Source organism: Vipera berus, assembly GCF_964194415.1.
Source record: "Vipera berus genome assembly, chromosome: 3".
Lineage (NCBI taxonomy): Eukaryota > Metazoa > Chordata > Lepidosauria > Squamata > Viperidae > Vipera > Vipera berus.
The window spans coordinates 87,438,438-87,510,526 of record NC_138204.1 but is presented as its reverse complement, the minus strand read 5'-3'; positions in this window follow the sequence as shown (position 1 = coordinate 87,510,526).

The following is a 72,089-nucleotide window of genomic DNA, read 5'->3' as shown; positions in this document are numbered from 1 at the left end:
AGTGAGTGGTGTCCAGTTTTATGACCTTATGCTGGCTGTAGGTTGAGGATTACCTGTAATCAGATATCACCAGGGCTTTTTTTGTCACAGAACGCTCAGAACGGAGTTCCGGCACCTTTTTTGGATGGAACCTTGTAGGGTAGGCAAGGCGGGTTGTATGACATGTGTGAGTTCCGGCACCTTTTTCTTTTACAAAAAAAGCACTGGATATCACAATAAGTTGACAAGACTTCATACAGCACCACAACAATCCTCATCTTCCCAGGATCTATGGCCCTTTCATAAGTTAAGCAGGAGCTAAATGTTTGATATTTACCTCAAGGAAAAGGATTACGCAGGCTGTGCAGATTTTTGAACGGGCAATTTTGCTTTGAGGAGGATTTGAACAAAGCGCTCTCAAAGATTTTAGTGGTGCCACAGAATCATTTAACTTCTCAAAACAAATCAGAGCAGATTTGCTACTTCACTTTGGCTTGCTTCTGAGCCCGCTCACATTGTATGTAGCCCTGCATAATCAAAAGAAGCTTCTGTAGAGATACTATGCACGCACTGAAGTCTCTTTCATCTCTTGCAGTTGCTGGGTTAAGCTTCATTGTAGATGCAAGGCAAGGCAAAACATCTTAACTAGGCAAATTTTATTACTTCTTTAGCCAGAGGAAAAGAAATCTCCTCTAGCACAATGCTTTCTGTTCATGTGAACCCAAGAGGTCTCAATGGTTCTCTATCTTACATACAACATGCCCAAACAAGAAACTTGGGATTAGAAATGTCTCCATATTTCAAGAGTTAATAGACAATTTACTTTCCTCTCACAGATTTTGTCCATCAGGAGCACATGCAGCAATTTCAGGGTACTGGTTTCTATTGTGGCAAGAGCATTGTGGGAAACAGATCCATCAAGCAAACAAATGAAAATAGCAGTTACTTCACTGGCTTATAGGTTTTACAGGCATATAAGAGCCTTTTCTGCCATGGCCACTACCCTTTAGAACAGAGGTCTTCAAACTCGGCCCTTTTATGACTCATGGACTTCAACTCCCAGAATTTCTCAGCCAGGCATGCTGGCTGAGGAATTCTGGGAGTTGAAGTCCATGAGTCATAAAAGAGCCGAGTTTGAAGACCCCTGCTTTAGAACATCTTGCCACATGAGGTAAGATCCACCTCCTTTTTTTAGCCTTCAAGAAAAGCTTTAAAACCTGGCTATACTGGCTGGCAGGGGTCCTGAAGGAGAAGCTATTGGCTGGAGGTGGTTGGTGCACTGACAGAGAAGGCACCCCACCACTCCTCTCCAAACCCTTGTGCTTTAATTTGTTTAAATTTTTGTAATTTTAAATCTGTTTGTATATTTATAATTGTTGGATATTTGTACATTTTACTGTAAGCCACTCAGAGGTGCTTTGAACCGCGAGATGGGTGGCAAACAAATTTGATAATAATAGTAATAGGTTGAAAAAAATGGGTAGACCACTTAAATAGATAGCCCATGGAGGGCTTCAGAGGCAGGTCAGCATCTATTTTGTCAAACTCATCCAACCAGATCTCTGTATTTTCCTTGATTTAAAAGGAGCCATTATGAAATAGCAGCGAACACGTTTTGCTATCAAAAATACGACTCCAAGATTAGAACCTTGCCTACTTGTTTGTATTTTACAAGTATGGGTGACTTTTTCCCACTGACGATCCAAATCAGCTTGCAGAAATGAGTAAACCATTTATTTATTACATACATTTTCACTGAGTATGGTAATATTTTATTATGACATGAGGAGGGGTGAGGAGCCAATGCCTAACCATTTACAAAAATGTTTAAATTAGACTAGTCTTTAGGCTAGGTTGATCTATGCTTTGGTTCGAACCATATATAAAAGCAATGGCATTTTTAGAATAAAAATCCTGAGTAAAACCTAGGAAGTTGAGTACAAAGGGGGAAAAAAATTACAAATACATCTTGAGATTAATTTGCATTGTATAGTGAAAATGATTTGCATTCGTTCTGGAGTTCCTTTTCTCATTGGCTCCTGGAATGTACACCTGTGGCTTGTTAGCATGCAATGCTGCCACAATGTGCAAATGAAAACAGCCCTGTATTGGCAGTGTGGAGAAAAGGTTCTCCCCAGGGTTAGTGTTTCTCTTTTAAATGCAAAACCCCATTGAAATGAATGGTCTTATTATTATAATTGGATGTACGCCTGTTAGGGCATCTCACTACATATTAGAAGAGAGAAATGTCTCCTTTAGTCTTGGGAAATGTGGAATGAAACAAAACACAAGCCATGTATAACATTCTGGTCTCCTTTATTGAGTAAGAACATGCACGGGCAGGCAGGCAAATAGAATGACCTTTCATGATATGCTTCCATTTCCGCCCAATTTATCTGAACCAAGTGCTCACATGGACGGTGCTTTTAAGGGCTCAAGTAGAACTACAATTTGGAATGCCTTTTCCCCCACTGTACTCAACTGGATAGAGAATATTTATGAGCGAACTCACAAAGCTATATCAATGATTTGAAAGGCTATGTAAGTTCCTCTAGAGTTGCGACACGGTTTGGCCAAAACAAAGATGGCCAACTGTAACATGAGGAAGAAGTAGTGGTAGCAGCTAGACATTTTCTAATCCACTTTTTGGAGTAACAATTTGTTTCCATACATTAAAAAGCAGATATTATCCCCAGAGACGTAACAGGAAGAAAGAGTAACAGTGTTTACAAAACCAGTCCTTCTACATCGCCAAAACTGCTTGACAGATGGCAGGATAGCCATTTTTCTGACATAATAAGTTTAGATGTTCTCCCTGCCCTTGTTTTTGCTTAGTTTTTTTTAGAGTTGTTTTGGGGTCTAAAACGAAATCTACTTCAGGATAGACTCAGCAGTGGAACTGGAAAAATACAGCCCGCCCTGGTGGGATGGAAGAAAAAAAAGCAATCATGACTTTATTATTAATCTAGAGTTCTAGACAATAAAAGCAATAGCTCCCAAAACACTATATCTCAAAAGGAAAACAGTGATAATTTTGTAGAATATATTGACTCAGTATACAACCTTTGAAGGATTCAGAGATGAAAGACCTAATATTTGAGCTTCAGAGCTGAAGTAATTTTCCTGAGCATAATTCAAGTTGAGTCTTCCAAATGAGCTTTTGAGTGCTCATGGCAAAACTACCATTCTCCGAGGAAGCACAATTACAAGCAAAGTATCACTAATGATAATGCAAAGTATTGTCACAATAAGCAGAAACATCCAGTCATCCCTAGTCTTCAGGAATGAAAAACTAGCCCCTCCAACATGGCTGCTCTTCTCAACCATAATTAGCATTTTTTTTACTTTATTGTAAAACAGCACGTTTTTGAATCTTCTCCTTGCGTCACCAGCATTTCCTCCACCTGGTCAGTGGAAGACTACTAAAAATGGCAGCGATTTGACAACATGTTTTCTTCCTCATTCTCCCCGCACTCCAGTTTACTTTTACAAATAATACAAAAAGTATAGGTGTACAAGGAAAAAAAGTTCCCTCTTGGAGAGTTTATTTGATCTTTTGCTTGCTTATTAGGTTTTATGACTGTCCATCTCACATGGATTGGGCTAACAATACTTAAAAACAAAATAAAAACAACCCAGCACACTTATAGATTGAGCATTGGGCCCTATCCCACAAGATGCAGTTCAGTGGTAAGAAAAGTAAGGTCCTTTGCACTTAGGCAAGAAAAAGCAAGTGCATAGGTATAGAGTAGGAGGTAACAGGCTTAACAGTAGTAACTCTTGAGAGGGATCTAGGTGTCTTGGTGGATCACTGCTTAACTATGAGCCAGCAGTGTGCTGCAGCTGCCCCAAAAGCCAACACAGCTCTAGACTGCATCAACGGAGGGATAGTATCAAGATCACTGGAAGTGATAGTACTGAGACCGCATTGGGAATAATGCATCCAGTTCTGGTTACCATGATACAAAGATGCTGAGACCCTAGAAAGAGTGCAGAGAAGGGCACCAAAGATGATAAGGGGTCTGGAGGCCATATCACCTGATGAATGGCTAAGGGAACTAGGTATGTTTAGTCTAATAAAGAAAAGACTCAGGAGAGACATGATAGCAGTTTTCCAATACCTGAAGAGCTGTCACAGGGAAGAGGGCATCGATTTATTCTCCATAGCACCTGAGGGCAGGTTAAGAAACAATGGGTGGAAGCTCATTAGAGGGAGATTCACCGTGGAAATAAAGAGGTTTTTCTGACAGTGAGAACGGTTAATCAGTGGAACAGCTTGCCTCCTGGAGTTGTGGGTGACCCATTGCTGAAGATTTTCAAGAAAAGATTGGACAACCGTTTGTCCGAAGTGGTATAAGGAACCCTGCCTTGGGCAGGGATTGGACTAGAAGACCTCCAAGGTCTCTTCCGGTCCTATGATTCTATGAAAAATTATGGAGGAATGGGGTGAAAAGGAATAATGATGCCTTGCCACTTGGTGGGAGAGAAAAATCTCAAGACCCAGGATTTGGGGAGAAGCAGGAATTTTCATCAATGGGAGATTTCCTTGACTACAGCTCTATAGGAAATAAAATTGTCTTTCATTGTTTCGTCTGGAGCCAACACCATGCCATTTCATGACCTCTGTTTTCAATGCCACACAAGCTTCTGGATGGCAATAATCTCAAATGGATGGGGCCTTTGATTGTCACATAAGCAACAAAACTGTTTCCACCACACTGATTCCCAAATGTTCTCTTTATTCCACTTACGAAGAACAGCAACAAGATTCATCAAAACATAAACGCCATGTACATTTATAGTTAGATTTCATTGAGGGTTTAAACACATTCTTAAATTGTGTTAGATTGCCTGGAGACATGATAGTATGTCACTAAAAAAGGAAAATTTCAAAGCCACTTGTCAGATTGATTTCAGATGTCCACAGAGCCTAAGGAAATGGCTATGCTATTTGAAACTCCAGAGCAACTAAAGTAAACTTGTTATAATAATATCTCACCTGAATCAAACTTTCAAATATGATGATGTCCTTCCATCAGTCTTTTCACAGTGTCTTGGTTCACATATTGATTTTCTTTCATCTGGTCTATGAATTGCCTATTTTCTATTTTGTGGTCTGAAAGGGAAAAAGTAAGGTTATTTGTGAGGTGTGCCCTATGTATATTATTGTACTTATTTAATTTCCAGTGGTTTCAAGCTAAGCTATTAAAAATAATGTCATCATTAGGACACTTGATTAGAGTCAAACTTAATTTTCAAATATATTTGACTAGCATGTCGTGAGGAGCAACTATTATTTCAAAATCTTTTACTACATCTGTGCTCACCACTCTCAAATTTGATGCTGTCTCTTGAATCTGTATATTTGATAGAACTGAACAAATTTATATATATAGGTCTTGGCGTATTCGGGTCTTTTCCCATGTAAGATTGAGAGTGTCTTGGCAACGTTTTGACAAGTTCCCACTCATCATCTTCAGGCTGTTGTCTTCGGCTTCGTGCTTGTGCAATTGCCTAATGTGCAATCGGCCCAGGTTCGAATCTCAGAAGGGTATGGCTGACTGATGAGAACAAACAAGTTTGAAATGATCATATCTGTCTCCCTTTAATTCTTTGTTAGCAATCCAAAAATTTACATACCGTATTTTCCGGCGTATAAGATGACTGGGCGTATAAGATGACCCCCGACTTTTGAGAAGATTTTCATGGGTTAAAAAGTTGTCTTATACGCCGGAAACCCTATACCATTTCAGATAAATGACTGTCCAGTCTCTTCTTAAAAACTTCCAGTGCTGGAGCATTCACCACTTCTGGAGGCAGGTTGTTCCACTGGTTAATTGTCCTCACTGTCAGGAAGTTTCTCCTTAGTTCCAGGTTGCTTCTCTCTTTGGTTAGTTTCCATCCATTGCTTGTTGTCCAGCCTTGTGGTGCTTTGGAGAATAGCTTGACTCCCTCTTCTTTGGGGCAGCCCCTGAGATATTGGAACACGGCTATGTGGACTTCAACTCCCAGAATTCCTGGCTGGCTCAAGAATTCTGGGAGTTGAAGTCCACGATCCATAAAAGAACCAAGGTTGCCTACCCCTTGACTAGACATACCCAATTCCAGCAACTGTTATTTGTATGTTTTATCCTCCGGCTAAATCCGGCTGCAACACAAGCCCGATTCAGTCCTGTCTGATTCAGATGGTGCCAAGCCGCCCTTTTGAAGCCCAAAGGGGCTTTTCCTTCCACCCACCCTTTGGAATACATGCAAGAGCTGCGTTCACACGACGCGCTGTTCCAGGCCAGACTCTGCAAACGGCACGCCAGAAGCCGCAACCACTGCGGGAACTCTGAGTCCCTGCCTTTCGGCAGCCTGCATGGCTGAGCGCGATCCGGCTTTGAGAGCGCATTTGCAGATGGAGCAGCCGCCGCGTCTGGAGCCAAGCCCCGCCTGGGAGGCGGTTGGCCAGATGGGCCCGGAAGACGCGCTGGAGAGCCGGGCTTGAGGTGGCCATGCCGAGGCCGGCTGGCGAGGGCCGCTGCGTGGTCTGCGGGCGAGAGGGCTGCCAGGCCGCCAAGTACTGCTGTCCGGGCTGCCGGGAGAGATAGTGGGTAGCAGGGTGCGCTCTGCTTATGCTCAGATGCCGCTTGGGCGAGGGGAAGGGGCTTCCTGCCGCTCCCAGGGTCTGGCGTTTGCAAGGGGGAGGGGAAGGGGCTTAGAGGCTCTTGGGGGTGGGAAGGGAGGGTCACGTTGTAGGGGGGACTGGACTAAGGAGGCTTGAAGTTGCTTTGCAAGAACAGGGGCGCTCAATTGATTTATGTACCCATATTTTCCGGCATATAAGACGACTGGGCATATAAGACGACCCCCGACTTTTGAGAAGATTTTCATGGGTTAAAAAGTTGTCTTATATGCCGGAAAATATGGTGTGTGTGTGTGTGTATATATATATATATATGTAGATCTAGAGTCTCGGGTTTCTTCCCGCGTTCCTTTCATCTTCAGAAAGTTGTGGCGACGTTTCGACGAAATCCCATCCGTCATCATCAGGCCGGAGTGTTCCTCCTGCTGCTTCCAGGAGCAATGCGTGGTCTGGCTGTTCCTTTCCTTCCAACTGCTGGTGGGGCTGTGTTCTGACTGGGTGGAGGCGTGGCTGCTTTCTGATTGGGTGGGGGTGTCCTCCGATTGGGTGGAGGCGTGGTTGTCTTCTGATTGAGTGGAGGCGTGGCTGTCTTCTGATTGGGTGGATGCGTGGTTGTCTTCTGATTGGTTGGAGGCGTGGCTGTCTTCTGATTGGGTGGGGTGTGTTCTGAATGGGTGGGGTTTTTTGTTGTGTTGTAATATCCTGAGTGTTGTGATTTGGTGTCCTGAGGAGTGGGCTGTGTAGTGGCCTCCAGAGCTTTGGTTTGGCTCCGAGTTCGAGGACCTGCTATGTATCTCTGGTATGGGTCAGTCAGGTTCGTGTGTGCGTTCTTCTGCTTGGGTGATGGCACTTTTGCTTGACTTGTTCTGTCTTCTGTGTGGGGGAGTTTTTGTTCTGGGTGTGGATGAGTCTTGCTGGGGCTGGTGGCATTTGGGGTTGTTTGTTGGTTTTTTAAATCCTTGTTTGCTGAAATTCGTTTCTCTATCAATGCTGGTTTCCAAATGTCATGTAGGCGGGAGGTGTCGTCTCGCTTGTTCATACTGTCTGGGTGTTTTTCTATTTCAATGGCTTCTCTGATTATTCTGCTATTGAGATGTTCTATTTTGGCGATTGTTTTTGTACCTTCAAAATTGATGTTGTGTCCCGTAGTGTTTATGTGTTGTACTAGTGAAGATGTGTGATCTTTCTTCTGTACTGAGTTCTTATGTTCTTCTACACGTACCTCTATTCTTCTGTTAGTCTGTCCGATGTATGTTGCTGGACAGGAGGCGCATGGGATTTGGTATATGCCCTGGTTTTCCAGTTCTATTTTGTCTTTGGGATTTCTCAGGATGGTTGATATCTTTCTGTCAGTGTTAAATGCGGTTTTGATGTTATGTTTGCGTAGTACTTTACTGATTTTGTCGGTTGTTCCTTTTATGTAGGGCAAGATGGCTCGTCCGTTGTTCTGTTCTTCTTCTTGGATGTTTTTCTGTTTCGGAGTCCCCTGCTGAATCATATTGGTGATTTTGTTTTTTTGGAACTTGTTTGCTGTCAATATGTCTGTCAGGGTGTGTAGTTCTGTTTGTATATGTGTTTTATCTGCAAGGCGTCTGGTTCTTGTTATTAGTGTTTTGGCTACTGAATTTATTTGTGCTGGGTGATGATGTGATTGCGCATTGAGGTAACGGTTGGTGTGCGTTTTCTTTCGGTAGACTGTGTGTCCTAGGGTGCCGTTTTGTTTTTTGTATATAAGTACATCCAGGAAAGGTAACTGGTTGTTTGTTTCAATCTCCATGGTGAATTTTATTTTGGGATGTAGGCTGTTCAGGTGTGTTAGGAAGTTTTCTAGCTCCTTTCTTCCGTGGGGCCAGATCACGAAGGTGTCATCCACATATCTGAGCCACAGTTTTGGTTTGTTTGTAGTCTTTTCCAGAGCGTTAGTTTCAAATTCTTCCATGAAAAGGTTGGCGATAACTGGTGATAGAGGGGATCCCATTGGTGCGCCTTCTATTTGTTTGTATCTCTGGCCTCTGTGTATGAAGTATGTGTTTGATAAGCAGTGTTCTGCTAGTTCTATAATATGGTTTGGTGGTTGGTATTTGCTTCTTATTGTTGATAGAGCTTCTTGGACTGGCACCTGGGTGAATAGTGATACCACATCGAAGCTGACTAGCAAGTCTTTTTGGTCTATCTGTAGATTTTTCACTAATTCTATAAAGTGGTATGAGTTTTGGACATATGAAGCTGCCATTTCTGCTTGAGGTTGTAGTTGTTTTGCTAGGTATTTAGCTAAGTTTTGTAGTGGTGAGCCTATAGAACTTACTATGGGTCTTAGTGGGATTCCATCTTTGTGTATTTTGGGGAGGCCATATAGTTTTGGGCATCTGGATGACTTCTCCCTGGGAATGATTGTTTGTTGGATTTCTTGGCTTATAGAAGTTGATTTTATCTTTTTCCTGGTGGTCTTTTCTAGATAGGTTGTGGGATCTGTATATATAGGTTTGTATGTAGTTTCTTTGAGTAAGTTGGACAGTTTCTCTTCATAGTCTGATGTGTCCATTACCACTGTAGCATTGCCTTTATCTGCTGGTAGTATGATTATGCTGTTGTCTTTTCTTAGGTTTTGCAATGCTACTTGTTCTTCTTTTGTTAGGTTGCTTTTGGGTGGTTTGCTTGTGCATAGGATGTGGGTGACTTCATGTCTGACTTGGTCTGCTTCATCTGCATTGAGTTTAGTTAAGCTGGTTTCAACTCCACATATGATGGTTTCTGTGGGAATTTTCTTTGGTGCAACAGCGAAGTTGAAACCTTTTGCTAGGACGTTTGTTTCTGCTGTTGTTAGTCTTCTGTGGGAGATGTTGTGCACTACTTGTTGTAGATGTTGTTGTGATGTGGTTGTTTGGTTGTTGTAGTTCTCTAATTGTTTGAGTTTCTTTGAATGTCTGTTGTTTTTATAGATGGTCTCTGTTTCTGCTCTCCAAACCGCCAGTTGTTTCACTTTGTCCCATAGTATCGGGTGAATAATGTTGCTGAGTTTGAGATGTAGTGTTAGTAGGTCCTTGTTTGTTTGGTCTAATTGAAATCTTTTATTGTGGAGTTCATTTCTTAGTAATGCCATTTCTGTTCTTCTTAGAATGCGTTTGGTTGAAGTGGTATTGATGTGGAATTTCAATTTGAAACAATTTGGTCTTATATTTTGGTCTCGACATTGGCATAGGAAAGGTATGTCACTTAGTATTCTTGCTCTTCGTACTTCTGACTTTTCGTAAGTCCTGGTTAGTTGGTAGATGTCCTCCCCGTAGAGGTATGATATTTGTTTTCGTAGATTCTCGCGGGTGTCTGTATGTGTAGATCTAGAGTCTCGGGTTTCTTCCCGCGTTCCTTTCATCTTCAGAAAGTTGTGGCGACGTTTCGACGAAATCCCATCCGTCATCATCAGGCCGGAGTGTTCCTCCTGCTGCTTCCAGGAGCAATGCGTGGTCTGGCTGTTCCTTTCCTTCCAACTGCTGGTGGGGCTGTGTTCTGACTGGGTGGAGGCGTGGCTGCTTTCTGATTGGGTGGGGGTGTCCTCCGATTGGGTGGAGGCGTGGTTGTCTTCTGATTGAGTGGAGGCGTGGCTGTCTTCTGATTGGGTGGATGCGTGGTTGTCTTCTGATTGGTTGGAGGCGTGGCTGTCTTCTGATTGGGTGGGGTGTGTTCTGAATGGGTGGGGTTTTTTGTTGTGTTGTAATATCCTGAGTGTTGTGATTTGGTGTCCTGAGGAGTGGGCTGTGTAGTGGCCTCCAGAGCTTTGGTTTGGCTCCGAGTTCGAGGACCTGCTATGTATCTCTGGTATGGGTCAGTCAGGTTCGTGTGTGCGTTCTTCTGCTTGGGTGATGGCACTTTTGCTTGACTTGTTCTGTCTTCTGTGTGGGGGAGTTTTTGTTCTGGGTGTGGATGAGTCTTGCTGGGGCTGGTGGCATTTGGGGTTGTTTGTTGGTTTTTTAAATCCTTGTTTGCTGAAATTCGTTTCTCTATCAATGCTGGTTTCCAAATGTCATGTAGGCGGGAGGTGTCGTCTCGCTTGTTCATACTGTCTGGGTGTTTTTCTATTTCAATGGCTTCTCTGATTATTCTGCTATTGAGATGTTCTATTTTGGCGATTGTTTTTGTACCTTCAAAATTGATGTTGTGTCCCGTAGTGTTTATGTGTTGTACTAGTGAAGATGTGTGATCTTTCTTCTGTACTGAGTTCTTATGTTCTTCTACACGTACCTCTATTCTTCTGTTAGTCTGTCCGATGTATGTTGCTGGACAGGAGGCGCATGGGATTTGGTATATGCCCTGGTTTTCCAGTTCTATTTTGTCTTTGGGATTTCTCAGGATGGTTGATATCTTTCTGTCAGTGTTAAATGCGGTTTTGATGTTATGTTTGCGTAGTACTTTACTGATTTTGTCGGTTGTTCCTTTTATGTAGGGCAAGATGGCTCGTCCGTTGTTCTGTTCTTCTTCTTGGATGTTTTTCTGTTTCGGAGTCCCCTGCTGAATCATATTGGTGATTTTGTTTTTTTGGAACTTGTTTGCTGTCAATATGTCTGTCAGGGTGTGTAGTTCTGTTTGTATATGTGTTTTATCTGCAAGGCGTCTGGTTCTTGTTATTAGTGTTTTGGCTACTGAATTTATTTGTGCTGGGTGATGATGTGATTGCGCATTGAGGTAACGGTTGGTGTGCGTTTTCTTTCGGTAGACTGTGTGTCCTAGGGTGCCGTTTTGTTTTTTGTATATAAGTACATCCAGGAAAGGTAACTGGTTGTTTGTTTCAATCTCCATGGTGAATTTTATTTTGGGATGTAGGCTGTTCAGGTGTGTTAGGAAGTTTTCTAGCTCCTTTCTTCCGTGGGGCCAGATCACGAAGGTGTCATCCACATATCTGAGCCACAGTTTTGGTTTGTTTGTAGTCTTTTCCAGAGCGTTAGTTTCAAATTCTTCCATGAAAAGGTTGGCGATAACTGGTGATAGAGGGGATCCCATTGGTGCGCCTTCTATTTGTTTGTATCTCTGGCCTCTGTGTATGAAGTATGTGTTTGATAAGCAGTGTTCTGCTAGTTCTATAATATGGTTTGGTGGTTGGTATTTGCTTCTTATTGTTGATAGAGCTTCTTGGACTGGCACCTGGGTGAATAGTGATACCACATCGAAGCTGACTAGCAAGTCTTTTTGGTCTATCTGTATCATATGTGGAGTTGAAACCAGCTTAACTAAACTCAATGCAGATGAAGCAGACCAAGTCAGACATGAAGTCACCCACATCCTATGCACAAGCAAACCACCCAAAAGCAACCTAACAAAAGAAGAACAAGTAGCATTGCAAAACCTAAGAAAAGACAACAGCATAATCATACTACCAGCAGATAAAGGCAATGCTACAGTGGTAATGGACACATCAGACTATGAAGAGAAACTGTCCAACTTACTCAAAGAAACTACATACAAACCTATATATACAGATCCCACAACCTATCTAGAAAAGACCACCAGGAAAAAGATAAAATCAACTTCTATAAGCCAAGAAATCCAACAAACAATCATTCCCAGGGAGAAGTCATCCAGATGCCCAAAACTATATGGCCTCCCCAAAATACACAAAGATGGAATCCCACTAAGACCCATAGTAAGTTCTATAGGCTCACCACTACAAAACTTAGCTAAATACCTAGCAAAACAACTACAACCTCAAGCAGAAATGGCAGCTTCATATGTCCAAAACTCATACCACTTTATAGAATTAGTGAAAAATCTACAGATAGACCAAAAAGACTTGCTAGTCAGCTTCGATGTGGTATCACTATTCACCCAGGTGCCAGTCCAAGAAGCTCTATCAACAATAAGAAGCAAATACCAACCACCAAACCATATTATAGAACTAGCAGAACACTGCTTATCAAACACATACTTCATACACAGAGGCCAGAGATACAAACAAATAGAAGGCGCACCAATGGGATCCCCTCTATCACCAGTTATCGCCAACCTTTTCATGGAAGAATTTGAAACTAACGCTCTGGAAAAGACTACAAACAAACCAAAACTGTGGCTCAGATATGTGGATGACACCTTCGTGATCTGGCCCCACGGAAGAAAGGAGCTAGAAAACTTCCTAACACACCTGAACAGCCTACATCCCAAAATAAAATTCACCATGGAGATTGAAACAAACAACCAGTTACCTTTCCTGGATGTACTTATATACAAAAAACAAAACGGCACCCTAGGACACACAGTCTACCGAAAGAAAACGCACACCAACCGTTACCTCAATGCGCAATCACATCATCACCCAGCACAAATAAATTCAGTAGCCAAAACACTAATAACAAGAACCAGACGCCTTGCAGATAAAACACATATACAAACAGAACTACACACCCTGACAGACATATTGACAGCAAACAAGTTCCAAAAAAACAAAATCACCAATATGATTCAGCAGGGGACTCCGAAACAGAAAAACATCCAAGAAGAAGAACAGAACAACGGACGAGCCATCTTGCCCTACATAAAAGGAACAACCGACAAAATCAGTAAAGTACTACGCAAACATAACATCAAAACCGCATTTAACACTGACAGAAAGATATCAACCATCCTGAGAAATCCCAAAGACAAAATAGAACTGGAAAACCAGGGCATATACCAAATCCCATGCGCCTCCTGTCCAGCAACATACATCGGACAGACTAACAGAAGAATAGAGGTACGTGTAGAAGAACATAAGAACTCAGTACAGAAGAAAGATCACACATCTTCACTAGTACAACACATAAACACTACGGGACACAACATCAATTTTGAAGGTACAAAAACAATCGCCAAAATAGAACATCTCAATAGCAGAATAATCAGAGAAGCCATTGAAATAGAAAAACACCCAGACAGTATGAACAAGCGAGACGACACCTCCCGCCTACATGACATTTGGAAACCAGCATTGATAGAGAAACGAATTTCAGCAAACAAGGATTTAAAAAACCAACAAACAACCCCAAATGCCACCAGCCCCAGCAAGACTCATCCACACCCAGAACAAAAACTCCCCCACACAGAAGACAGAACAAGTCAAGCAAAAGTGCCATCACCCAAGCAGAAGAACGCACACACGAACCTGACTGACCCATACCAGAGATACATAGCAGGTCCTCGAACTCGGAGCCAAACCAAAGCTCTGGAGGCCACTACACAGCCCACTCCTCAGGACACCAAATCACAACACTCAGGATATTACAACACAACAAAAAACCCCACCCATTCAGAACACACCCCACCCAATCAGAAGACAGCCACGCCTCCAACCAATCAGAAGACAACCACGCATCCACCCAATCAGAAGACAGCCACGCCTCCACTCAATCAGAAGACAACCACGCCTCCACCCAATCGGAGGACACCCCCACCCAATCAGAAAGCAGCCACGCCTCCACCCAGTCAGAACACAGCCCCACCAGCAGTTGGAAGGAAAGGAACAGCCAGACCACGCATTGCTCCTGGAAGCAGCAGGAGGAACACTCCGGCCTGATGATGACGGATGGGATTTCGTCGAAACGTCGCCACAACTTTCTGAAGATGAAAGGAACGCGGGAAGAAACCCGAGACTCTAGATCTACACATACAGACACCCGCGAGAATCTACGAAAACATATATATATATATATATATATATATATATATATATATATATATATATATATATATATATATATATATATATATATATATATATATATATATATATATATACACCATATTTATACATATATTATACATATATTTATACATATATTATACATATACTGTATTTATACATATTTATATATATATTTATACATATTTATACATATTTATACACCATATTTATACATATATATACACCATATATATATTATTGTTTTAAGATAACTATTTGTGCATTCTGTTATTTATGTTCACTGTTCACCGCCCTGAGTCCTTAGGGAGAAGGGCGGTATACAAATCAAATAAATAAATAAATAAATAAATATATACACCATATATATATGAGACCACCTGAAAATTCGACTTGTTTTTAAGCTGTACTTACAACTCTCCTCCCTTTTCTTTTACTTTCTTCGGCCCCATATGCACAGGGTGTGGGGTTACCTTCAAATTGATCTGATAACTGCTATTGAATTAATGTGGAACCAGCTTCTCAATTATTAAGCACACTGCCTTGAAAATACCAGTCCTAAGAGTTTCACATTGGTTATCTATGAACTGCAAAGTATTGCTATAAGCCTTCAAAACCCCAAATGATTTATGGCCCACCTATTTCTATTCTGTTTTTATGGCACTGGTTTGGGTAGGTTGGACTGTTTTTTCCCTTTGTGTAAAGACAGATGCAAAAAATGAGTTAAATAGTTCTGCTTTCTCCCTATTGCTTGTCACCTTCTTGCCACTTTCCCCCACTAATGGACCAATCATTTCCTTAACTTTTTTCTTGTTTTTTATATGTTGAAAGAAGCATTTTTTGTTATTTTTGACTTTGGTCGCAAGCCTTAGTTCATTTTGAGCCTTAGCTTTCCTCACTTCATCTTTGCAAGCACGGGCTTTTTGCTGATATTCTGACTTAGTTATGTGCCCCTCTTTCCAATTCTTATACTTGTCCTTTTTATCTTTCAATTTATCAGAGAGTTCTTTATGCAGCCATGCTGGTTTCATTTGAGAGCTGTTATTTTTCTTCTTTGTTGGTATTGTACTAGACTGGGCCTTTATTATCTCACTTTTCAAAATTTCCCAAGCTTCTTGAGTTGTTTTCCCCTTTAGGATTCTCATCCATGGAATTCTTCCCATGGTCTCTCTAAGTTTATTGAAATTAGCTCTTTTAAAGTCCAAGACTCTAGTTTGGCTGTGTTGTATTGCTTGTGCCTCCAGAATGTTGAATTCCAATATTGCATGATCACTTCCCCCCAAGGTTCCTGTGGCTTCAACACCTTCTATCATTTCATCTCTGTTTGTGAGAATTAAATCCAATATGGCTAATCCCCTAGTTCCCTTCTCTACTTTTTGGGAGAGAAAGTTGTCTGCTAGGTTTGACAGGAATCTGTTTGATCTTCCACTTGGTGCAGAGTTTGTCTCCCAGTTGATATCAGGGTAATTAAAGTCCCCCATTACTATTGTGATGTGCTTCTTACATACCTTAGTTAGCTGACTAGCAAAAAGTTCATCTATTTCCTCTGCTTGGTTGGGCGGCCTATAGTATATACCTATGGCAATGTCATTTCCCCCCCCCCCTTTTATATTGACCCAAATGCTTTCAGGTTTACAGTTTCCGTCATTGTTGTGCTCTATTTCTGTAGAGATAAAGTTATTTCTTATATATAGAGCAACTACTCCTCCTCTTTTGTTTAGTCTGTTTCTTTTAAATAGTTTAAATCCCTCTAGCTGTGTGTTCCATTTGTAGGTTTAGTCCCACCATGTTTCCGTAATGGCAACAATATCATATCTGCCCTCATTTACCTGAATTTCTAGTTCACCCTGCTTACTGTTCATACTCTGTGCATTAGTGTATAGACATTTGAGTCCTTTATGACTGACCCTCTGTTTACTTGCTGCATAACTTGTGTGGTGCCTGGCTTCCCCTATTTTCTTAGATTGCCGGGGACAGTGATGTTCTGTATCAATTAACTCACTATCCCCATTATTTAGTTTAAATGTTCCTCCAAAAAAGCTGTGATTTTATTGCCAAGTAACTCAGTCCCTTTCTTGGATGGATGCAGACCATCTCTTTTATACATTTTTTCATTGGACCAGCTACAGACATTGTGACTAATATAACCAAAGCCTTCTCCTTTACACCACTCCTTTAGCCACATATTAAATTCTGCTATACGCTGGCCTTTTCCATTTTGCTCCTTATACACTGATTGTTTCTCCAATACAATGCACTCTGTACATGAAGATTAACTCATGTACAAGATTAACTCAAGAGTGCTCCTAAAGCATTCTTGGTGGATTTGGCTTTTAGTATAAAGGCCAGGAGTAGGGAATTCTTGGTGCCATCACCCACAATAAGAACTTTCTCTCTCAAACGATGACCCCCCCCTAAAAGTATTCTTCTTGAAGGTGAAGATTCATTCTCCAAGCTTGTGAGTTGGTTTCAAAATGTTTCGTTACCAGGCTACAGAAGGTAACATATTCAGTGTGGAGTTTAGGAGATGTCAGTGTTGGTGTTCTTCTGTTTACTGTATAAGAAGAAGAACACAGAAGAACACTGACATTCACATCTCCTAAACTCCACTGAAGATGTTACCTAGACTGGAGGTGGGAAGGGAGGTAACAACTCACAAGCTCGGAGAACGAACCTTCACATTCATCCTATTCTTCTTGTTGAAGAAATTCTTGTTCAGTCGGGCATTTACAGGATTAACAATGGCTCTAAAAGGTAAAGGTTCCCCTGCACATGCTTGCTAGTCATTTCCAACTCTAGGGGCCGGTGCTCATCTCCGTTTCAAAGCCGAAGAGCCAGTGCTTGTCCGAGGACGTCTCTGTGGTCATGTGGCTGGCATGACTAGACGCCAAAGGCACATGGAACGCTGTTACCTTCCCACCGTGGTGGTCCCTATTTCTCTACTTGCATTTTTACGTGCTTTCAAATTGCTAGGTTGGCAGAAGCTGGGACAAGTAACAGGCGCTCACTCTGTTACGCAGCACTTGGGATTCGACCCGCCAAACTCCTGACCTTCTGATCGACAAGCTCAGCATCCTAACCCACTGAGCCACCACGTCCCTATAACAATGGCTCTAGCACCAGATAAATAACCTTTAATTGAACTGGTTATTTATTTTGCTTTTCTGCTTTGAAATTCTTGGCATATGGCAGTCCTTGGCCAACCTTGTCTGGATTTGGAAGCTAAGCAGAACTAGGCCTTGGTGGACTTGCATAAAAAAAACTTATTAACATTTTAAAAAAACAAAAAACAAAAATGTTTGGATTCAACGTTAACGTTAACGTTCCTCCATAAACGTTAACGTTTCTCCATTTCAAGACTTATAATGAACAACCATCATCATTTTTAAGAAGCGTATGTCAGAGGTCCTTGCCACACCCCTGGCTCCAACAAGAACAAGCCGTTGAATTCACAGGTGGCTGGTTTATTTCCGGAATGCTCTGGCATGCAAACAAAATCAGCGCTGGGAGCAACTACCTCCCAGCGCTCTAAATAGGCACCTCCTAGCCGGGCCCCACCCCCCACCTGCCTAGCCAGCATCCGGCATGTGCACCGGTAGGGCAGCAAGGCAAGGAAACAAGGCAGACTTTCAGCGTTCAGCTCCTCGCCACTTCTCCACACCACTCAGCTGTTTGGTGGGATGGCCTCATAGCCGCACTCCGCAGGGTCCCCCTTCCAGCAGATAGGTACGGCAGAGGAAAAGGGCTGTCGCTGCTGGTCCCATCCGCTGCCTCCTGACACCTCCATCGGATGGTCTTGTCCCTTCCTTCCCCCTCGTTAGTGGCAAGCCCACAGGGGCTTGATAGTGTATTGTGTTCAGTGCACATCTGTAACACTGGACTAAGCTTCAGCTTGCCAGAGATTTTCAAGTTGGATATAGATTTATGTAGGCATGGATTGATGTTTTGTTTTTTTTTTAAAAAAAAATACAATTTAATGAAAGGTATTTTCAAAACCCTGGCTGGTGGATTCCCCGCCATCTTTACCCTTTCCTGCCAGCAGGAAAACCAGCCATCCCCTGTCTCCTGAATGTGTGTGTGTGTGTTTGTGTGTATGGGGGGAGTGTTCAAGCCTTTTATCATTTATTCACCCACAAATTTTATTATTTGTTGTATGCTTCTTCTGACAGTACTATCAATCTTCCAGGACTGATAGCCCTATCAAAGAAACAGAAGATCTATCTAACTGTGTCAAACAAACCCTCTGCCAGAAGCCTGCCTGAATTGATTGGAGGAGCTGTTTGTGAAACAGAAAAGCAGAGCAGCCTCAACCAAAAAACTTTCAATGCTATTGTGCCTCTCGATGTTTCTTGCCTTCCTCAGCGTTTCTCTCTCAGATTGCTTTGGTGAGGCAAAGATCCTGTCCTGTCTCTCCCACTTCACATTCCAGCTGGGTCTGTATTTTTGTGCGTCTTCCCTGCAATCAGCTGTAGATTTAATTATATAAGAAATCTCCAGAAGTATGAATTGATGTCATCCTGGTTGTTGTGGGTGTTTATTAAAACATAGGCTGGGGATAATCATATATTGTGTGTGTTCCAATAATGAAAGAACCAGAGATGAATTTGGGGAAAAATTGTGGAACATTCTGAATGAATTCCCTCATATTGGTATGCTTATGCTTATCATTATTCTGTTGCTTTGCATATACAGGTAGGCCTTGACTTATGCCTACAATGGAGTCCACAATTTATGTTGCTAAGTGAGAAATTTGTTAAGTGCATTTTGTCATGTTTTACAAATTTTCTTGCCACATTTCTTAAATGAACAATGCAGTTGTTAAATTAGTAACACCATTGTTAAGTGAATCTGGCTTCCCCATTGACTTTGCTTGCCAAAAGATCACAAAAGCTGATCACATGACCCCGGAACACTGCAACTGTCATAAATGTCAGTTGTCAAGCATCCAGATGTAAATCACATGACCATGGGGATGCTGCAAAGATCATAAGTGTGAAAAATGATCATAAGTCACTTTTTTCAGTGCTGTTGTAACATAGAATCGTCATTAAATGAACTGTTGTAAGTCGAGGACTTCCTGTACATTGAGAGCTTCTGCACTAGAGACAAATTCCTTGTGTGCGCGTGGTCACCATGAAACTGTTGTAGAAAGAAGAGACTCACGCCAGGTCTTCAGGAAAGGAAAAGTTTATTGTGCAGGTTCAGAAGGCTTAAACAAAGCAAAAGGTCTGAACCCTGAAGGGCTCATGAACATACATATTTATACACCTCTAATTCCTAGTTATACATTGTTATACATTGTTACTTATGTGGTTAATATTCTACACATTCTTATCCGAAGACAGTTTACAGAAGAAAATTGCAGAAGACAATTACCGGGGAGTATGTGTAGTTACGCTAACAGGATTATGGCTACCTTGATCAACATCTGCCTTAAGGACAAGACTATGTTAGCTGACACAATGACTTTTAATACATTTCCTCTTTAGTCTAATCAATTTGATTCAATTCAATACCATAGTCAATTGTTTGGTGTTTTGTGCACTTTTGTGCATGAGTTGAGCCAATCTCCAAAATGGATAAATTCAGGAACCAGGTTTTATGTGTTATGTGAACTCAACCAAGGTTGCTTTAAATACAGATTACAATACACTGTAATCTGTGCTTCAGTGTTTCTCAACCTCAGCTACTTTAAGACTTGAGGATTTCAACTCCAGAATTCCCCAGTAAGGGAAATTCTGGGAATTGAAGTCCACAAATCTTTAAAGTGGGTGAGGTTGAGAAATACTGACGTACAGATTACAGTGTATTGTTACAGTGCCTCAGATTAGGTTAGATGCTTGTTAATTTAATAACCCTGTTGGTTAATTTCTTGGTAATAATATACTGTAAAAGAGGTTTGTCGTTGCCTTCTTGTAAGAACTTCTGTATCCAAATAACAGCCACTTTTGACCCTTATCTTCATTTTAGTATAAAACAGAATTTGTCTCCTGCTATAAAATCAAGGGACATGTAACTGCACCTTTTTCAAACACAGTAACACACTTTATTAAACAGCCAAAGTTTTATAAGCTTCATTTCACTTCATCAAATATGATTTTCTGCTTCTGGAGACTAACCCACCTCTCCTCTTGTAGAAATGCGTTAAAACTTTTCTGTAAATTAGGATTTATTGTATTTTATTAGATGCGTGGAGTGTTACTAGACTTCATAACTGTGGGACTCTTTGTATTTATAGCTGTGAGAAGTTTTACATCAAAACACAAAACTTAAGCAGAAGATATGTAAAAATATAAAGCTCAAGCAGGAGACCCTACACTATTTCAGACAGGTGATTGTCCAGTCTGTTCTTAAAATAATGCAGCACCCACAACTTCTCAAGGCAAGCTATTCCACTGGTTGATTGTTCTCAATGTTAGAAAATTTCTCCTTAGTTCTAGGTTGGATATCTCTTTGATTAGTTTCCATCCATTGTTTTGTGTTCTGCCTTCTGTGGTTTGGAAAATAATTTGGAATTTCTCCCCTCTCCCTCGTCTTCTTTGTGGCAGCCCTTCAAATATAAGAACACTGTTATCATCTCTCTCCTACTCCTTCTTTTCTCTGGACTAGCCATACCCAATTTCTGCAGCTGTTCATCATATGCTTCAGTCTCCAGGCCCCTAATCTTCTTTGTTGCTCTTCTTTGCACTTTTTCCCCAAGTCTCAACATCTTTTTTTATAATGCGGTGACCAAAACTGGATGCAGTGTTTCAAGTGTGGTATTACTAAGGCTTTGTAAAGCAGTACTAGTACTTAATGTGATCTTGATTCTATCCCTCTTTTTAATGCATCCTAGGATTGCACTGCCTTTTTTGGCTGCTGCCCCACACTAGTGTGTGTGTACTCTGTGCCAAATGTGTTTGATAGGGTGTCAGATTGAAGCTGGATGATTGCAATTTGCTTTCCTAGGGGTGGCCCTTGAAGATTGCTTCAATGTGGGAGAAATGCACACACACCCCCGTGTGTTGGTGGGCAGGAGTCACTGATTGTGTAACACCAATTCTAGGGACACTGAATTGGTTATCAGTTTGTTTCTGGGTATAAATGACAGGGGGAGTTTATTAATTATAACTACAATGACACTATAGCCTTTATTTGAGAAAGTTGCCCTTTAAATATAATTTAATTATTGATTTTCTTGGTTTTGCTCGAGTTTTCCTTTGTAAAGCAAAGTGACATAGTATTTGCTCCGTTTTTAGGTTTGTCTTTATTTTTTCCCAAGAAAATATGGTCACTGTACTTTGTAAGTTTGTACTTTATTTGTACATTGCATTTTAGCCCTAATTTCTGTAATGCTCTACTTAGCTTTTAAAAAAAGATTATTCAGGTTCATATGTATATCTAATGCATTTATGTAACTGTCATATTTTTTACTTACTGCATTTTGTACAAATGAGTTGCATATTTCATTATATTGAATTAGATAATTATATATAGAATTGTATTTATTTATTTCATTAATTATTTTATGTCATTCCAATATAAGATGACACTAGGAGGATTAGAATTTTAATTACTTAGAGCTAAAATGATATATTATATAGGTAGCCCATCAAGGGCATAACTCGGGACGGTTATAAATAGTGTCATCCACATGACTAACCTGAACATTGTTGGGATATTTTAAAGGGCTTTGTGGATGGGTTCCCTCCCAAGGGGGCATTTTTAGATTAGGTGGGGCCTTAGGACCTGTCTTCATAACTTATTGGTCCACAATGTGGAAGTGGTTCACCCTTGTTTCTTCAGGCAGAGTGGAGATCTCTTTGTGATCTCCTGTCCCCTTCCAAAGTCAATTTGGCCCATTTTAAGAGACCAGATGATGGTTGCTACTCATACATCACGTTTGGAATGGGATGACCACTCCAAGCCAGGCTTTGTGGAAAGAAGGCCATCACAATCTTGGAGCATGCAGAGTTTATTTGCGCCCTCTGCCCCTGTCCCTTCTTCTTTGGCTCCTGTTCAGACAAGCACTGCTGGGAAGGCCACAGATGACAAGGTGCATTGTAGCTGGACTCTGCCTGGAGCTGGGCGAACTTGGGGTCTCCTCAGATGAGATGGTTGGTGTCTCTTGTGCTAGGGTAGGTCTCAGGGTCTCCTCCGCTACAGGGTTGGGAGTCTCTGTGGCTGGAGGGGGTGTGGCCTCCTCGACTGCTGGGCCCAGAGACCCTTCGACCAAGGGACCCGGCCCAGAGGACCGGCAGAAGTGCAGCAGCTGCAAGAGTCTCTCCAGCTCCTTCTCCATGGTGACCCAGAGGTTCCCACATGGCTGGTCTTCCCCCTGGTTGGGTCTAAAGGAGGCAGGATCGTTTGCTCCCTGCAAGAAAGGGAAGCCAACACCCTCATGGGATCCACTTCTTTCCAGTTGATTCTCAACCCTAACTTGGGATCTTTGGCTTTCCAGTTGATTTTCAAGTCCCTCCTTGGCTCCCTTCTTTTCTTCACTTTGCTGAGGATTCCCAATCGCCTCTTGGGATCCTTTTTGGTCCAGCCCAATTCCTTCTCTGGATCGCTTTATCTCCAGTGGAGTCCCAAGCAATTCTTTTGAGTTTTTGCTTTCTAGCAGGTTAGCGTCCTCCTTCGTCTCCTCGGAAGGTGCCTGTTGCTGGAAGAAAAGATATTAGGCTTAGGGATTTTGAAGGTCATCTTTTCAGTAGATACTTCTTTTCCCAGAATTCCCCAGGCAGCATGCTTTAAGATTTGAGGATTTTAACTGCCAGAATTCCCCAGTCAGTGTGCTTTAAGATGGGTGAATTCTAACTCCCAGAATTCCCCAGCCAGCATCTGGGGGATTCTGAGAATAACTCAGAATTCCACCTGCTGGCTGGTGAATTCTGGGAGTTGAAGTCCAGAGATTTTAAAGTTGCTGCGATTGAAAAACACATTAATGCATTGAAGACCTTCTAGATACTTGACTGAATGTTTCTAGGGAAGGAAAGTAGCATTAAACATTTTTTTATTCCCTTGTTAAAAAAAGGTTTTTCTACCCAATTTACTTTTGTATGTGCATGTATGTTTATGTGTGTGTGTGTCTCTCTGTGTGTATTTCTTCAGACAGTGAACCTATGGCACTGGTGAGGTATTAATTTTGCTGTAATTTTTTTAAAATCTAAAATAAATTAATCTATTTCTTAATATTCTTGCATTTGTTTAATTAGCTACCTCAGCTTCTTTTATGCAATGCAGATAGCCATCTAAAATATTCTAATAAATTAAGAAGACTTAAATCTCTGAGTGTTCCATACACTGTTTAATGCAGCCAGGGAGGATTCTTGGGCTGAGTATCAGTTTCGGTGTGTCGTGTGAACTCATCTCATGTGGTGATCAGTTTCTCCTCCTAGTGGCTTCAGGGAGACCTGGATGTTAAGATCTCCTCTTCCCCCACCCCCCCCCACCCCAGATTGCCTTTCAGGCCCTCTCCCCAAGGCTCACCTGTCTGGGCCCTCCCTCTTTCTCCTCCTCCTGGACACCAGGGATCTGTGGCAGCATCTTTCCCCCTTCCCGGCCCACGTCGTAGGCAATGAAGAGGATGCTCCAGGCCATGGCACAGCAGCCACCCAGGATGATCATCAGGGGCACCCAGTAGCCCTCCCACTGCAGGGACTCTAGGGGCTTCCGGGAGCGCAGGTGCTGCTCACAGGGGACTTTGGACCCCCCCACCAAGAAGGACGTGAGTAGGTAGAGGTAGATGTGACCACGGAGGCTTTGGGAAGCCATGCCAGCAGCTTCTGGCAGCAGGGAGCTGGCCCAGATGGTGATCACTTGGCCTTCCCTGAGAGTTACAGGCTCCTCTGACTCCTCCCCTACCTCCATTATGACATCACAGCAGAGTTGACCCCACATAGGTCATTTGTCTAAGCAACCACCCCTGGGGCTGAGGAGATACTCCCTTTTCAGGGAAGTCGACAGGAGGTTGTTACCTTGGCTCAGGTGCTTAGCCAGTTGAGAGAGGTTGGTCCACACAATCTCCCTAAATGAGAGCCAGTTTTTTTAGAGATCCAAGTAGTGTGTTAGGAACCAGGAGACAGGGAACTAAATAATAGGCAGGAGAGCCAGGTGGGGGACTTTGAACCAATCACTAAGAGCAGGTGAGTTCTAGTCCTGCAAAATGAATGACAGCTGAGTGACTGAACCAGTCAGCAGTAGACGGTGAGTTCATGTCAAATGTTATACAAGAAAGCCGGCTTCCTGACTTTGAGCCCATAAGCAGAAGGCAGTGAGCAGTCTTGCAATACACACTACAGGCAAGTGAGCCACTTTCAACTTCTTTTTTCAATTTTTTAATTCGTTTTCAAATTTTAATCTTTTTTCAACTCTTAATCAAATTCCTGGAGTGCAGCTAACGAGTAGGCTGGCTTGGTCGCTCAACAGTGAGAAACTGGTGAAGTGGGCACAGCAGCGCCGGCATTTTCTGCGTCGCATGAGAACAGCACATCTTCCTTCCCCTGTCCTGGCCACTTTCTACAGTGGGACAATCGAGAGCATCCTGTCATACAGCATCACAGTCTGGTTTGGAAGCATCACTGCTTCAGACAGGAAGGCGGTGCAGAGTGGTGAGCATGGCTGAAAAGATCATTGGCAGTTCCCTCCCCTCCATCCAGGACATAGCACAGAAGCGTTGCTTGAGCAGGGTCCGTAAGATTATCTAGGACACTACACATCCTCTTCACGACCTGTTTTCTTTGTTACCTTCTGGGAGGAGGCTTCGTGGTATCCGCAGCAGAACGTCCAAATTCAGCCATAGTTTCATTCCATACAGCATTAACCTTGTGAACTCTCAAGCTTCCTCCTTCCATTATATATTTAAGATGGACAGTATTTAATATTTAATATTTATTCGTTATGTATATGTTGGGGTGTGGGTCTATACATATGTGTATATAGTACGGCTAGGTGTGTGTCATGTATGTGTTCCACTTTGAGAGCAGGCAACTAAATTTCATTTTTGATGTGTGCTGTTGTGCCCACAGTAAAAAAATGACAAAGGTTATCTTATCTTATCTTAACTTTAAGAGGAGGAGGAATAGACTTTGAAGTTCTTCTGAGCTTGGTTATTTTCTTGCAGACATTTCATTACCCAACTAGGTAACATCATCAGTGCCAGAAGGGAGTGGAGTTTTCTTCCTGTTTACAGGTAGTTCTCAACCTACAACTAAATCCCCTACAATCTACCCTAGCCCATTCCAATTAAACTCCTCTGGAACTGAACAATCGCTTTCATAGCCTCCCTCTGGAAGAAAATATACAGACATCCACAAAAGAGCATTCATCAATAGTTTCTAAAAAGCCAGGCACAACCCAGCATTCCTGTGACAGGAAAAAAAGTATCCCAGATTTCCCTAAGAAAAAAAAAGATGAATATTGTTGATCGGAGATTTAACTCTTAGGGGAACAGAAACTATAGTAGACCAGGCAGCCAATCTAAGGAGATATATTGTCTCCCTGGAGCAAAAATCAAAGATGTAACTGAGTACCTTAATAAAATAATCAACCCCATGGATTACTACCCCTTTCTTCTCCTACACGTGGGGACTAATTACACAACAATGAATCTGAAAACAATAACGAGAGATTGCAAACAGCTAGGGAAGAAAGTTAAAGAATTAGGAGCACAAGTGGTGTTTTCATCTATACTTCCAACAAAAGGCCAATATCCAATGAGGGAGCAAAGAATTTTAAAAACAGACCACTGGCTTAAAAACTGGTGTTGTCAACAGAACTTCAGCTTCCTAGACTGCATTACCTACATGAAGGGCTACTGGCAATGGATGGACTGTACCTCACAAGAACTGGAAAGAATATATTCAGAAAATGACTGGCTCATCTTATCAAAAGAGCTTTAAATCAAATTGAGGGAGGATGGGGGCCAATCTTCATGACCTTTAGAACCTAATTCCAAGCAAAAATCACTAGATAACCAATCACATAAGAAAGTAGGGAATAAAGAGAAAGAAGAAATAAAAAATGAAAAACATAATGATGTAGAGAGTGATGGAAAAAACAGAAATTGTAGAGACAAAGTAGAAGACATAAGAAACATATTGTTAGGCATATGGTGTTAGCCTACAATGTTGGGTTGAAAATATATTAACCATAATGCTATGTCTTTAAGTTGTTAATTGGCCAATGGGTGTGTAAGTGTTCTCATGGCCATAAGAGGAAGCTAGGAACGTAGCTTCTCTCTCTCTCTGAATTCACTGATCTCTACTATTACTGTTTTTGCTCTGCTGTTGGTTTACTACTGTTGTAACCTGAACTGTGTATTTGACCTCTGGACCGGTAAGAAGACTTTGTAGCTTGGACTGTTGCTATTGTTTATGACTTGGACTGTTTATTTTTGACTGTGCATTTTTGTTCTTACACCACCTCAAAGTAAAATACTTTTTGCTTTTAGAACTCAGTGTATTTCTGTGTGTGACTTTTACTGCTCTCAGTGCCCTTCCTTGTCTGTGCAACTCTTTGGTAGCACAAGGAGACCTCTGCACAACAAATTCCTTAACACTGGTTATGGGCCCAGGCCTGTACTGAGAGTAAGTACACACAGTATTCCTAGCTGAGTTTGTATTTGGTGTAAAATGGCACAGGAACTGTTGTCAGGCAGCTCCTGGATAACCCGGTTGGATGGGACAAACTATGTTTCCTGGTCCACAAAATGCTGCTTGCTTTTGCGCAAGGAAGGACTATGGGCTGTTGTAAATAACCCACCAGATACTACTGCTTGGGATCCAGATGACGAAGAGGATGCAAAGAAGTTAGACGACTTTAAACGAAGCAATGAGAAAGCTCTTTGCATTATTGGACTAACACTGAATGACCAGCAGCTTGTCCATATTCGTGGTGAGGAGTCTGCTGCTAGGTGTTGGGATGTTTTGCGAAGGCTTTATGTTCGTGACAGTGTGGGTGCACATATACACCTTACACGTAAGCTGTTTAGGGCTCGTCTGCAGAAGAATGGAGATATGCTGACCCATTTAAATTACATGAAGGCAACTTTTCAAGAGCTTCATGAAAAGGAGCTGATTTTTTCAGAGTTGCATCAGGTCTACATTATTCTGTCATCTTTGGATGAGAGTTATGATGGATATGTTTCTTCTTTGGAAGTCCTGACCAGAGAGGAACTGACATTGACTAACATTACTGGGAGACTGCTGGAAGAGTCCAGAAGGAGGCGTGACAGAGACCAGCTGAGAGAGACACAGCCACAAGAGGAGCAGCAATTTACCACTGCTTACAACGTCAAGAAATGTTATTCTTGTGGGGCTAAAGGGCATATAGCCAAATTCTGTAGAAAGGGTAAAAAACAGAATGTGAATAGCAGTGGGAAGGCTAAGAAGGGCATTGGTTTGGCTGTTTCTGGTGAACCAACATCCAGAAATAATGAATTGTGGGTTGTTGATAGTGGGGCTTCACAATGCATTACTAAAGTGAAAAAGAGGTTTGTTAATATGAAAAACAGCAACCAATATGTTTCACTAGCAAACGGTTGGAGGATGAAGGCCTCTGGTGAAGGTAATTCCTATTGTCCATGCATTGATGAACAGTTACCTATGTTATATATACCTAAACTAAGATTCAACCTGTTATCTGTAAGGGAATTGGTTAAGGTTGGGTTTGTGGTAACATTCAGAGGGAAGCAATGCACTATTGAGAGGAATGGAACCTGTGTAACTGCTAATTTGAAAAATGGTTTATTCGTTCTCACAAGTAACCAGGTTAGTACAGTTAAAGCTAACTCGATATGTGAGAACAAGAAGCCACATGATGAATGTATACATTTATTGCATAGGCGGTTAGGGCATGTAAACTTTAACTCACTATGTAAAACAGTTGAGTTAGTAGAAGGAATTAAACTGAAGCCATGTAGTAAGTATTTGAATTGCAATGCCTGTAATCAGGAAAAGAGTAAGGCAACTCCTGAAAACAGGATAAACAGCTTCAAAACAACTGTACCTTTGGAAGTTGTGTTTGCTGATTTAATTGGACCCATGAAACCAAGTTTAGGAGGGTCATGTTATATTTTAAGTATATTGGACCACTACTCTAGATATGGTTTTTGTTATCTGCTTAAGTCAAAGGCAGATACTTTCCAACAATTTGCAAACTGGCTGAAGTTCGTGGAGAGAAAAACAAAGAGAAAGGTTCAGTGCATAATTACTGATAATGGTACTGAATTTACAAATAAGTGTTTTGTTGATATGCTACAATCAGCTGGCATTGAGCATAAACGTTCAGCCCCATATAGGCCTCAACATAATGCTTTTGTTGAGAGACGTGGGCAAACGTTACAAGCCATGATTAGAACTATGTTAAGAGATTCTGGCTTAACAGATAAACTGTGGGGGGAGGCAGCAAAATGTGCAAACCATGTTCTGAATATAGTTGTTAATACTTCTACTGGTAAAATACCATATACTATATGGCATGGTAGAAGACCAAACCTTGATTACCTGCACACGTTTGGCACCCCAGCTTGGGTCCACATTCCTGCACAACTCAGGAGTAAAGGCCAACATAGGGCTAGGCAATTATACTTCGTAGGTTATGAAGCTAATCACAGATCCTATCGTTTCTGGGAACGAGGCACAACTAATGTATATAACAGTGCTAGTGCAAAGTTCCTTGAGCACGTTGGTTGGGATAGGTTAGAGCAAGTAACTGTTAATACTGATCCTCTAGTGTTTGAGGACTCCTCTGATAACGTAACTAGTAATGATAATACATCTCCTGTAAATATAAAAGATGAAGAGGAGATAGGGGAGATAATAGATGAATCAGAGGAAGAAAAGGAGACAGAAATTCAAAGCCCTGTAATTCCTTGGCGTTCAATGCGTATCAGACATCCACCTGATCGCTATGAAGCTAGTATAGTATGTCAAGTTAGTGTAGGGCCATCTAACTATGATGAGATCAGGATGTATCCTGAAAAGGAACAAGCATCATGGAAAGCTGCAATGAACAGGGAGTTGAAGTCTTTGCAGAATCTTAAGGTTTATCAGAAAGCAAAACTGCCACCTGGTGAGCAAGCTATAGGTTGTAAATGGATATATAAGTTAAAGAAGGGTGTAGACGGGACTGTAACCCATAAGGCACGTTTGGTTGCACAAGGTTTTGCCCAAACTACTGAGGATTATGACGAGGTGTTTGCACCCAGTCTAAGGGCAACTACTTTAAGAGCAGCTTTAGTATGGGCGGCTAAAAACCAATATATGGTTAATCATGTAGATGTTGAAACTGCATATTTACATGCTCCATTGCAACATACTATTTATTTAAGAATACCACCAGGCTTGACCAGTGATAGAGACCATGATTGTTGGGAATTAAAGAAAAGCCTCTATGGATTGAAACAATCAGGCTATGAGTGGAACAAATGTATAGTTAATGAGTTGAGTGCATTAGGTTTTGTAGCCAGTAATGCTGATCCTTGTTTGTTTAGAAGAGAACACAACGGAGCATTATCTTTTATTTTATTATTCACAGATGATATTGCAATAATAACAAAAACTGAGTTAGAAGCACAAACTATCATTTCAAGATTGCAAAATAAATTCACAATTAGAAATCTTGGAGAAATAAGCCACTATTTGGGGTTAGATATTGTGAAAACAAATAGGGGTTTTAAGGTTTCACAAGCCAGTAAGATATCTCAGTTATTAAAGAGATACAATATGGAAATGTGTAAACCAGCAAAAACTCCGATGGCTATGGATTTTAAGGACACTAATGTTGAGAGTCCTGTATTTGATAAGACTATGTACCAATCTTTGATAGGAAGTCTTATGTATCTGAGTAATTGGACTAGACCTGATATTTCTTACTGTGTAAATCAATTAGCTAGGTACAACAATAATCCAACTGTTAGACACTGGCAATCAGCTAAACGAGTATTAAGGTATTTGAAGCAAACTATTCACTACTCGTTATATTTAGAGCCAAATCGTGAGTTAATCCTTACTGCATATGCAGATGCGAGTTTTGCCTCTGATACAAACACTCGTAAATCTACTTCAGGGTTGGCTGTAATGTTGGGTGATTCTTTGATTGGATGGAAGTCTATTAGGCAAAAACACATAAGCTTATCTACAATGGAGGCTGAATTTTCATGTCTATCAGTGTTATGTACAGAACTGCTAGTGTACAAACAATTATTGTTAGATATGGGTTTAAATGTAAATGATCCATTTATTGTGTATGAGGACAATCAAGCTGCGATAAAGATGGCTAATAATGCTGCAGTAAGAACAAGATCTAAACATACTGATCTTCGTTATTTAAATGTCAGACAATGTGTCAAGGATAAATTAATACAGCTAGAGTATTGTCCATCTGATGTAAATATTGCAGACCATTTTACGAAGGTACAAAGTGCTGTGAAACACAATGCTAATTGTGAAAGAATGTGCATAAGATTGTAAGAGTTATATATTATTCTACCCAAAGGGGAGAATGTTAGGCATATGGTGTTAGCCTACAATGTTGGGTTGAAAATATATTAACCATAATGCTATGTCTTTAAGTTGTTAATTGGCCAATGGGTGTGTAAGTGTTCTCATGGCCATAAGAGGAAGCTAGGAACGTAGCTTCTCTCTCTCTCTGAATTCACTGATCTCTACTATTACTGTTTTTGCTCTGCTGTTGGTTTACTACTGTTGTAACCTGAACTGTGTATTTGACCTCTGGACCGGTAAGAAGACTTTGTAGCTTGGACTGTTGCTATTGTTTATGACTTGGACTGTTTATTTTTGACTGTGCATTTTTGTTCTTACACCACCTCAAAGTAAAATACTTTTTGCTTTTAGAACTCAGTGTATTTCTGTGTGTGACTTTTACTGCTCTCAGTGCCCTTCCTTGTCTGTGCAACTCTTTGGTAGCACAAGGAGACCTCTGCACAACAAATTCCTTAACACATATCCAAGATACACAAAGGACTCAAATGCCTATACACTAATGTTCAAAGTTTAGGGAACAAGTACAAGTACATGAAGGCAGATATGATATACTTGCCATCACTGAAACATGGTGGGATGAAACTCATGACTGGAATGTGCTGATGGAAGAATACAAACTATTCCAAAGAAACAGACCTAACAAAAGAGGAGATGGAGTACCATTATATATAAAAGATCACTACATCTCTAAGAAATACACAAAACCAAGGATGAAAACCACCTAGAATCCATATGGGTCAATATATAAAAAAAGGGGGGGAAATGACATTGCTATAGGCATACACTACAGGCAACTCAACCAAGTAGAAGAAATAGATGAACTCTTTGCTAATCAATTAACAAATGTATGTAGGAAACATACCACAGTAGTAATGGGAGACTTTAACTATCCTGTTATCAGCTGGGAGACAAACTGCAGCAATTGGGAGATCGAACAGATTCCTAACCAACTTAAGTCGACAAATTTGTCATCCAAAAGGTAGAGGCGGGAACTAGAGGAAAAGCTATACGCAACCTAATTCTTACTAATAGAAGCAATAGAGGGAGTTGAAGTTGCCAGAACCTTGGGTGAGAGTGACCATGTCTGGTTTTGATGAATATAAATCACCAGGACCTGATGGATTACATCCCAGAGTTCTGAAGAAGTTGGCAGATGTTATCTCAGAACCATTTTACCATATCTTTAACAAATCCTGGAACATAAGGGAACTACCAGAGGATTGGAAAAGAGCTGATGTGATTCTCATCTTCAAAAAAGCAAAAAGGAAACTATAGATCAATCTGTCTAACAGCAATACTTGGGAAGATACTGGAAAAAATAATAAAAAACAGATCGGTGATCATCTTGAAACAGTCATAATTATCTAAGGGAACACCTGCTGCCAGCATCAACTTCCCATCGTCCTGTGTGCTCCCACAGGGAGGGCCTTCTCAGGGTTCCGCCGGTTAAGAAATGCCGGCGGGTTATTCCCAGGGGAAGGGTGTTCTCTGTGGCTGCGCCGGCCCTATGGAACCAACTGCCCACGGAACTTAGGATTGCCCCCGACCTTCGTTCATTTTGCTGGGACCTGAAAACCTGGCTCTTCGAGCTGTCTGGCCCAGACTGAGGGGTTTTTAATTTTTAATTGGATTTTAGACTTAATTTTTAGGGCTTAAATTTAATTACTGTTTTAACTGATTTTAACTTTTGTATTTTATGTTTTAATTGCCTTGTAAACTGCCCTGAGTCCTACGGGAATAGGGCGGTATATAAACTCAATAAATAATAATAATAATAATAATAATAATAATAATAATAATAATAATAATAATAATAATAATAATAATAATAATAATAATAATAATAATAATAATAATTATTATTATTATTATTAGTAGCCAGCACGGCTTTGTTAAAAACAGATCATGCCAATCGTAATTCATTCTTGGACAAAATAACAAAATTAATAGACCAGCAAAATGCTGTAGACATAGTATACTTAGACTTCAGCAAGGCATTTGACAAAGTAGATCACAACCTACTTCTTGGAAAACAAGAAAAATGTGGGATAGACAGCATCACCACCAGATGGATTTGTAACTGTATGACAAACTGTACTCAATGAGTAGTCCTTAATGGTACAATATCTACATGGAGGACTAGTAAGCAGTGGGGTATCACAAAGCTCCATTATGGCCTAGTACTCGTCAATATCTTCATAAATGACTTAGATGAGGGAATAGAAGGGAAACTCATCTCATGGAATTTGGAGATGATATTAAGCTGGCAGGAATAGCCAACACACAGAAGACAAGCTCTGTCGGTGGGGGGAGTGACAGTGAGATTGCACCAATGACCAAAAGGTGATAACTTCTATATCCGCTATAGGTATTGTGAGTTCTGCTTCTGGATAACCCATGTCATATGGTTGAGTGAATTTGGGTTCTATTTCTATAATTCTTATGACAGGCTTCTGAGTGACATTGGGCAGACCACCAGGAAAAGGTGAGTTCTACTCCTAACAGGTGACTTATTGACAGTTGACCAATAACCAAGAAATGGTAACTGCTATTCTTGCTATAGGTATGGTTAGATCTACTCCTGCTAAATCCATGCAAGGTAGTTCAAGTGGTTGTGGGCAGATCCCCAGTGATAGTTATTTCTTCTCCTACAGTATGCAAAATAAGTGACCAATCACCAGGAGGCAATGAGTTCCAGTCCTCCAATACCCAGGATCAATGGTTGAGGGACTTTTAGTCAATCACCAGGAGACATTGGGTTCTTCTCCTGCAATCCGCACACAAGGCGGTTGAATCACTTTCGCCAGAGCACAAGTAGATGGTGAGTTCTACTTCTTCAATTTGCATAACAGCTGACTGAGTGTCTTTGGGCCAATCACTAGGAGATGGTGAATTCAAATCCCGCAATATGTATGACCAGCAGCTTTATGACTTTGGCTAGATGATCAGTAAACCATGAGTTCTACTTCTACAATACACATAACAGACGACTGAGTGACCTTTGACCAATAACCAGGAAATGGTGAGTTCCAGTCCTCCATTATGCATCAAAGCCTTCCTTCCTTCCTTCCTTCCTTCCTTCCTTCCTTCCTTCCTTCCTTCCTTCCTTCCTTCCTTCCTTCCTTCCTTCCTTTTTCTTTCTTTCTTTCTTTCTTTCTTTCTTTCTTTCTTTCTTTCTTTCTTTCTTTCTTTCTTTCTTTCTTTCTTTCTTTCTTTCTTTCTTTCTTTCTTTCTTTCTTTCTTTTTCTTTCTTTCTTTCTTTCTTTCTTTCTTTCTTTCTTTCTTTCTTTCTTTCTTTCTTTCTTTCTTTCTTTCTTTCCTTCCTTCCTTCCTTCCTTCCTTCCTTCCTTCCTTCCTTCCTTCCTTCCTTCCTTCCTTCCTTTCTTTTTCTCTCTCCTTTCTTCCTCCCTCAGGGAGGAAGTGACCAGAGGCCAATCATTTTTTTCTCAATCCTAGCAAGGAGGCAATGGCAAACCAGTTCTCAAAAAGTGCACGGATTTGTTTAGACAGTATTTGAGAATTGGACCCAACTAAAGAGAAGAAAAAAGGAGCAATGGATGATGAAGACGGAAGACACCCTCCTCAGCACATCGTGTCATCTTGGCCTCCAAGCAGACCAAAATTCCCTGTTGAGTGATCTGAAGTCAGTGACTGAAGTGGGACCCAAGCCATTTCATTGGGTGATTGCTGAATGAGCCAGACCCACTTGATGCTGTACTGCAGAGGTCTCCAACCTTTTTGATTTGGCGGCCTGGAAAGGGAGGCAGGCACTGCACAAATGGGCTGCATGCGTGCGCAAAAACGAGCCCCATGCATGCACGCACAAATGGGCCATGCATGAGCGCATGTGCAAACACAAATGGCTGCATGTGAGCGCATGCGAACACACATGCAAGCGCATACACACACGCAAATGGGGCTGCACAGGTGCGAGTGCTGCAAATGGGGTGGTGCTGGCACTGGTGGGACACTGAGCGGCATTAGTGCCGGTGGTACACTCTGGGGTGGGGAGGCACTAGCGCCGGTGGGATACTTAGGGCTGCACTAGTGCTGGTGGGCCGCTCAGTGGTGGGGCAGTGCTAGTGCTGGCGGGATGTTAGGGGCGGCGCTAGCGCCGGTGGGATGCTTGGGGCAGAGTGGTGCTAATGCCAGTGGGATGCTTGGGATAGCACTTCACACAGCCCGGTAGTGGGCCATGGCCCACAGGTTGGGATCCCTGCTGTACTGTATTAACCAACCAGCGTAGAGTCCCCACAAACCATGAATCTGAACTGAATTAAGCTGGAAATCCAGGAGACTCTCTGAGCAGCAATCTGTGAGGCTTCTCTGCCCTGACACCTGGCACTGCACCCAGCTTTGCAACGACCTGACTGGTTAACAGAACAAATCTACCTGGACTCATTTCAATTTGATTCATAATTTAATCCTAATCAATATTGCATGACAAATCATGGTATGCAATTACTTCTGAATGAGCCAGAACCACTTGATGTTGCACTGTGTTAACCAATGGGCATAGAGTCCCCGCAAGCCATGAATCTGAACCAAACTAATCTGGAAAGCTATCTGGGAATTCTGGGAGTTGAAGTCCCTACATCTCAATGTCGCCAAGTTGGAGAAACACCAATTTAGAGTCTCCCCAACTCCCGCTGGCTGTGGGCAGCTGATTTTCCCCAACAGAATTATGAAAATAAAAAAGAAAGAAGCATGAGGGCTTCTCTGCCACCCTGCCCCGACACCTGGCATTGCACCCAGTTTTGCAGTGACCTGCCTGGCGCACAGAAGAAGTCTACCTGGACTCATTTCAATTTGTTTCATAATTTATTCCTAATAAATGTTGCTAGACGAATCATGATACCCAATTACTTCTGAATCCCTTTCATTTTGGTTGCCAGCTGTCCCACTGCTCAAAGTTCCCTTCTGTATTTGAGCTTCTGCTTGCGTCCTCTGCCCCAGGCCGGGTCCAGCTGCTCACTGTCAGCAATTTCATAGACGGTGATGTTCAGTTTGTCCGAGCCCCACTTCTTCAGATTCAGGGGATCCCTCTCCTTTTCTGCCTTGGCATCCAAGGTGCCCTGCTGATTGTGCATTTTGCTCAGAAAGCTCCACGCAGCCCATGGGCGTACACATGGAGGGCAGGGTTGGTCCCTGGCAGGCTGGACCCAAACCTGGGCTAGGCCAGGACAAGGAACTGAGACCTAGTAGCCAGACAATTGTCCTCATCTTCTTCTGGACAGGATATCTAGGTCTCCTGCACCAGTGAAGGAGAATGAGGGGAAACCTATCATAATTAATTAACAACCACTAGTAATTTCTCAATTAATGACCACTCATAATTTCTTCATTAATTAATTAGTGATCGGTTGTAGTTTATTAATTAATGAACACTCATAATTACTTCAGTAATTAATGACCAGTTGTAGTTAACTTCATTAACGACTATAATGTCTTAATTAATTACCATTTGGAGTTTCATCATTAATGATTAGACCAGCAATACTTGCTTAATTAATTAGTTATCAGTCATAACTGCTTCATCAATTAATCAATGATCAATTGTATTTACTTTATCAATGACCACACAAAATGTCTTAATGACCAGTTATAGTTTCTTCATTGATACGTTAGGGACTCGTCATTGTTCCTTTATTAATTAATTAATGACCCATCATAGATTCTTCACTAATTAATGACCACTTGTAGTTCCTTACTCCCATTCCTGATCTATGGTATGTCCATCCTGCTTCCTTTTGTTCATGAACTGACCCCAAACTGCCACAAAAATGTGTTTGCAGTGCATTAGAAACACCCAAACAAGCCCACCCCTCCCAGCTCACATGAACCACTTTTATTTATTTATTAAATTTTAATGGTGCCCATCTCGTTGATACGACAACTTTGAGTGTCTTACCATTGAATAAAAAAGTTTTAAAAAGTGATAATACAAAGGCAACTAAATGAAGACGGTTAAAGAGAAAGCCATTTATTTGAGCCCGTTGCATGAAGCCTGTGGCTACGTCTTTCCCTGACTTGGCTAAGTGGGTTGTGTGAACCCAACCACTGGGGGATTCTTTGTCATGTCATAGAATGATAGATTCATAGGTCTTCTAGTCCAACCCCCTGCTCATGCAGGAGACCTTGTACCATTCTGGACAAAGACAGGCCCATCTCTTACAATGGGACTAAAAACGTGACTTATGAACTTTTTTTCACACTTATGATCATTGCAGCTTCACACAAGCCACTAGGTGTGAAACAACTGGGTGTCTTGGCAGGGGGGGCGGGGCTTGCGTTGACTTCATGGTGTCAGTTTAAGGGGCTCCAGGTGGCATTCCTCTTCCCCTTGTTTCTCGACAGTAATCAAACAAGGAGGAGATAGAATCTGCCCATGCCTAGAGGAGCACCCGTTGCTGCCACTAGCACAGAGATTCCTTTCCTTTGGAAAACTGGATGGGACCCAGGAAGGAAAGAAAAAAAAAGACTATCCAAAGGGCCTTCAAAGTTGCCCGAAATCAGAAATGCATTATTATCTGTATGGGAAAAGATAAAACCAGAAATTTATATGAAAATCCCAGGGTGGCTCACCCAAACCTAGTTAAATTTGAAAAAAAAATAACATATTAAGATATTCTGAATATAGAAGGGAAATTAAAATCTAAACAAGAGCCAGAAGACCAGGACATTGACTTATTATGGTGGCCCTGATTGCAAATCCAATCAAGGTATGACGAAGATGTTAAAACATATGGTTTTTACAAAGATCAGACAACGTTTGATCAGGTGTGGTTGATGTCTGATGAAAAAAATGATTAAAAAATGTATAATTTTTTTTATCGAATTTAAAAATGGAGGATGAACAAGTGAAAGAAATAATGATTATATGGGCAAAAAACTTCGGATATAATATAGAAATAGCAAAATCTTTGGGAAAGAAACTATAAGCTGACAGTGGCTACTTCATATAAAATGTTCTATAGATGGCATCTTCCACTGGTTAGGTTAGCAAAAATGTTTTAAAATATGTCTATAGATGTTGGAAATGTAATCAAAATCCTGGTACATATTATCACTTGTGGTGGTACATATTATCACTTATGGTGGACATGTGAAAAAGCAAAAAAAAACACAAAACACCTTTGGACAAAAATACATACTTGGTTAGAGATGTACTTAGTAAGTTTGTACTGAATTTGTACATTGTGTGTTAAATACTGAGTTTGTGGAGGCATTGACCAGACAGAAGGTTTAAGCAACAGCTCTTTATTGAAAGAACACAGAAGTGAGTCTAACAACCACTTGGCTTCTATTTATACCGGACTGCCACTAGGCAGTTACAAGCCCAAAGTGCAGGCTTGTAGCTAACATGCAAACAGTTAGAGACTTGATTTAAACATATTCACCTAACAGCTTATAACTGCCATTAGAAATTGGGTCAATACATAACACTGTGTTTTAACCAAACATCTATGATGTTCTAAGTTTTTTTTTTTAAAAAAAGCATTATTCAAGTACATACCCGTGTTTCCCCCCAAATAAGACCAGGTCTTTTTTTTTGCCTCCATAAGAGACACCAGGGCTTATTTTCAGTGTGTGTGTGTGTGTCTTTTTTTACTCACCTCCTGCACTGACAGCTGGTCAACTTCTTCTGTAGCCGAAGGAGCAGCTTCATTCTGCAGCTTCATTCTGGCCTGCATTTTGTAGTCAGGCCTTTCCGGAAGGCCTCTGCAGCCGAGTACTGAGCTATGGAATCAAACCATAGCTCGGTTCTCAGCTGCAGTGGCCTTTCCAGAAATGCAGGCCTGACTGAGAAATGCAGAAGATAGAAGAAGTGAGCCGGCGAGGAGAGGCCTGGCTGCAAGGTAAGTCAGTGCGGGGCGCATGGGGCAGATCCACACCGACACCCTAGCTTGATTTTTAGATGTGTGCCTCACCCCAAAACTAGGGCTTATTTTTTGGGTAGGGCTTATATAAGGCCCACCCCACCCCCACCCCCAAATCAAGTTAGGGCTTATTTTCGGGATAGGCCTTACTTTCAGGGAAACGGGGCATCTATTTCTAATGCATTTGGACAACTACGGTATTTTTTTTCAAATTATAGCCATTTATTTGGAATTTATGAATGATTTTTACAACACAGAACTCATAGATTATAGCCAAATTTGCATTACAGAAATAATACAGTACATATAAAATATGAAAAGATTGCTTTACTTCCACGAAGACTCAAGTGAACAAAGCAACATTACACTATTTGATTCTAGGGGCAAAGTGAAACGACCATATTATTACACTACACTTAATCTGGCTGGTTTCACTTTTTGAACTTGTTTAACGCAACCTGCAAATCCCTGCTTTATTTAAATAATAAAAAAATGTGCAAAGCCAAAATTGAGAAGATAGTAACAGACAGCTTCTCCAAAGAAACTGAAGACACTGTAGCCCATCTAATTTTCTGCTGCAAGAATATCTCATAGACTACAAAAAACACCATGACAAAGTAACAATGATGGTCTATTGCAGGGGTAGGCAATCTTGGCTCTTTTATGACTCGTGGACTTCAACTCCAAGAATTTCTGAGCCAGCCTGGTCCAGGACAACTACGGTATTTTTAACTTTTGAACAAATGAGTTCCATATTTTACTATATTGGATTAGATAACTATATATAGATTTTTATTTATTTATATACAGTATTAATTTAATTTTTATGCTGCCCATCCCCCTCTAAAGCAACTCTCAGCAACTTAGAATTTTAACTATTTAGAGCTAAATATTTAGAACTGATCTATTATACAGATAGTCTTCGAATTCTGACTCACATTATCGACCCAAACATTGTTGGGATATTTTAAAGGGCTTCATAGATGGGTTCCCAGCCAAGGAGGCATTTTTAGATACAGTCAGGTGAGGCCAACTTTCCCACCTGGGGCCCTTAGAACCCGTGTTGGTAATTTATCGGGTCACAGGGTGGAAGTAGTTCAGTTTTGCTTCTTCCAGGCAGAGCGGAGATCTCTTTGTGTTCTCCTGTCCCTTCCACGGACGATTTGGCCCAATTGTCTTAGAAGCCACATTATGGCTGCTGCTCACTTGCCACGCTTGGCGTGGGATGATCACTCCCAGGATCCCAAGCCAGCCTTTGTGGAAAGGAGGCCATTGCAGCCTCTGAGCATGCACAGAGTTTTTTTTTGCCTCTCTGCTCCCACTCTGCCTTCTTTGGCACCTGTTTGAACATGTACTTCTGGGAAGCCCATAGATGATGAGATGGATCATAGTCTGACTTTGCCAGCAGCTGGGAAGCCTTGTCATCTCCTCAGCTCTTGTGCCAGGGCAGGACGCAGGGTCTCCTCTGTTGCAGGCTTGGGAGTCTCTGTGGCTGGAGGAGTCATGGCCTCTTCAATTGCAGGGGCCAGGGATCCCTCGGCCAGGGAGGACCCACAGAAGTGCAACAGCTGCAGGAGCGTATGCAGATCCTTCTCCATCATGGCCCAGAGCTTCCCACGCAGCTGGTTTTTTGCTTAATCATGTCTAAAAGGAGGCGGGATCATTTTCCCCCTGAAAAAAAGGGGGTGGCAATCCACTCTTCTTTCCAGCTGGTTCTCAACCCCCTCTCGGGATCTTTCGATTTCCAATGTTTTTTCCCCCCAGTGTTCCTTATTTGTTCTTTTGAATCACAGCTGTACCTCTTAGTGTTTTAAGTATGAATATGATTGCCTCACCGTGATGTTATGTATATGTACATGTACATGTACATATAAAACTCAGGGCAGCGAACATAGCTAAGCCTCCTATTTTCCTAACACCACCACTATGAGGCAACTGTATTAATACTTTAAAAAATTCAGAGGTACAGCTGTGATTCGAAAGAACAAATAAGGATTCTCTTTTCTTTCCAGGTCTTCCCTCTTGCTTTTTATATTTGTATAATTTTCTGTTGCAATGCAAGGGCTATGGTAATGCTCAGAAAAGTCAGTTCCTTGTTACTACTGTAGCTTCACTTTCTAATTTCACACAATGCCTTCTGTGGTTCGTTCTCCCGAAACAAGCATTCACTATTTTTCTTCTCCTTTCGTCTCCTCTGCCCACCCCACTCTTCTCAGCATGTGAATAATAGGTTGTGATGTTGCTCATAACTACCATTTTGAACCAGCACATTCACCAAGTTTAATGTACCTTAACTTGTCCAAGCATTTGGTGTAAGATACTTCCACCTTACTTACTGCTCTTTGAACTACTCCTTATTATACAGTATCTATTAAAAGAAAGGCGAGGAGGTTAGATATCATAATTTTCCATAGTTAAAATCAAATTATATATCCTTCCAGCACCTTTTAATATGCTTTTCATTTGCAGGAATTTAGACAATGATTAGAAGTAAGGGTTAAAAATATTAAAAAAAAGAGGTTAGACGTTTACAATCTGATGTAAAGTTACTCTTTTGCACTCTGGTCCTGCACATAATTGCAGGAAGTAGGGAGTGATTTGAATATGCTATAATCAGATACAAATGTCAAAGTGTTTAAAATAAATATCCTCAAAGCTTAAAATTATACCCTTTTAACACTGTAGTGCATTAATTAGCATTATTTGCTTGCGTATCTATCAGAACAAGTAAAGTTGTTTCTTTCAATGAACTACCTAAATTTCAAAATATTAGAGATGCGAGCTTTAGAGTTAAAGGAAGAATACTGTTAAATATTCAGAAAACTTTTTTTTACAAAGGATCTGTTATTTAAAGTATACAGGTGGTCCTCAACTTGCAACAGTTCATTTAGTGACCATTCAAAGTTACAACAGCATTGAAAAAGATGACTTATGATTATTTTTCACACTTACGACCATTGCAACATCCCCATGATCACGTGATTTCTATTCAAATGCTTGACAACTGACCCACATTTATGACGGTTGCAGTGTCCCAGGGTGATGTGATCCCCTTTTGGGACCTTCTGACAAGCAAAGTCAATAGGGAAGCCAGATTCACTTAACAACCGTGATACTAACTTAACAACTGCAGTGATTCAGTTAACAAATATGGCAAGAAAAGTTGTAAAGTTAACAAATTTCTCATTTAGCAACATAAATTTTGGGCTCAATTGTGGTTGTAAGTCGAGGACTACCTGTTCAAGTGAGCACTATGGTTGGTATATCAATTACAGCTGGTCCATTCATGTCCTTCTCAGCTCCTGTATATAACACTGCAATGTGCTCTATATGGGACTATATATTTGAAGATACTTAGAAACCCTAGGTAGTACAAAATCCAGTCACAATCTTTTGGTGGGTTAAATCCTCTATTCGCATGTGACTCCACTGCTATGCATCAACTGCTATGGACTCCCAAAAATAAATGTGCTGTTTTTGACCTTATATGGCTTGGTGCTAGGGGATGTTCAGGATCTTCTGCTCCAACCTACCCATCCTTGGTTGGAGCAGAAGCAGCCTTTGATCAACCATGGGTTAAGCAAAATAAGTATGGGCTTAGAGTACCAAGGAAAAGGGGGCACCACATAATTTTTCCCTCGTAGCTACAATGGCCTTAACTCAGGGGTCTCCAAACTTGGGAACTTTAAGATTTATGGACTTCAACTCTCAGAATTCCTCAGCCAGCCATGCTTTTTCATCGATAAGTTCAATTTTAGTTTTCAGCATTTAACTGAGTCTTAATGTCCTGTCAGTTAAGCACTGGTAGGGCATCATCAGGCTGTGCAAGTTCATAAGGCAATTGGGCATACGGCTTAGGGCAATTGGCCTTAATCCAATCCTGCACCTAGTTTGTATGTCTTGATGGGCATTTTCTGCACGGAGAGATTTGAGAAGAGGATCCATCTCCTCCCAGAGAGACATATACTGCCTTCTTTCTGGATGTTTAGGAATGTGGTGAAAACTGAGATTTTTGGTATGGTTTTAATGTTAGATCTCAAGGTTGGTATTGTTCAAGATATTGGTGTGTAATTCTTATTTTGAGATTGATGATCAGGAGTTGGTTTAGAGCAGGGGTCTCAAACTCACAATGTCATGTGATGTTTTGCGATGTATCACAACATTTTTTTCCCATTGCTGGCAATGGGGTGGGCACAGTTTCAGCATGACACATCCGGCCTGCAGGCTGGCAGTTTGACACCCCTGGTTTAGAGCATGGGGATATAAAAATAAAGTAAGCAAAGAAACAGATAAAGACATAAAATTACAGGTAACTACATAATATTGCATGGGAATAGAAGCTTTCTTTTAAGATAGTATGAATATTTACGGTAGTTTTAAATGAAAATCCTGCTTATATCATCCTACTTATGTTGGTCATTATCAATGTTGTTTCATTGGTATCATTTCCTACTAATTTCTGTTGCTCCATTCTCACAACAGTTGGGCTTTAGACACTTTAAATGGGCAAGTAGTAGTGGTAAAACTGGGTGACAAAGAAACAGGGATATTCACAAAAGACTGTTAATATAGGACAGCATTTGCTATTCTACTTCATTAGATAAATGATGAATCCTGCATTATAAGTATATCCACATAGGGAGCAATGGCAGACTTGGCTCAGAGATAATGTAAAAGGAAGAATGTATTATTTAATTAACAGTGGTCAGTAGTAAAGAATATTGATAATGTAAACATCTGGTATTGGGTACTCCAATGTCGCATTGAGTGTCTGTTTGAAACTAGTCAAAGTTTGTGAAATTGGGGGGGGGGGAAATTGTACAAGGATCTCTCTCTCTCTCTCTCTCTCTCTCTCTCTCTGTGTGTGTGTGTGTGTGTGTGTGTGTGTGTGTGTGTGTGTGTGCTTTATGGCTTTTAGCCTATAAGTTGCTTTTCTTTTCCAGGCTTAACCTGTAGGAAATCATTTTTTAATACCAATCTGACCTTGTTTGTTTGGGTTTTTTTTATTTTGTTGGTTGATTACAGACAGTTTGAGAACCTTCTGGCACAAATCTTTAAGCTGTGTTCTTCTGTTGTAGGATGGGGTTTGGTTATAGAGAGTGGATTTTGTACAGGTTGAGGTCAGTTTTATATTGCTCTTAACACTGTGTGAGCAGACCCCTGGAAGCATTTCAAGCAATAAATTTTCTCTGAGTTCTGGCATACACACATACAAAAAGGCATGTGGCTTATAGCTTCTGATGTTTGCAAATTCACTAAACAGGACAATATATGAACTACCCATTCCTGGAGTTTTCTACTGTTTAAGTCATTCCAAAGAAATGGAGTTATTAAGGACAAAGTATAAGGCGTGATATTGTGAGTGTCATATTAACTGAACTATGTAGCTCTCACAATAAGCACAAATAGTACCTTGCTAGAAGTCAGACCGTTGCCAAATTGAATAATAATAATTATTATTATTTCAATTGCAAAAGGTAGCTTTACTTGGAACAGCTTACATCCTGAGACAATGCTGTAAATATTATTAAACAACAACATCTACCTATCCCAGCTCCTTGGGGAAGGACTCAGTAGGTAAATAAAAATGCCAAATCCAAATCCAAATTTTCAGCTGACTGCGCGATCAATCATATTATTAAATACTGCATGGATCTGGCTCCCATCTGCATAAGAGTGCATAATATATGTAGCTCAGAACATATTCAAATCACATATTTGGAGATGGCAGCTTCCTTAGGCACATGCATACAGTTCCTTAACCTTACCTAAATTGAAGCCTAGGTATTTATTATGATGCATCTTAAGAAGGGCAAATGTAATTAGAGCTGATAGTTATGTTTCTTGATATATATAAATTTTTACTGAAGATTTTATCATACTGATAATCTGTTGCACCCTTCTTTGCACTGTTGGCTGTTTATGCCTGCTATTCCTTTTCACCTCTTTTGTCGCCTTTTTCTCCTGTTTGCTGGATCATCTTTTGTCATCTCCTCACCCGTGCTTCCAAAGCCTTCCTTTCTGTCTGATTGTATACAACTGTTTTTGTATTTTTCTTTTAATGCCTCTTTTCTTCTTTTGCAGCTGTGACACTATCCCCGTCTGAACCAAATTGACACTTCTGGAAGCAACAGCCCTTGTTGGGTCCCTCCAAGGCTGCTACTTCAGAAGTGTCAATTCAAACAGCAGGAGACCCTGCTACATCTGCAGAGAGGAATCTGAAAAAAAGCTCCCCCAATAAAACAAAACAAAAATCTTTCTTTCAAAGATTTTAAATTGGAAGTATGGAGAGAGAGAAGGCAACAATGATGAAAGGATGAGAAGCTGGGAAATGGGGTGGCAAGGCAACCAATATTCAATACTTTTGTTCAGTGTGAATATAATGGACTAGATTGTCACTTGCCGACCAAAATGATTTTATTTATATATCATTTAAATTTATATAGTTGCCCATCTTGCTTATATGTTCATTTCGCCGGGACCTAAAAACCTGGCTCTTTGAGCTATCTGGTCTGGACTGAGGGGTTTAATGTTTTTAAATTGTTATTGTAATTTTTTGTGGCTAGACTTAATTTTATTTTAATTTTATATTGTATTGTTTTTAAATTTTGCCTTGTAAACCGCCCTGAGTCCTTTGGGAGTAGGGCGGTATATAAACCAAATAAATAAATAAATAAATAAATAAATAAATAAATAAATAAATAAATAAATAAATAAATAAAATGACTGGATGATTTACATATATATATATATATATATATATATATATACACACACACACACACACACACACACACACACACACACACACACACATATATAAGAACTTGCTCTGTTTAACAGACATGTCAGCTTCAAAAGGAAACTTCCTAATCTAACCATTGTCAAGGGCTTTACAAGATAGTTGTAGTTTTGACAGACCCAAAACAAGATACATATGATCCGGATTCAAAGTTCTGACAGATACCTCCTCCATGATCTCACAATTACATTTTGGATGCTTGGCAACCAGCCCATATTTATGGCTATTTGCAGCATCTCATGGACACCACTGATTTGTGATTTTTTTTTTGCTGGAAACTCGCATTTAGTTCTGTTTTATCTGATAAAAAAAATTCCCATTGTGGACATTTAGGTTCCTTAATAGCCGTGGCATTCCCTTAATGACCATGGATGCATTTAACAACTACTACAAAAAAAAAATGGCTTGCAACCAATTATGGTTGTACATTCAGGGCTACCTGTACAGGATACAAAGAAATAGGAAGCTATCTTCTACGGATGGAAACTGTAGTTTCCTTGATCTTAGGATTTTTCACATTGGTAGTGAATCCTGGTATATCAAGCAAGAGATTTTCCAGATCTGTCTGGGGATAAGAGAATTGATCTTGGAACTTTCCCTATCCTCACCTGGGAACTCTCTATCTAGCGAGATTCTCGGTGTGAAAGCATGCTGAGAATTAGGAACAGAAGCCAGATAATGTCTTTCCATGTTCTGGTTGTGAACTCAGAGTTTCTACTCTGTTACTGGAAGCAAATTACTGCGTTGGCTCTACCTTGGTCTGATGCAGAAAATCAGTCGTCACCTTTTGATTGATATCATCCAGTAACAGAACTATGGGAAGAAACATATGGCTGTGAGCAAAACAGGTCGAAACAAGGTTAGCTTCTTGTGTATGTGATGACTGATGTATCTCATATGGGTTTTGTTTTGCTCTTGTGCTACACATTCAAAGTCCAGTGCTCATTCTAATGAAACAACAGATCAGGTGATTGATATTCTGGCCATCTGTTCATAGCATGCATTATTAAATCTGAAGCACCTTATGGGGATGGGGACCCACTCACAAATTTGTAGAACAAATTATCTGTAGCTTGCTACCTCTGTATATCTCACAGCTCTCTACTGAGGCAGCTTCCTGCTTTCCGTAGTGCACACCGTTGTAAGAAAAGTTGCATCAAAAAAAAAAAGAATCTGCCTTTTCCAGAATAATAATGAGTAAAGTTCGAGACTTGTAATATTTCCCAGTTGCCTTTGAACATACAGCGGCTGCTAACTCGAGTGAAAATTTTATAAAAAGAATCAGTCGCATTACCTGTGAAAGAGTATAATGGAGTCTTAGTGAATAGATCCCTTTATGTCTGCTTTTGAAACCTGCAGGCATTAGTGGAGCTATTTTTATAGATTATAGCAGGTAGTTGTTGAATGTTGTGTTTCCATTTTCCGGCTGGTATAATAGCCTCAGCAGGCAGCATCACCTAATTGACCTTGGCAAATCTCAGTAGCTAAGTAGGGTCAGGCTTGGTTAGTACTTGTATGTGGTGAGCCTTGGAGAATCCAATAACTGGAGAATCCCATGACTGTTGACTTCCTTCTGGTTGATAGACGGCAATGGCAACCACTTCCTTAATGTTGCAAGGAAACTCCAGGAGATGACTGATCAGAAGTGCATCCCTACCTTGTCACAGTACACTCATAGCTGATGCTAGTGGCTTTTTCATTTGATTTCACATCTGGTTAAATACCGAGACCTCCTAAGGTTTTCTTTTGTAGCCCAGCTTCTGAAGAGCTGTGATAGAATCTGACTTTTATTTCTTTTCTCCCTTCTGGGAGGATGGCTACAAAATTCAGCAGCTTGGCAGTTGTGGGGGAAATAGGAAATTCCAATAAAAAAAAATTGGAATCAAAGGGTTCCAGGAAGAGATTTTTTTTAATAAGCATTGAATAGTAAAAGCACTCCATGTGTGATGGAACAAAATCCTGTAGATACAGAGCGGTTCTTTGCTTTTTGCTTCCCCTTCACTGAATCTGGAGTGTTTGGGTGCTGCATGGCGCTAGATATCTCCCAATACGTGAGCAATGTCCAAAGACACTGGAATTTGTGCAACATTTCACCACATTGTTGGGGTTTGTTGCTAGCATACAGTTAGCCGCCCAACCACAGCCAGCGGGATTAAAGTCTGCTCTAGTGTGGAGCTGTAGCACTTTAAAGCTGTTACAGATCCTACCACAATTTCTAGCAGAAGTGAGTAAACTCTTCTCTGATTTGATTGGAATGGCTGTTTGGCCCAATTAGTGCAGCAGTTCTGAAGTAAAACACTCTCTAAAACCACCACCAAAAGTGAGGGGATTTTTCTCCCTTGCCTCCAAACTGAAAGGACCCCCTCATGACATTGGCGGTGTGATGGCTCAATGATTACAACTCTGAGCTTGTTGACTGGAAAACCAACAGCCCAGGTTGGAGACCCAAATGTCATGCGACGGGGAGTGCCCGTCTTCCCTTAGCTCCTGCCCACCTCATAGTTCAAAAGCATGCAAATGTTAATAGATAACTAGGTACTGCTTCGGTGAGGAGGAAAGAGCACTCCACGACATCATGCTGGCCATATGATTGGGGAAATGTCTTCGGACAGTGCTACCTTCAAAGTGGAGATGAGTACCGTTCACTAGCGGAATAAAAATCCACAGGGCTTCGTTTCCTTTCCTCATGACATTGCCTCTGTTTCACCTCAGTTCATACCTGAGGCAACCTAAAGTTATACTGCTGAGTGCTATGAACACAGTCATTTTGTTCATAAACGTTTTGGCTGGTATGAGAGACAGGACACCTGGCTTCTGCAGAGGCATCTACCCATGTAGCACCTGACTGGCACTTTCCAAAGCTGTTATTAGGACTTGTGCTGGCACCTTATAGACATGGGTTGGCAGTCTTTTGAAAACTCTTTGCTGCCCAGAACATCTGTTTATATTGAGAATGCTAAATTCTGTCTGTTATGTGTTGCTGGTTCTGTCACCAGATTTGCAAATTTCCCACTGTTTCTGCTGACAAGGTATTTTGTGTGGCCGTGTATTTTTCTGTTTTCATTCTTTAGGCTGCTTATGCCACAGGCTACTGGCAGCCCCACTAGGTAGACTGGACCATGAAATCAACTCCACGGGATGTCATTGGCTACTTTTATTGAGATTGGCTATGCGGGGAATCCTCCCTTAATGACCATAATTGGGACCCACAACTTTGTTAATTGACGTAGTAGTTGTTAAATGAGACTTCATGTGAGTGCGATTTTACTGCCAGCTTCTTCATTGACTTTGTTAGAAGTTGGCTGTCATGGTCCAGGGTCACGACTCAGATTCTGAGTCTGAATCTGATGCTGAGTCTTGGTATGTCCGATTTAGGAGGAATCACATGAGGCTGATCAAACCCAAGCGACACCTGAGCAGCTGGAAGAGTCAGAGGAGGATGACATAAGACCTCTTAGTCCAGAGGTCCCCAACCTTGGCCACTTTAGGACTTGTGGACTTCAACTCCCAGAATTCCTCAGCCAGCCATGCTGGCTGAGGAATTCTGGGAGTTGAAGTCCACAAGTCCTAAAGTGACCAAGGTTGAAGACCCCTGTCTTAGTCTATGTATGTACATAATGAGCAAAGAGCAGAATAGAAAAGCTCTATTAAGCTCCTCACCAAGCCAAGAAGTAAACCTTCTGATTAGTGACAGCTGGCTGTAGCCTATATAAGTATCTAATCTGGCACTGTTCCTTTTGCTGGAAACAACATCTGACATGTGGCTTGTGCATGACACTCAGGCGGATTCTGCTTCTTGGACCAGTGACCTTTAGACTGACAACCTTAATCTGGCTCTGAAACCTTGGACTGATTCTGGATGATTTTTTGAGGTGTTCCTGTTCTCAAGGCAAACCTTGCAAGCAAGCCTGTGGTTTGTTTACATTCTTGAGCTTCATCACATCCCTTGTAAATTCTTCTGCCTAGTAAACCGATTATGATGCGGTCCTTGGTACTCTCTGAGCTTGGTAGATTTCTAGCACAGGGGTCCCCAAACCCTGGGGCCATGGCCATGGCCTGTTCGAAACTGGACCGCACGAGGGTTGGGCAAGTGTATATGTATATGTATGTATATATGTGTGTGTGTATATATATATATATATATATATATATATATATATATATATATATATATATATATATATATATATATATATATATATATAGTATTTTTTATATTTTTTATTTTATATAAGATATATTTTCTATCTCTTTCAAAGATGATTTATAAAAATGCTGTCCATTGAGCATTTGGTTAAAGTGGTTTTAAATGGTAAATTCATGGAGGAAAACTCTATAAATGGCTGCTAGTTCTGAAAAATGAAACCTTAATACTTGCTGCTGGAAATACGTTGCAAACAAGATCAGATTTTTAACCTGGTTCAGAAGATACAGGCATTTCTGGAGGCAAGGAAGTCTAGCAAAGAATTCTCAGCACGCACATAAAGTTATAGTCCCTAAGATTCTGAAAGAAGATTCATGTCTGTTAAATTGATATAAAACCAGTAGGCTTTTAATATGCTCTTTGGTTTAGTTATGCCCTTTACTGTGAACCAAAGTTAATCATTTCCAAGGCCCATTGGTTTCCATGGGAGAGAGCTACACATCTGCTTAATTTTGCCACCCAAACTGGTTTAACCTTAAAAAGTTCATGACCTTCATTTCTTTGCAAATTTGCAAGAGAAATAAAAGCCATGTAGGAAAGACTCCGTTGCATGCTGCCATCATTCATACAGTGTTATTATTTTAAAAGAAACTGGGGAAAAAGTTATGGAAAGATTATTTGTGAGTCTGTGGAGATATATCACATCACACAGAAGCTGCTTCGAAACAGCTTAAATTACTGAAAAAAGAGGTTGGAAATGAATTAGGTTGGTACAAGCCTTTGTTATATACTATAGTTATTCGACTGTTTATCTAGCTAGCCAGTCAGCAAATTGTGAATTATTATTTCTCTTCTGAATTGATAAAGTCGTATTATCAAAGTCGTATTATCAAAGAAGCAATTTTAAGTGTAGTATGTATACACATTTGGGGTTAGGTATTGCGTGCTTACTTTAAGGATCTGAGAAGAGGCACATATGGGTCTAATTTCTGAGTAGTTTTTCTTTGAAGAGATAGCAAGTACATTTGTCCATTAGAAAATTTGTGTAGTAGGAAGAGAAGAAAGGCAACATGCCTGATTCTTCTATTCCAAGTACCTCGAGAGCCAGTTTGGTCTAATGGTTAAGGCACCAGGCTAGAAACTAGAATACTATAAGTTCTAATCCTGCCTTAGTATAAAAGCTGGCTAGGTGACTTTGGGCCAGTCATTTTCTCTCAGCCCAATCCACCTTACAGGGTTGCTGTTACTGTTGTTGTGAAGAAAAAGGAAGGAGTTAGATCTGTTCACTATTTTGAGTTACTGATAAAAAGAAAAAGGTGGGATATAAACACATTAATAAATATATAAATAAATATTTTTGAATATATGAGGAATTGTAAGCAGGAAGTAAAATATAGTGGAAAAGTACGTCATTCCCCTGTGCTGGATGAGCTGAGTTCTGGTCACCAAAACTTTTAAGTACTAAATTTAAGAGTTGAGTTCTGAACCTTTTTATTATATTTATATCCCACTGGAGTTCAGAGTTCATACCCCCTAGCAGTCCTGTCTCCAACGTTATCCTCACAAGAGAAGCCCTGTGAGACAGATGGGCCGAGAGTGGTTTTCTCTCCCAGTTGAGCCCTTTAAGTAATACGTCATTCTGGCAGCCTGGCCGTCCCTTTGGACTTCATGGTAATACAATTTACAGACAGGATTCTTGGCCTGACATTTTTCACAGACTGACAGACTAATGCTGAGTCTCTTGAGTAAGGAGAGACATGTTTTTTTTTAATCTGTTGAGTTTGGACAACGCTCACGTTCAGCTTAGCCTCCGTTAGTGCAGAGCTACAGAACTGGAGATGATCTTCATCACTTCCTTGGTGATGACAGCTTGGCTGGTGCAGCTAAATGTCCAGGTCAGATACTCAATCATTTTGGAGACATTTTTGCCAGCATTATCCATGGGTGTTATTTAGCACAGTCTGCTCCCTAGTGAGACACTTTTGCCATCTAAAGATTATATTTATGTAAATTTCCTGAGGGGTTTGCAGGATCTCAGCTTCTATGTCAAAGAGGCTTTGACAAATGCTGTCTCGAGAAAATACACTGGTTTCTCAGCCATTCTGGTGGGCCTGAACTGGATGTAGAAGACAAAAAAAACAAAACAAAACAAAAAAAGTCAGTAGCTCCAGAGCAATAACTCATGGATCTTCAATTTCAAGAGGAAATTCTTGCCGTGCATTCTTTGAGGTATGCCTCTCTCCTCTTCCTCCTCCTCCCACATTGCCATGATTTCTTTACCTGAATCTGTGAAGGTATAGACCTGGCTGTTGATCTGTTTAACAATATTGCCATGGATGGCATTGCATAAAAGTAGTCCTCAACGTACGATCACAATTGAGCCCAAAATTTATGCTGCTAAGTGAGAAATTTGTCAAGTGAGTTTTGCCCCATTTTATGACTTTTTCTTGTCACGTTTGTTAACTGAATCACTGCAGTTGTTAAATTAGTAACTCGGTAATGAACCTGGCGTGCCCATTGACTTTGCTTATCAGAAGGTTGCAAAAGATGAGCATATGACTCCAGGACACTCCAACTGTCATAAATGTAAGTCGGTTGTCAAGCACCTGAATATAAATCACATGTCCGTGGGGATGCTGCAATGGTCATAAGTGTGAAAAATGGTCATAAGTCAACTTTTTTCAGTGCGGTTGTAACTTCAAATGATCACTAAATGAACTGTTGTAAGTGTAAGACTATCTGTAGTCACCTCAGTAATAAGGTAGATGGAAGGACCACTTTACCTCAAGAAAATACAATGAGGGATCTATTTCTCTGCTGAGGACTGCATGCCATTGGTTGAGGAGGCAGTACAGCCAGTGGCTCAAGAGGCAGAGGTCACTCATTTTTTTTATTTTCCTCTTTGACATTGCTCCCCCTCCTCCTCCTATCCTGGCAGATTGCCAGGAAGAAACTGCTTGTTTTTGTCAGATTTGAACAGATCAACTCTGGGGGCTTCTGAACTGTTGGGAAATTCCTAGCCAGGCAAGGAAGGATCAAGTGGAGAGCTAGCCTCCTGCCATTGCACAGCTGCAAGAGACTTAAAATCAGTGGTGGGATTCAAGTATGTGAACAACCAGCTCTCTGTGTGGATGCCACTTCTGGAAGTCCATTCTGGGAATGGGCAACAAAAAATTAGCTACCAGTTCTGCCAAAATGGTGCGATTACTGGCTGAATCCCACCACTGCTTAAAAATGACCCCTTCCCCCACAAGCCCCATGGAGCTTTGTTTGTTCCCAAGAGCAGACAGACAATAAAATAAAGCAGTCTACTTGAAACCATCACGTGTGGCTCTGGTGCTTATGTCTGCCATGAACCTAGGCTAAGAGGAACATGTAACCAAAGGCTTCAAGTTGTCCACACCAGTTTTCAAATCTGATATTTAGAAATCTGTTTGTTCTTGTGGGATTACTTTAGGAAACAGGATACTGGGCTTATAAAGATTGAATTCTTACATTAATATGTTCTTAGTTGCATATGAGCCTGATTTTTTTGGCAGTTCACCTCAAAGGATTAATTCAGGAGCATTAAACAGGTCACTGAAGATAAAAGCTATCGAAGTTTCATTTACGAGGTTTAGTTCTGAAGAGCAACTACTAAGCATGGGTATGGATGGGAGACACAGGAGTTAATTTGCTTGCAGGCTTTCTTGCCTATGTTATTCATCAATAACAAACCAAATAGAACATTGGACTAGCAAGGTTCTCCTAGTGTTAATTTGTCCTAGATGTTGTAACTGCTAATTATCTGCTTTCAATTTTTTAAAAAAAATAATTTTAGGATTGGGTTCTAGTAAATAACCTTGAAGTTTGCTTCTGAAGAAAATTTATCCATTTTTCAGGTTGCAAGTCAATCAATCAATCAGTCAATCAATCAGTCAATCAATCAATCAATCAATCAATCAATCAATCAGAATACAGCTGGAAGGGACCTTGGAGGTCTCAAGCAGGAGACCCTATACATTTTGAGACAAGTGGCTGTCCAATCTCTGCTTAAAAACCTCCAGTGATGAAGTGCCCATAACTTCTGAAAGCTAGCTGTTCCACTGGTTGTTCTCACTGTTAGGAAGTTTCTCCTTAATTCTAGGTTGCTACTCTCCTTGATTCGTTTCCATCCATTGTTTCTTGTCCTACCCTCTGGTGCTTTGGAAAATAGGCTGACCCCCTCTTCTTTGTGGCAGCCTCGCAAATACTGGAATACCGCTATCATGTCCCCCCTAGTCCTTCTTTTCTCTAGACTAGCATACCCAGTGCCTGCAACCATTCTTCATGTTTTAGTCTCCAGGCCTATAATCATCCTAGTTGCTCTTCTTTGCACCTCTTCCAAAGTCTCAACATCTTTTTTGTAATGTGGTGACCAAAACTGGATGCCATATTCCAGGTGTGGTCTTACTAAGGTTTTATAATGCGGTACTAATACTTCATCTGATTTTGATTCTATGCCTGTGTTTATGAAGTGTCCCATTTCATCCCTCCTTTTCCTCACCCAACATTCCTTGTAGCCTCTCGCTGCTGCAGATGTAAGGTGCTTGAACCATCTGCACATTTGTAAATGAATAGATGATTTTTGCAAAGAAACTCCACATCTTCTGTTCTTCACCTCTTCTAAAGGAAATGGGAGTTTGCTTTTAACTCCCCCACATCCTTTGGAAAATTGGATGTGAATACACATGTGAAGAAGACTCACACATTCCCCTTTGCTCTGCTCAGTGGTAAAATTGGAACAACAACAAGAAAATGTCCCCACCTGGGTGAAGCAGTTGGTTAGTGCAAAATGCATCCAATTATGGTTTATTATTGAGTTGAATATATTTTGGAAGCCTTTTTCCTTAGATGGAACCAAATTATCTAGAGTGCCTTTCCTGAGTTTTCTGCCATTGTGCCAATGAGTTATTTAAGATGGCATTTCATTGCTATAATAAGTTACAGCCTCTATCAAGCTTGATGTTATTTACTCTAAATGTTTTATTATTTTGTGTATGTGTGTGTGCATGCACATGCATGCTTGTGTGTGCAGAGGTGGGTTGAGAATATGCTGTACAAGATGCAATGTTCCATGCCTATTTATGCTGTAAATCAACAAAGATCAGCAGACTGAATAAAAAAAATGAAAAGCTTATTTAGAAACTGACATAAGCTTTCAGATGAGCTTGAGATGGCTGAAGTTAACTGCATTCATTTTTTCTTTACTTGTCACACTTGCCACTTGAATTTCACTGCTAAAGAGAAGGAAGACTTTTGTTTTATGAAATTACATCTATAGGAATAGCATTTGCATTTATGTAGACTTGCTTATAAGGTAATTTTTTTTAAAAAAAATAAAGCAGCTCAAAGCAAACATTTTCCTGTATTATGAGGGAGATATTCAGTATAGCCCACTGTGATCACAATTTATTAGTTTTATTGTGATATTTGTTAATTAAGCTTGACTTTTCATGTAAGTGACATGAATTCCCAGGCTTGAAACTAAAGAGTTCAGCAACCACTACCTCTTAATTCCTATGTGTTTACTAAGAACTACAGGGCATGTCTCAAGTGATCAAAACAGAGCCAAAAACTCCTATTTTGATGGGAGTGGAATTACTCAATCTGGTAAAATAACTGTTCCCACAGCACAAGGAGTAGACTGAAAGGAATGCATTAGCACCCATCTACTTTGATTTAAGATGAATCCCCAGATTATATTTTTTTTAAATGATAGATTAGAATAATCTATCCTACATGTCGGGAGTTCTTGTATTGTTTTTAAGGGTATGTTAGGGATACTTACATTTTAAAAAGATCTGAAAAAACATATTAGAAAAATGTGTTGAAGCATTGCACTGAGGACACAAAGAAAGGATAAATTTTCGTAAAGAAAGAATGCTACAGAATGCATATTAAGACATATACCTGTATACCAGAGAAAGCTGCATAAACCAGATCTCAGTGATAGGGAAATAGTTCATTCTGGTTGATTTAAATTTTACTATTATTTAAATAATTTAATATACTTTATTTTAAAATTTCATTTCAAAAAAACATTTACCAAAATGCTAATTATGACACCAGTCCTTCTTTTTTGTTTTCCATGTGAACCTGAAAGAAAAAGCTGGTGACTGCTTTAACAATTGCATTAATGTTGATTCTTCAAAATAGTCCCACTCCCCCACCCCCACCCCACCCCCAGGCTATTGTGGAAATATAAGAGGAAAAAATGGTGGGGACAATGGATTATGAGTTAATGAAAGGAACTGTGTTTGCTCCAGGTTGTAAGATCCTCAACCTGTGGGCCATGATTTTGAAGAAATCACAGTACATAACATGATTGTAATCCCAAACTTAGTTTGATAAGTATTATAAAGTGGTTTGTTTTACCCCAATAAACCATACAAAGGCAAAAAAGTGACACCCAGTCCAGATGTGGCACCTTCAGCCATTTTATTCCAAATGAGACTTGGAAGAGATGGCTTTATCTTCTTAGAGATCTAAAAAAATTATCATGGTCTAGAATTTGCTACAAAATAACAAACCCTTCTTAAACACAAGATTAAAATGTTGTTTCCCAAAGATGTAGAATTAAAGATTTCTACATGCTTGGGAAGAATTAAGAGTCCTTAATTGTTAAGAATGGGGGTTCCAACAATTGGAGGCTTTTATAAAGAGACTGGATAGCCATTTATCTGAAATGGTATAGGGTTTCCTGCTTGAGTAGGGGGTTGGACTAGAAGACCCCCAAGGTCCCTTCCAACTCTGTTATTTTGTTAAAAGCAGAGATGAAATCTTATCTTCCTCATTTTTTTAACGATGTTTAGGGGGAAAAAAGAATCACAGCATAGAAAGATACATAATTGATGTGTGTGGTTGTCTAGATGGTAAAATAACAATACTATCCATTAGAGATGAGAGCTGTAACAACTCAGGCAGCAAAGCAGTATGTATTTTATAGGTCATCTGGGCACCATTCAGATCTACAGGTTGCCATTCTTTCTCCATAGTTGAAAGCATTTAATGGATTATTATAAAAGGTGTGCGTATTTGTGTGTGTGTGTGTGGGGAGGTGAGACGGTGTGTGATAATGGTTGAGATTGAAGCTCAGTGTATATATTACCACCGGGTGAGGTCTAAAAGACAGCAACATTTTCAAAATTCTCCCATGGCTAGCCGGCCTATTTGCTGAAGCTTCTGGAAGTATGGGTGTAATGAATTCAACCACAGTATCAGCAAGCAAGCAAGCGAGTGAGTAGTCAAGAGATTTTTTTGGACATGGCACAGATAAATCTTCATGTCAATAAGGATGTCAGATGTGCTAAGTGGCAACTTAGTGGATTATGTATGCTTCGTTTGATGGAAGCCAAGCACATGAGCTCTCTTATTCTGCTCCCACCAATCCTGTCTTCCATTTGGGCAATGCAAAATGGAAACCAGATTAACACTAGTTAAAGGATCCAGTGATAGTGGGGAATTATAGGTAATCTTTGAATTGTGATCACCACTGGGGCCAGAATTTCTGTGGCTAAGCAAGCTGGTTGTTAGGTGAGTTGGGCCTGAGTTTATGACCTTTTTTGCCATGATTGCTAATAAGGGAATCACTGCAGTTAAGTGAACCTGGCTTAACCCCAATGACTTTGCTTGTCAGAAGCTGGACGGGCATGTTGCAAATGGTGATCACATGACCCTGGGAATTCTGCAATCATCATGAATACTTGCCAAGTCCCTGGATTTTGATCACATGATCGTGGGAATGCTGTGACAGTTGTCTTTGACGAGTCACTAAGCAAATGGCTGTAAGTTCAAGGACGACCAGTGTAGGAGTGATGACTAGTGAACTTGAATGCAATTATTACTGGTTTCTTTTGCTTTCCACTTCCCTCCTCAGATTTGTCCATTTGCAGATGCAACGGTCATCTCATTTGTTACCAAAGAGGATCTCAGAACAACCTCTCCTCTGCATCAGAGGGCCCAGGAAATTTTGGGCTTCCAGGAGGAGCCTGTTAAAAGCAGGCTTACCCCCCACACCCACGACATTAGGAAAGCCCAGAGAAAATAAGCCTGTTTGTGAATTTGTTACATGGTGCCTCAGATTATTGTTTTGTACTGAATTATTTTGTTTGTTTACAGGATGTTCTGGGGTTTTCTTTGGGGAGGGAAATTAGATGTCAATTGTCCGGAGTTGTGTATTTAACATATTCTATGTTTGTGTGCGTGTGTGTGTAAGTAAGTATTGTTGAAGGGAGATTTCTTGTGTGATTTTCCAATGAACACTCCAACAAGCTCACATAGACACCATACACACAACCAGTTAGTCAAAGAGGACAACCCTCTTCATTGATTTTCCAGGGTATTCTTCTACTAGTTACCACAAGCCTTTTGCTTCTCTTATGATATCTGGACCTCCCACAAGGTCTCACAAGTATCTTTGCTGTGTGTGTGTGGGGGGGGGGTGTGCTGGTTGGAGTGAACTCAGTCAGACCTGAGATTGGGAGATCTGAAAAGGAAAGAGGGTTGTTTGACCCACTGATTGGTATTTATGAGCTAAAAACAGTGGATTTCCAGCCTCTTTGTTGTTAAGATCCAAAGAAATCCACTGCTCTCTTGAAGAGGATACCTCCACCAATTGTGAGCAGTGCAAGAGTTTGTTCATAGATGTGTTGCTGTGTCACTTTCTTCTCATGTACGTAGTATTCCCAATGACACTACAGGTAGTTCTCGACTTACAACCATTTGTTTAGTGAGCGTTCAAAGTTACAATGCCACTGTAAAAAGTGACTTATGACCGTTTTCACACTTATAATCCTTGCTTTCATCCCCATGGCCACATGATCAAAATTCGGACGCTTGGTACAAATGGCATATATTTATGATGGTTGCAGTGTCCTGAGGTCGAGTGATCATCTTTTGCGGGCTTCTGACAAGCAAAGTTGATGGGGAAGCCAAATTCACTTAACATGTTACTAATTGAAGAAAGATAGTGATTTGTGGCAAGAAAGGTCATAGAATGGGGCAAAACTCACTGAACAACTGTCCTGCTTAGTAATGGAAATATTGGGCTTAGTTGTGATTGAAAATCAAGGACTACCTGTACTAGATAAATCAGAGGCATAGAATCAAGATCACGCGAAGTATTAGTACCACTTTATAAAACCCTAGTGAGACCACACCTAGAATACTGCAGCCATTTTTGGTCACCATACTACATAAAAGATGTTGAGACCTTGGAGAAAGTTCAGAGAAGAGCAATTAAAATGAGCAAAGGCCTGGAGACTAAAACATATGAAGAATGGCTGCAGGATTTGGGTTTGGCTAGTCTAAAGAAAAGAAGAAACAAGGGTGCCATGTTGGTAGTATTCCAGTATTTGAGGGGCTGCCACAAAGAAGAGGGGGTCAAATGATTCTCCAAAGCACCAGAAGGCAGGACGAGAAACAATGGTTGGAAACTGATTGTGGAGAGAAGCAACCTGGAATTAAGGAGAAAGTTCCTAACAGAGAGGACCATTAACCAGTGGAACAACTTTCCTCCAGAAATTGTGGGTGCTCCATCACTGGAGGTTTTTAAGAAGAGACAAGACAATCACTTGTCTGAACTGGTATAGTTTCTCCTGCTTCAGCAGGGAGCTGGACTAGAAGACCTCCAAGGTTCCTTCCAGATTCTATTCTATTCTATTCTATTCTATTCTATTCTATTCTATTCTATTCTATTCTATTCTATTCTATTCTATTCTATTCTATTCTATTCTATTCTATTCTATTCTATTCTATTCTATTCTATTCTATTCTGTTCTATTCTGTTCTATTCTGTTCTATTCTGTTCTATTGTTATGATTCAGGCATATCCTCCAATGGGGATCAGACAGTAATGCTGGGGCTGCTATGAGAGTTAGATTATTCCATACATTAAGATGGTTCTCCTCCAGAAGCCAAGAGGTAGATAGTTTAAAATAAGTGTGTAAAAATGTTGACCATTAGGTTCCAATGGAAAGTATGAATGGAAGTGATCCTAAGGATGTGGCATGTATATTTCCCTTTCTACCACTGATGAATGAGATCGTCTATGTCTTTTTACCTCACATAATGACGTTTGTGGTCATTAAGATGGCGGCGCCTGGAATGGCTGCGGCTGCATTGGCTCTTGAAGGCAAATAGTTTTGGGAGGGATAGTAAGGGCTATAGGCCACATGATCAGAAAATTTTAATGTGTTTGAGCAACATGGTGGAACTAAGGTAACATACGACATACGACCGACAATCTTTGCTGGCATGGTGAGTTTCTAGTTGTTTTGGAACTGTTGGTGAGACTGTTAAAAGTCGTTGGCACTGTTTGAATTTGTTCTACCAGCAGCAAGATCTGACTGCTGGCCCAGTGATGGATTGTATTGCAAATCAGGGCTGTTTCCAGAGGAGGCAGAGGAGGAGAGGACCTGGAGCTTATGGAGCAAAGGAACTGGATGAGGCTGTCGGCAGGCCCAGAGGAAGAGAGAGAGGCTTTTGGAGGAGTTGGTGGCGGCAGCAGCGTGCTCCAGGGGCAAAAAGAAGCAAGGCCTCTTTAAGGAAAAGGTGGAAGAGTCAGGATCAGAAAAAGGAAAGAAGGCGAGGTTGTCAGAATACAAGCAAATTTGAGGGCTAATCCACATGGAGCCCCATTTCCATTTGTCCTGTTTGCCATCGTTCCCTCCCTAGAGACTAAAATGGACAATGTGAAATTTGAGCGGGCCACGAACAAGGAGTATATATCGGAGGTGGTGACCCTTTGAGAGCTGTATGCAACGAAATTTCATTTTGATGTATGCCGATTGGTGTACATTCAAAGTGACAATAAAGTTATCATTATAAGCATGGATATGGCTGTATGCCCATGCATATCAAAAGGTACATGGAGAAACACATAGGGATGTAACCTAGCATACTTTATTTTACAAAGGAACCATCTTCCTACTTCTTTGCTAATATACTATGTAATAACTGTTTTTACACAGAATCTTTCTCTGCTTTCTTGCCTACTTATGTCCCTTCTAATGTCTGTTCCAAAAAGTGTTTCGCTACAAATCAACTGTTCCCACAACAAATGCCATGTTGACCATGTGAGCATGGAAATGTGTTTGCACAGTGCTGGCTCAATTAAGATGCCCCCTACAGTCGGCAGTGACTAGCGGAGTAAAATCCACAAGGACTCCTTTTTTTTTTACAACACACTGTGGGGTGGGCCAACCACCTCAGAAGGTTCTTTGGGGAGTTGAAAAATTGCTAAAGGGCTCAACTACAGGTAGAGTGCTGAGGGAGCTGAGGCCCATATCACCCAACTTTTGCATCGTATATTCGCTCTTGTTTTTGTTTTTTATCTACAGCCTCAGGGAGAGAAAATCCCATTATAGTTATTTGGAATATTTATTTGGAATTTCTGGAAAGGTCTTGAGAAAATAGCTTCAGCACAAGGACAAATCCAGGGATTGTGCCTGAATCAACATTTTGCAGTGAGGGGTTGCCTGCCTGGTGAAAATGATCACAGGCATACTGTAACTGTGGGAGATAATGTGTGTGTGTGTTGTGTGTGTTGTATGCTTGCCACGCCTAATGTTCTCTGTTGTTCAGCTACCCAGGAGTGTGCCTGAGTTTCATGCTGGGCTTTGTCTACAAGAAAGCTTTGTCTACATTTCTTCAATATAAGATGTGTTTGACCTGCAGGCACATCAGGGATCACTTCAGGAGTCTTTCTGTTTCTGGAACTCTTCCTTATATTATAGCAAAGCACAGCCAGGTTTGATTCTGCCCAATTTTCAGGTGGAAGAAATGTTACTACTATGTACTACTAATATCCCTACACTCTTCATACATGTATCATATAATAAAGAAGAAAAAGAAGAAGAATGTATGTATAATTCAGGGGGATAATAGAATAGAAGACGAGGAATTGAGAAGATCACAAAGCACCAAGATCTGAAAATTGAAAGGTTAAGGCATAAACTGGTCTTGGTGGTCCCAACTATTAGAGATGCCATACCTACAAAATCTTGGACAGTATTTAGAAAATCTGCACATGGATAAAATTTCCATCTGTCAGTTGCAAAAGTTCACACTGTTTGGATCTGCACATATACCACATTGATACATTACTATATCCTAGATTCTTGGGAGGAAAACAATGTGTATGAAGGCCAACACCAGCTAAAGAACTGGCATATGTGACTTCAGATTGTTGTGAATATATCATCATCATCACCACCATCATCATCATCATCATCATCATCATCATCTTCATCATCATCATCCTTGGGAAGGACTTGGTAGGCTGGATAAAAATACCAAATCCAGTATAGACACCTGGCTGGCTGTGCAATCAACCGTAATTGTTATGTGACAGTATAGATATGAGTGTAGGCAGTATTGCATAGATGTTCAAAGGTAACTGAATTCCTTAGGGGTAGTTACAGATAGACCTTGATTTGCCACCACAATTGAGCCCAAAACTTCTGTTGTTAAGTGAGACGTTTGTAAAGTGTCAGGACCCACCCCAATCCACATCTTAGGAAGACCAAAACTCTTGGAGTCAATTCTAGTCCAAAAGGAATCTTTACTAGGACATGCTTGGTTGTGGGAATACAAGACAGGACTTAGTATTGTTTTACAAATTGAAATTTTATAAAGGGTACCCGGTTCAACCCCACTTCCCTCAACCCCATTTGGTCAGCCCCCATCCTTCTACTTCGTGTCATCCCTTTCGTGGGGGAAAAAAAGAAACTTCGAATCTTTATGGTTATTGCCTTCTTCCTCTCCAGAATTTAAAGAAAACACAAGCCAGATGCCTTCTTCTCTAACCCTCCCTTTTGTTCCCCCCAGTTCAAAAATTTCCCTTGGTCTTTGAAATAACCTAAGGCAGGCTGAATCCACATATGCTCCTCCTTCCTCAGGAGATGGCAGAATCCATAAAGGGGGGGGATAATGTTTTAAACATACATTTATGAATGTGATATAAATGGATTCTGACATAAAGTGAATTTTGCCCCATTTTACAGCCTTTGTTGCCTCTGTTGTTAAGTGAATCACTGCAGCTGATAAGTTAGTAACCCATCTGTTAAGTGAATCTAACTTCCCCATTAGTCACAAAAGGTGATCACATGACTCTGGTACACAGCAACGGTCATAAATATGAATCAGTTGCCAAGCATCTGAATTTTGATCACATGACCATGGGGATGTTAGAAAGGTCGTAACTGTGAAAAACAGCCATAAGTTACTTTTTCCAGTGCCTTTGTAACTTTGAATGGTCACTAAACAAAATATTGTAAGTCAAGGACTACTACATGCCACTTAGATTGTCTCAGGCCCCTGGCCTAATTATAATAATTCATATTAATGCTAGCCTGAATCAGGTCCTAAAACTTTCAGAAATCAGTCTCTGCAATTTCATTTATTTATTTATCAGATTTATATAACCACACATCTCATGAAAAGTGACTCTGGACAGTGTACAATAATTGTCTGTCTGTCTGTCTGTCTGTCTGTCTGTCTGTCTGTCTGTCTGTCTGTCTATCTATCTATCTATCTATCTATCTATCTATCTATCTATCTATCTATCTATCTATCTATCTATCTATCTTAATTTATCCTGTCTTTATTGTTTTTACAAATAACTCACTAATAATTAATTAAAAACAGTGCATATATAAAGATGGGCATTTTTACAAAATAAAAATCAACATTAAAAATAGGGATTCATTAAAATAAAAATATATTTGAACCCCAAGCAGAGGGAGAATGAATACCTGTGCCTCAATAGTGGAGCCACTTAAACAAGTCTCCATTTCCCTGGAAACCCAAGTCTGGTGGCATAACCAGATTTTGAGGACTTCCGGAACATCCAAAGGGATGGAGCTGACCTAATGTGGGGTGGGGTGTGGGGTGGGGGAAACAATGTTTCATAAAGGTGGACACCACTGCACAAAACAGTTGCCTCTTTCCAGGGAGTAACCAAAATCTCACTGGTAGTGAAGATGTGCCTTGCCTTGTAGATGACAGTGGGCTCAATGGTTGGTTGTTGTTGTTATAGTATTTATTGGCCACTGAATTCCAATGTTCATTCTGCAGTGTATGCCTCCCAGCATACACAAAGGACAGAACAGCAGGAGGCTGATGGTGCAGATCAGCAGGAGGGTTGGACAGCTCCAGGCGATAACCACTCACGCGGGATAAGCCTAACGACTTAAGCTGTTGACAGCCCCAGGCATGGTCAGCCTGGCTGGAAGCCAGGATTTGAACCCATTGGTCACCTGCACTGGCAGGAAGCCCAGGTTTGAACTGATTGGATGCCATCCACCTGGGCAGGTACAAATAGACGCCAGGTTCCCTTGTTTCCCCAGTTCGTTCTGTTCAGAATAAACTCATCATTACCCCAGCTCTGTGTCCGTCTCTATGTGAAGCACACGACTTTACACATTCCGCATAGCATTAAAAAGGAACTTGTTTATGACCAGATTGCTGATATTTTCCTTTTTCTTAGAATGATCCCATCCCTTGGTTATCTGAACTTTGCGTGGTCTGGAGGTCAAACTAAGAACAAAAAAGATAATAGCAATGAGTCCTGGCGTCATTCCAAGAGTATGTCAATCTCTCTCTCTTTTGCATAATATAAAGAAAATACATGGCTGCCAATATTAATATTTTAATATTTAATGTTTTTTATGTTTGTAGTTTTGCTTGTTTGATATGGTAAGCCACCCAGAGTTGCTTGATAGTGAGAAAGGGGGCATATAAATTCAAATAAATAAAATAACATAAAAGCTGGCCCTTTTTCCCCTAGCCAAATGTAGGCCACCAAACATTCTAGATCAGAGGTGTCAAACTGCTGGTCTGCAGGCCGGACACGTCATCCGGAAGCCATGCCCACCCCATTGCTGGCAATGGCGAAAAGGCTCTGATTGTTGTGATTCTGTGTCAGCCTGTGCTCCCAGTAGCTGAGTCCGAGGGATCTGAGGAGGAGGAGGAGGAGGGGTTTGGAGAGCCTTCAGTGTTGGAGGGAGGCTCTGATGCATTACAGGACCCTCAGTCAGAGGAAGAGCCAGGCCCCTCCAATTGTGTCCTTTATGAGGCTCAGCAGTGTGAGGAGGAGGATTTGGACTCTGAGGCTTCACAGATGAATCTATTCAGAGACGCTCGAAGTAGAAGGCAGTTTAGCAAAGCAGACCAGAGAAAGTCTATGAGGCAACTCAGCGAAAGGAGGAGAAGGCATTGAGAAGCCATGCCTTGGGTCTGCTAATAAAAGGGGAAGGTGTGGGCGGTGCTGGTTGCTGAAGGCAACCATTGGTAGAACTCCAAAGGAAATCCTGGTCTGTTTATGTTCTTGCTGAAATTCTTGTTTAACTCTTGTTTTGCTGTTTGAACTAATAATTTTGCTAAGGAAAATATTCTGCTGCTTTTTGTTTTGAGGAATTCATTATTTTGAACTGTATATAAATAAAAGGGTTGGGTTTTTTCCCAGCCTATTGATTTAAAAAGAAAAGGGGTTGTCCTTGACACACAAACTGGGACGGTTGTAGGCTGGAACAGAACACTGATACGTTGCGCAATGTCATGTGACATCGCAAGTTTGACATGTCTGTTCTAGATCATGCTACTTTGATGCTAGGGCAGAGTAGATTTCATTATATCCAACCATATAAGAATTGAAATAAAGTGTCCACATAGCCCCTGGACATCTGTGAGTATCTGCTTTCACTGCTGAACTCCCTTACTATTAGAAATGCTCCTGGAAACTGACTTCTTGATTCTTAAGTTATTCCATATCCTGCCCTCTGAGAACAGGTCATGACCTTTTCCTGCATGACATTCTTCATTCAAATTAAATAAGTATTCCCTGACTACATTTCTGCCAATTGCTCACTTCAGTCATGCCCTTCCACTTGCTCCTCTCAGCTGTCTGGTGGAACACATGCCCTCTTTTTAGAGAAGACTGAGACCAAATAGGAACACACGTTTCTTTGTTCCCTGTTAATGCCATCTTCAGGAGTAGCCAGATCTTCAGAAAGAAAATCTTTTCTTTTAGGTGCGGTGCAAAGAAGAAGTGAAGGATCCCACCCAGGACTTTAGAAACAAGGCAAGGGGCACTCTCTAAACCAGGGGTCTTCAAACTGGGCCCTTTTATGACTTGTGGACTTCAACTCCCAGAATTCCTCAGCCAGCCAGCAGTTGAAGTCCACAAGTCATAAAAGGGCCACGTTTGAAGACCCCTGCTCTAAACCTTAGAGACACGATCGGGACCAAACTCTACCTACTCTCCCTCCTTTAGAAAACATCATCAGACCTAATGAGCTGTGGTGGTGCAGTGGTTAGATTGCAGTATTGCAGACTAACTCTGCCCACTGTCAGGAGTTTGATCCTGACCGGCTCAAGGTTAACTCAGCCTTCCATTCTTTCAAGGTCCGTAAAATGAGGAGCCAGATAGTTGGGGGAAACATGTTGACATTTGTAAACCATTCAAAGAGTGCTGTAAAGCACTATTAAGTCTAAGTGCTATTGCTATTGCTACGTATTTCGGCTCTCAAATAATGCCCCTTTAATTTTGCAGGACAGAAAAGAAGAAGAACAATCACTCACCAGGACAAAGCAAACACCAGATATGAGGACTTAGTTTTTGCAACTGCGTAGCAGCAGACTAATAAGGAAATTAAAACAAGGTGGCTGGGCAGAAAATCAGACTTTCCAGGTCTATATGAAGGGATGCATGTCATCTCCCATCTCTTAACATGGGAAACCCAGGGCATCTCCTAACACTGCTCTCTCCTTTGATTTGGTACGATCATATCTCCTGGCATGAAATACAATTTGACCCACCCTCTGTGGCCCTAGAAACCAACAGTGAATCAGAGTCTCTTCCCCACTGTCCAAGTTTCAACTCTGCTTATACTTGTTTTGTGTGTGTTCCTCTGTCTTCCATGAACTGGAACCCAATGACCATTGCTTGCAATAAAAGTTATTTTTTCCCCCTCAGTGTGGAGCTCCATCTTTAAAATCTGCAAGAAGAAACCCTTTCGTTGATTTTAGCAACCTTCGCCAGCCTGAGCTCATTCTGAATTTTAGCTTTACTGATATTATTTCTATCACTCCATCCATACAGTCTTTTGGTGGTTGATCCTTCTTTCCACCTCTTACTGTATATGTGTCTTTTGTCCTGTTCTGTTGTTTTCTGATTTATATTAAGCTCCTTATGTAGCTATGTTCGGCTCTTGTGCTGCCTCACTCTCCCCACTCCCTAATTTTAGTATTTTTTTTGCAGTTGGTTTTTAGTATTGCATTTTATAAACTTCAAACCAGTGGAGCTGCTTTTCTACCAGTATCCCATTCCAAGATTTCTACTTGCCTTTTTCCCCTGAGTTTATTAAAATAACAATCACTTGACTATGAGCCAGCAATGTGCAGCAGCAGCCAAAAAAGCTAATACAATCCTGGGCTGTATAAACAGAGGCATAGAATCAAGATCACATGAAGTATTAGTACCGCTTTATAAAACCCTAGTAAGACCACACCTGGAATATTGCAGCCAATTTTGGTCACACATCAAAAAAGACGTTGAGAGTTTGGAAGAAATTCAGAGAAGAGCAATTAAGATGATCAAAGGCCTGGAGAGTAAAATATACAAAGAATGCCTGCGGGACTTGGGCTTGACTAGTCTAGAGAAAGGAGGAAATAGGGGAGACATGATAGCAGTGTTCCAGTATATGAGGGGCTGCCACAAAGAAAAGGGGGTCACGTTATTCTCCAAAGCATCAGAGGGAAGGACGAGAAACAATGGTTGGAAATTGACCAAAGAGAGAAGCGATCTGGAATTAAGGAGAAACTTCCTGACAGTGAAGACAATTAACCAGTGGAACAGCTTGCCTTCAGAAATCATGGGCTCTCCATCACTGGAGATTTTTAAGAAGAGATTAGACAGTCACTTGTCTGAGATGGTATAGGTTCTCCTGCTTGAGCAGGGGGCTGGACTAGAAGACCTCCAAGGTCCCTTCCAGCTCTAGTCTAGTCTAGTCTAGTCTAGTCTAGTCTAGTCTAGTCTAGTCTAGTCTAGTCTAAATCTTGAATTCTGAGATTCTGTTTGACATCAGTCAGCTTTATTCCCCCCAAATAAAAGATTCCAGAATCATAAGGCTCTCTTCTCTTAATGTCCCTGCTCCTTCAGTTTCATCTAGGGCTTCCACATTTCCTTGTTTCCACTCCAGTTCCAAATCTCTACAAATAATTTGGAAGCTGGCAGGGAAATAATCCTCACTGCTGTTACCCTTGAATGTTGGAAGCTCACAGAAGTCACGAGACAATTGATGTGACCATTAGGACTAACAGAATCCAGCTGACCAAGAGGAGGTACAAAAGTCATAATCCAATCAAAGTCCACCCACTGACTTTCCTAGCATTAGAATCTGACTGAGGGCTGCGAAGGTAACCAAGTGAAATTGTAGTGTTTTCCAATCCCCCCAAGAGAGAGCAATAGTGAGGGAAAGGAGGGCATAGTTTATAGATGGCTAATCCTGAGTCTGTGCATGTAAAAGTGAAATGACTGATTTTTCACCAGGTGCTTGGCAGCAGAAGTTGGATCACCAGCTCCAGTGGAAAGAGGTCAGCCAGGAAACCCAAGCAGTCATCTGTGGAGCCAAATGGGACAGGGGGTGCTTTGCGGAAAACCTCTGTGATTCTTCCCTTGGCCAACAACGTTATCCCTTCTCCAAATACTCTCAATACTTTGCTCTGCTTTTCATCCCTACCATTCTCCTTCCTTTCCCTAACACAAACTGGTTGCCGCATAAGCTAAGAAAGAGTTGCTGGAAATCAGGGTGGACAGAAAATGCCTCCTGAATAGGAAAACAGACTGTCCAGCTGCAGTGCTGGGGGAAAAAAACCAAACAAACACCCTCTTTTGCTCCCATTTCAAAAAAGTGAGAAAAGATCGGTACTCAGCCTGTATCAATGTCATCTGGATGGGCAGGTTTGCAGCTGCTGCAAGCGTTTTATTCAGCTTCAGGAGAAGAAGAAAAAAATAAAGACCTCCTTACAGTCCTAGTTTTGCTTTTCACTTGATCCTGAGACAGAATGTGTGGATTTTAATTCATGGATGAAAAGAATGAAAACAAAGCTAAGATTAAATCTCTTCTTGGAAACATGTCGTTTGAATGTAAATCTTGAAATTAGTCTGACTTATATCATGTCCAAATAAAGAGTTTGGGCTGGGATGTAAATCTTCTGTTAAAAGAGTTATTAATGACGCTAACTTTATTGTGGGCTTAATTAGCTGCAGCTATAGTGAAATAAATGATGCTCAACAAAGGGAGCAGAAATTTAAAAATATTTCCAATGTATTAGGTGACATTAGCTAAAAATACAAAAGGCTTTTAAGTCATGATGCTTAATAGGGATTAAAGCAGTTCATTTCCAAACCTACTTGATTCCTTTCTTAAACTCGAAGCACATGCTAAAATGGAAAGAAAAAAAGCGCCATTACTGTATATTGTTCTTCATTTATTGCTGGAGAACGCATCTAGCCCTGAGATGATGTATTTTATTAATTCTTGGTTTTGTCAATTATGGTGGATTATTCTTTTGCTTTCATGCATCCTCCCTGAACATGCTACTTTCTTGTAAACAGTGTGAATGCCTGCAGTCCTCTATGGACGTGTTACATGCTTGACTGAGTTCATTGTTCAAATATGTGATGCCGGTGTGCAGAGTTCACCCAATAATGGGAGCTCTCCTCTCATTAGTTGGACAAACAAGAGAGTGATTTGGGCTGGAGGAAGAAAAAGAAAGCAAGCAAGAAACCACTGCAGACACATACACACACACAGAGAGAGAGAGAGACAGAGAGAGAGAGAGACACACAGAGACACACACACACACACAGAGAGAGAGAGAGAGAGAGAGAGAGAGAGAGAGAGAGAGAGAGAGAGAGAGAGAGAGAGAGAGAGAGAGAGAGAGAGAGAGAGAGAGGATGCTGGAGCAATTGTTTACATCCAACAATACTTTTGCTTTCATGCTTAGCAAGAGGTGATGACTTTCACATTTCACAATCTCAGCCAACACAAAGGACCGACTTTCCTCTGAGGCACAGCATCCTTATATGATGGAGTTCACAAAGAAATGGGGAAACTAACTTGTTGGGCCTCTGAGAAATAAATCTGTAGAGGTAACTGATAATCTTTGGTCCAACTTTTATTTCTTTTAAAACAAAACAAAACAAAACAAATGACCCTGCGGGGAAACTCCATGTAATCTCATGTTCAGAATGTTTAAAGGGGATTTTACAATGCAACAGGGCAATGACTACCGCATAGCCATCCGCCCTGCCAGTGTGTTTATTTCTGCCAAAATTCCTTTTCAGATTATTGCAAGCAAAGGTCAGTTGAATGCCATTTCCCTCCAGTATTTTCCTTCTTAGCCCCAGTCCAGTGCTCAGTTTCAACTATGAGCTTCATGCGGTGCAGCAGAACTGTGCGATCTGATGGGCCAGAATTAATATAGTCACTGAAAGCCTACAACGCTTAGTGTGACAGGAAAGAGAAATTATAGTAACTAAAATTCATTTCGGCTCGGATGCAATGAAATCAAAAGTAACTTTATGACCTGAATTCACTCCCCCCCCCATATATATATATAAACACTGCTCAAAAAAATAAAGGGAACACTTAAACAACACAATGTACTGTATTTAATAGTAGGATGTCTTATCTTGTGTTCCCTTTATGTTTTTGAGCAGAGTGTACAGGGATTTTATAAAGCTATTTGACTTCTCCTCAATTTCCTTCATTAGGTCATAATTATTGAGTCTGTTTTGGAACTTTGGAACTTTTCCAGATGGCCTTTAGATAAGGAGAAGGAAGGTCAGACATTCTTCTTGGAGCCCCTATTGCACATACTGTGGGGAGAGGTCCCCGATAAATTTCCAAATCAGTCCATTAGTCCGAAGTAACCCATATGCTCATAGCAAGCCCCAGTGTTGTTCTTGACCTCTTCCTTATCCCACCCCAAATCCCATTCTTCACAGATTGTCATCTCACTCTTGCTTTTCTTTTCCTTCTCCTTCTTCTCCAACTCATCTCTTGCCCTTTCTTGGGTGTTGTTCCTAATCTCAGACTCTGTGGAGTATAAAGAAAGAATCAGTTTTCATCTAAAACAGACATGTCAAACACAAGGCCTGGGGGCCGGATCTGGCCCGTGAAGTGGTTTCATGTGGCCCGTGAAGCCATGCTGGAAACAGTGAGGGAATGGCCCCCACTGCCTTGGTCCTGGCCCAGAGACCCTCCTTCTGCCAGAGACCCTCAGATCTGTCCCACTCCTGCCCAGGCCCCCATAGGGACCCTTCATGCGAATTATGTAGAGCTGGCCATGCCCACCCAGTAAGCCATATGCACTCTAGCCACGCCCACCCAGTAGGCCACGCCCACCCTGGCCATACCCACCCAGCCCCCTGAGGGCAACTGCAATGCTGATGCGGCCCTCAATGAAATTGAGTTTGACACCCCTGATCTAAAAGATCTCTGGGGGAATATTCATAAGGTTTATATGTAACAGTGCAATTCTGTGCTTGTCCACTAAACACCTCGGTGTGTCTATGGAGATTCTCAGTCATCCAGATCATGATACCTTTTTAAAAAGCAGCTGGACTTCCTTTGTTTTTCCTTTGTTTTGCTTCTCATCTAAGAAGCTTTCTCAGTTGAACACATTTGAATCGGCTTCTGAATAATTCATACATTCTTGTACTCTTCTTCAATAATGTGTTCCATACGGCTTTATATTGGAAAAGTATGCACTGAAGTGCAATTTTGCAATGCAAAATTGGCTTAATTTGTATATATGCTTCCAGGATTCTAGTGTATTTTATCCATAAATTAAGGTTTAAAAATCATTAATGATCTCTTTATTCTTAAAAAGTAATATTAAAAAGTCCTTCCTTGGAATAATCTCTCAATAGGGGGAGAGCTGCTCAACTCTTATTTATTTGGCCCCAGAATTTTCATAATTATTATTTTGTTTTGTAATCTGTAACTTTGAAAAAAAAACTAAATATCAGGTCCCATGCTTTTTCCATCAAGAATGACCTCCATCAGATTCAGTAGAATCTATTCATGGAATTGTAAGAATGGACTTAACTGAATCAGACCAAGGTCCATCTCAGTCCAGAAGTTTGTTTGATCACACCAGGTATATGCTTTGCCCTAAATTTCTCACTGCTCTTACATGCTGAAATGATGTCTTTACTGAGCTATTCAATCTAATTTCTAATTGTTTGGATTTGCTATAGACCAGACATGTCAAACACAAGGCCAGGGGGCCAGATCCGGCTCGCGAAGTGGTTTCATGTGGCCCGCAAAGCCATCCTGGAAACAGTGAGGGAACGGCCCCCACTGCCCTGGCCCTGGCCCAGAGACCCTCCTCCTGCCAGAGACCCTCAGATCTGTCCCACTCCTGCCCAGGGCCCCATAGGCACCCTTGATGCGAATGATGTAGAGCTGGCCACGCCCA